The sequence below is a fragment of the Mobula hypostoma genome, chromosome 10 (genome assembly GCF_963921235.1).
Source record: "Mobula hypostoma chromosome 10, sMobHyp1.1, whole genome shotgun sequence".
Taxonomy (NCBI): Eukaryota; Metazoa; Chordata; class Chondrichthyes; order Myliobatiformes; family Myliobatidae; genus Mobula; species Mobula hypostoma.
Genome location: NC_086106.1, coordinates 2,449,406 through 2,521,494, shown reverse-complemented (window position 1 = coordinate 2,521,494; position 72,089 = coordinate 2,449,406). Strand labels below are relative to the sequence as shown.

The 72,089-nt window shown below is 45.9% G+C and overlaps 1 protein-coding gene across 1 annotated transcript; it reads left to right on the top strand.

Moving 5' to 3' along the window:
• The first annotated feature begins 21,615 nt into the window (after window positions 1–21,615).
• Window positions 21,616–55,211, top strand: dlc (deltaC). Its single transcript, XM_063059880.1, has 10 exons — window positions 21,616–21,897; window positions 21,995–22,246; window positions 22,538–22,595; window positions 22,716–22,973; window positions 24,134–24,194; window positions 26,810–27,110; window positions 50,798–51,014; window positions 51,120–51,801; window positions 52,160–52,277; window positions 53,860–55,211. The coding sequence occupies exons 1-10, from the start codon at window positions 21,850–21,852 to the stop codon at window positions 53,863–53,865; spliced, it is 2,001 nt and encodes a 666-aa protein (XP_062915950.1). The 5' UTR covers window positions 21,616–21,849; the 3' UTR covers window positions 53,866–55,211.
• Window positions 55,212–72,089: the final 16,878 nt, after the last annotated feature.

Sequence of the window (72,089 nt, the reverse complement as noted above, 5' to 3'; positions counted from 1 at the left end):
CCCACTACCTACTAAATGCTCCCAGTGGCGTGCCTCTCAAATGGCATCTGACAAACAAGTCCAGCTCCTGGCCTTCACGTGTGGCTGAGCTACTACTCCCAGCGGAACCACTTCCACAGACAGGAGAAGGGGCAAGGCGGGTTACTGGCACCTTAAAACCAGTCGCTTCGGGTCGATGGAGCCCATCTACCCAAGCTGTAGTTGGCAGCTCATCTGGGAGAAGGAAAACTCAGATCTCAAACCTCTGCTGACTTGTGGTTGTACCCACTCATGGGAGTAAACCCCGAGGAAAAGTCTGGAGCTGGTCTCTAAGGTAGTCAATGAGTTCAATGCTGACAGGCAACTCCTGTGAAGCTGCTGATGCTGTCCTTTGGATTCATCATTGGCGTGGAGAAGGGGAGCTTGCTCGCTATTGCAACCTGCCCTGGCGTGTGTATTGGCATGTATAACACAGTGGCGTGATTCCGATCAATGGAGAGCCTCAAGATTTATTATTATTATTTACTTTTTCCCAGCTCAAGCTGGTAAAATCTGAGATACGGGCATAGCCAAACACGCTCATTTGTCAATTGCTAGGAACTTTTGGACAATTCTAGGGGTGTTGAGTGTTGTGGCTTTCTGGAGATTTACATAAATATTGCTGTGTTGGGCTAATTGTTTAATGTTATTGTGTGGTGACTTTGGGATGGTACCAGTTGTAGATATTACATATTGGGACAATGTATACCTTGTTCATGTTCCATAGTCTTTCAATTTCCTCTTTTAATTCAGCATATTTCTGGTGTTTTTTTACTTATTGATTTCTGTACATTATGTGTGTTTGGAATGGCTATATCTATTAAATAAGTTATTCTTGCTTCTTTATCCTGTATTATTAGGTGGCATTGTGGATGATGAGGAAGGTTTTCAAAGCTTGCAGAGAGATTTAGGACAGTTAGAAAAGTGGGTTGAAAGATGGCAGATGGAGTTTAATGCTGATAAGTGTGAGGTGCTACATTTTGGTAGGACTAATCAAAATAGGACATACATGGTAAATGGTAGGGCATTGAAGAATGCTGTAGAACAGAAGGATCTAGGAATAATGGTGCATAGTTCCCTGAAGGTGGAATCTCATGTGGATAGGGTGGTGAAGAAAGCTTTTGGTATGCTGGCCTTCATTAATCAGAGCATTGAGTATAGGAGTTGGGATGTAATGTTGAGATTGTATGGGGCATTGGTGAGGCCAAATTTGGAGTATTGTGTACGGTTCTGGTCACCGAATTATAGGAAAGATGTCAATAAAATTGAGAGAGTACAGAGGAGGTTTACTAAAATATTGCCTGGGTTTCATCTCCTAAGTTACAGAGAAAAGTTGAACAAGTTAGGTCATTATTCTTTGGAGTGTAGAACGTTGAGGTGGGACTTGATAGAGGTGTTTAAAATTATGAGGGGGATTGATAGAGTTGATGTGGATAGGCTTTTTCCATTGAGAGTGGGGAAGATTCAAACAAGAGGACATGAGTTGAGAGTTAAAGGACAAAAGTTTAGGGGTAACATGAGGGGGAACTTCTTTACTCAGAGAGTGGTAGCTGTGTGGAACGAGCTTCCAGCAGAAGTGGTTGAGGAAGGTTCGATGTTGTCATTTAAAGTTAAATTGGATAGATATATGGACAGGAAAGGAATGGAGGATTATGGGCTGAGTGCAGGTCGGTGGGACTAGGTGAGAGTAGTGTTCGGCACGGACTAGAAGGGCCGAGATGGCCTGTTTCCGTGCTGTAATTGTTATATGGTTATATGGTTACATTATTTCCAGACGGTTATTATGGATTTTCCTATCTGTAATAACTGATTAGTCAGAATATAATTTGTGGTACTCTGACTCTAAAACTGGATCAGGATTGTATTTAGAGTAAGGTGTTATTTCATTTATGAGTTTGTCTTTTAAAGCAAGATTTTGATGAATGATGTCTGCCACTTGATTGTGCCTGTGTAAGTAATCAGATTGAGTTAAACTGCTAAAGGATCCGGTAATGTGTTGGATTGTTTCTGGTTTCTCTCGGCATTTTCTACATTTATAGTCTTGTTGGTCTCTTATTATATATTTTCAATAATTTTTGTGTTAACTTCCTGATCCTGTATTGCCAAAAGGAACCCTTCTGTTACTGGGAAGATGTCTCCAACTCTGATCCAGGTAATTGTCACTTCCTTGTTAACATCTAGTCTACTCCAATCGTGGGGATGTCTCCCGTGGAGGGTCATGCTCTTCCATTGGTTAACTTTTTCTTCAATAGTGATAATGTCTTCATTTTTCTGGGTTGTTATTATTATCATTATTAGTTTTATTACTTTTTCCCCTTACTTCTTGTATTTACACAGTCTGTTGCCTTTTGCACATTGGATGTAGTCCTTCATTGATTCTATTGTGTTTCTTGTATTTGCTATGAATGCCTGCAAGAAAATGAATCTCCGGGTTGTATGTGGTGAAATACATGTACTTTGATAATAAATTTACTTTGAACTTTGTAAACTCAGTAAAGCCTGAAACTTAACAGTAGATAATTTCCTCACCTCTCCTTATGCAATCAAACACCAGAGTCAGTCACAGGCGGGAGTTCCCAACCTGGAGTCCATGGTCCCCTTGCTTAATGGTATTGGTCCATTGCATAAAAAGGTTTGGGAACCCCTGGTCACAGGTTTGCAGTGATTGATTGAAGTCAGTGTTGATCTTTCCACCGAGATGCAACACAGAGTGTCATAGAAAGTCATTCCTGCCTGTGGCCATCAAACTTTACAACTCCTCCCTTGGAGGGTCAGACACCCTGAGCCAATAGGCTGGTCCTGGACATTCATAATTTGCTGGCATAATTTACATTTTACTATTTAACTAATTATGGTTCTATTACTATTTATTATTTATGGTGCAACTGTAACGAAAACCGATTTCCCCAGGGATCAATAAATTATGACTATGACTATGATTATGACTATCTTTATAAATAATCCTCAAATTTGTATCTGGATTTTTTTCTGTGTTGTGGGGAGGAGTGTCCATTCAAAGATTCAAGGTACATTTATCATCAAAGAATGTATAAATTATACAACCTGGAGATTTGTCTTCTTATAGGCAGCCACAAAGTATGAAACCTGAAAGAACCCAACTGGCAAAAAAAAATTAAGACCCACTCTAATTATTCCTCTTTTTCCTTGCGTGGATGATAGTGATTTCTCCTGGAACAATGCAGCAACCTTTGACCTTTGGCGAGTGCCTCATTCTGGCCGAAACAAATGTCAAAATCCACGGTATTCCCTCCAATCCTTTTCTGCCCTAGCTTCCTCACCTTCAACGCCTTGTTGACATTTCTGGTTGATGAACTAACCCGAACCATGTGTTTCTTCTCCACAGCTGCTGCCTGGCCTGCTGAGTATTTCTTCATTGTTTCAGTTTTTATTTCAGATTTCTAGCGTCTGCAAAGTTTTCCTTCAGCTGTGTTACACTGACTCAGAGATCAAACCAATGACCTGGTAAGTGTATATTGTAATACTGGATGAATTTGATGAGTCTATTTCATAAGACCACAGGACATAGGTGGGGAGCAGACTGGAGTTGCATCTCTACTGAAGGAGGTGTAAAGTGCTCCTTCCCTCCGCTAGCCTGCTGGTCACCCTCGGGCAAGGCTGGGGTCATCCGTCTTGCAAAGACGCTGCCCAGAAGAAGGCAATGGCAAACCACTTCTTTACACCTGCCAAGAAGAATCGTGAACGTAGAAAGACCATGACAGAGTACATCGTACGACTCAGCACGTAATGAACAAGCGAACAAATACTGGTTAGAAGAACGAAAGCTGATGGACAGCCTCACTGAGAACTTCATGATTTGGAGTGGTTCTGGCAGGGCAGACACAGAGAGAAGGTATCCTTTTGTGGGTGAGGACAATCAAAGACGCTAATCGTCCACGTTATACGCCACAGCACATAGTGATGATGATTATAGGATATCGGAGCAGAATTAGGCCATTCAGCCCATCGTGTCTGCTCCACCATAGCATCACGGCTGATCCATTTCCCTCTCAACACCATTCCCCTGCATTCCCCCCATAACACCCGACGCCCAGATTAATCTATGAACCTCCGCTTTAAATATACCCAGTGACTTGGCCTCCACGGCTGCCCATGGCAGTGAATTCCACAGATTCACAATCCTCTGGTTAAAGAAATTCTGTTCATTTCAGTAGGTGTTGACTCCCTTGTAGGGTTTGCAGATGTGAGTGAGTATATCATCATTTCCTGTCTCCGCTACACTAAACTAAATGTTGCCAGCAGTCAGCAGACAACAGCAGCATCAATAAATACTCTCTGAGTGAATTCATAATTAATTTTAAACAGTCATTTCCATTTAATCTCATAGCTGTTGAGAGGGATACACCAGCTGGTGTGTGGAAACTTTCAATTAAGCTAAGTTGCTTCTCTCCTCTGTAATTCTTATTAAAATATAATACCTCATCTAAAATAGGATCTAACCATTTCCCACATCTCTGTAATGAGACCCGCTTTAGCTCCCAAACTGCCGGCTTGCTTACACCGAGTAATCGTCCTGACCTTTCCGCAGTGCCGTGACTCCGTTACTGAGTGAGACTGCTACAGCTCAGGGCGTCGGAGTTCAGAGTTCAATCCCAACGTCCTCTCTACGTCCCTCCCCATGGGATGCGTGGGTTTCTTCTGGTGCTCCAGTTTCCTCCCACAGTCCAAAGGCATACTGCTCAGTAAGTTAACAGGTCATTGTCAATTCTCCTGTGGTTAGGCTGGGGTTAAACTGAGGTTGTCAGGGGCTGCTCAGTGGCAATCCCATTGGTGTGTAAAGTTTAAAATTCGTGTGTAGTTTCGGTGGGAAGGACATGGTCGCACTGGAGAGAGCGCAGAGGAGATTCACCAGGATGTTGGCTGCATTGGGGAGCTTTCGCTATGGGGCAAGACTGGATAGACTGGGTCTGCTTTTGCTGGAGTGAAGGATACGGAGAGGGTGACCTGTCAGAGCCATACAGAAATATAAGTTGTATCTCCACCATGGGAGGTGTAAGGCGCTCTTTCCCTCCGCTGGCCTGCAGGTCAACCTTGAGCAAGGTGTAGCACCTGATTAGCTCTCCAGCCCCCAATCAGGGTCATGTGAAGCCGTGGGAGCAGCGGGTGAAGTTGCCAAGAGCAATCATGGTCATGGAGACATGATAGCCCATGTCATATGACATGATACATGATGATGTCATAGGACATGGCACATGGTGATGACGACGAAGGGTAAGGTACACGGTCAGAATCCTTTTCCATGGTGGACTATCATGTAGGAGGGGGCATAGGTTTAAGAAGAGAGGAGGGTTGTTTACAAACAATGTGAGGGTACTGTTTTTACACAGAGTGGCTGATAGCTGGAACTCAGTGACAGAGAGGTCGTGGAATCAGATCTGGTCACATTTTACATAAGCAAGGCGTGGAAGGATACGAACCTAGTGAGGGCACGTGGAATTGGTGTTGGTGGACTGAAGGTTAGCATCAACGCAGTAGGCCAAAGGGCCTGTTACTGTGCTCTGGAGATTTACTGTGACTCCCTACCAGGAAGGTTCAGTAAATCACTCAGTCATATCCACTCAGTGGGAGTGGTTCTATGACACTGGTTGTAGGTATTGATGCAGCCCCCTCAAATGTAACAAAGTGTGGACACTAGCTAGTGGCCTTGTTCCACTCTCCCAGATGGCACGCCATGGGCCCCGTGCCTCCCCAGCATCAAGGAGATCTTCAAAAGGCGAAGCCTCAAAAAGACGCAATCCATCATTAAGGACCCCCATCCCCCAGGACATGCCCTCTTCTCATCGCTACCATCCGGGAGGGGCTACAGGAGCCTGAGGCACACACTCAATGTCTTAGAAACAGCTTCTTCTCCTCTGCCATCAGATTTCTGAATGGACATTGAACCCATGAACACTACCTTGCTATTCATACTCTCTTACTGCATTATACACACACACACACACACACACATATATATATATATATATATATATATATATATATATATGCATATTTGCATAGGGTGGCACGGTAGTGCAGTGGTTAGCACAACGCTTTACATTACAGTACCAGCGACACGTGTTCAATTCCCGCCGCTCTCTGTAAGGAGTTTGTACTTTCTCCCCGTGACCGCGTGGGTTTCCTCTGGGTTCTCCAGTTCCTTCCCACAGTCCAAAGAATTACCTGTTGAAAGATTAATTGGTCATTGTAAATTGTCCCGTGATTAGGGTGGGATTAAATCAGAGGATTGTTGGCGTGGCTCAAAGGGCCTATTCTGCACTGTATCTCAATAAATGAATAAAATTGTGAATTATAGTTTTTAATGTATTGTAATTGTACTGTTCCTGCAAAACAACAAATTTCACAATGAACGTTAGTGATGTTAAACCTGATTGTGATTTTAATTCTGTGCTCTAAACTCCAAATGGAACACGTCTCTTGTCTGAGTCAGATGAATTCAAGTTCCACCCTAGGGTGTCAATCCAGGGAACGTACCTCTCCATTACCAATGAGTGACGTCCTGCCTCTTTGTCAGCAGTAATCACCAGAGTTCAAGGAACTGGAGGAACTCAGCAGGTCAGGCAGCATCCGTGGAGGAAGATGGGCGGTCAGTGATATATTTTGTCCAAGACCCTTCATCAGTCTGTGTTTGGGAAAGGTACTACTTCAGGATGGCAACATCTGTCATCAAAGATCTTCACCATCTGGGCCATGCCATTGTCTCGCATCTCCCATCGGGCAGGAGGTACAGAAGCCTGAAGTCCCACAGCACCAGGTTCAAAAACAGATGCTCCTCTTCAGCCATTCGATTCTTGAACCAAATTATTTTTTTATTGATTGATTTATTGAGATATAGTGTGGATTAGGCCCTTCTGTCCCTCTGAGCTGTGCTGCCCAGCAACCCCTGGTTTAATTCCAGCCTAATCACAGGACGATTTGCAATGACCAATTAACCTATCACCCGTACGTCTTTGGACTGTGGGAGGAAACTGGAGCACCCGGAGGAAACCCACACAGTCACAAGGAAAACGTACAAACTCCTTACGGGCAGCGGTGGGAATTGAACCGGGGTTTCTGGTATTGTAAAGCGTTGTGCTCTCCACCACACTACTGTGCCACTGCCCCCAATTGATCTTAATCACTATTTCAGTATAGCAACTTTGCACTACTATGCAATATTTCTTCTAATTGCGTTCTTTTCTTGTATCATTTATACTTACAAGTTTTGTGAATGTTGAGTATCTGACGCCATGTGACAATGAGGCCACTGCAAATAAGTTTTGCATTGCAATTGTGCATACAAATGCATATTACAATAAACTGGACAAAACTCTGTTATCCCATCATGGAGAGAAGCAGGGTATTTCACTCCAACGTACTGCCCATTGTTGGTCCCCAAAGGTAAAGTATTCAACCTGATCGTTCATCACAGTTTGTGGGTTCCTGCTCTGCATAGGTTAATTACTGCCTTTTCTACACGCTCTCTTCTCACTGCTGCCATCGGGAAGGAGCTACGGGAGCCTCAGGACGCACACCAATAGGTTCAAGAACAGTTATTACCCTTGTATTTTGTACTTTGGTCCCAGAGGAACATTGTCTCGTTTAGCTATATACATGTATACAGTTTGAATGAAAATAAACTTCAATATGAATTTGAACTTCACTCACCTCAACTCTGAACTGATCCAGACTCACTTTCAAGGACTTGACAACTCATGTTCTTAGTATTGCTAATTAATTTATTTATTATTGGCAGCACTGCTCTGACAGCGTGCGGTGTAACATGAGTCCAAGGACGGAAGATTGGTTTGTGTGATGTGATGCGCCGTGTTCAGGATCTTCTGCAGCTTCCTCCGGTCTTGGACAGGACAACTTCCATACCAGGTTCCCACCCAGCCAACACACTTTTCGTCCCTCAGGAGCTTGAAGACTCGTACGGCCAGATTTGAGAACAACTTCTTTCCAACTGTGATAAGACTGCTGAACGGATCCTGACCCGGATCTGGGCCATACCCTCCAAATATCCGGACCTGCATCTCGGTTCTTTTGCACTACCTTACTTTCCATTTTTCTATTTTCTATTTATGATTTATAATTTAATTTTTCTTAATATTTACTATCGATTTGTAATCCAAGGAGCAGGAAGCGCAGAATCAAATATCGCTGTGATGATTGTACGTTCTAGTATCAATTGTTTGGCGACAATAAAGTATAAAGTATTACTTTGTTGTATTTGCACATTTTGTCTTACCTTGTACACTGGTTGTTTGTCAATCTTTGCTTTTTTTTGTATTTCATTGTTCCACTGCCAATGCCCGCGAGTAAATGAATCTCAGGTTTGTATGTGGTGACACAATAACGTAGCAGTTAGCACAACGCATCACAGTACGGGCTGCACGGGTTCGATTCCTGCCACTGCCTGCAAGGAGTTTGTACGTTCCCCCTGTGACCGCATGGGTTTCCTCCGGGTGCTCTGGTTTCCTCCCACAGTCCAAAGACGTACTGGTTGGTAGGTTAATTGGTCACTGTTAATCGTTGTGATTAGGCGAGGGTTAAATGGGGATTGCTGGGCTCAAAGGGCCGGAACGGCCTGTTCCACGCTGTATCACAATAAAGAAGTAATAAACACTTTGTTTACTTCGAATTATGGACTCACTTTCAATGACCCTTCATCTTGTGTTCCCAGTAGTTATTGCTTATTTATTTATTATTATTATTTCTTCTTTTCTTCTTTCTTTTTGTATTTGCACAGTTTGTGTCTTTTGCTCACCGGTCTTTTATTGATTCTATTATGGTTATTGGATTTATTGAGTATGCCTGCAAGAGAATTAATCTCAGGGTTGCATAAGGTGACATCTACGTGTTTTGTTAATAAATTTACGTTACAACTGTTGTCTCTTTGGGGGGTTTTGCTCAGAAATGCAAACCAGGCAATAATCGATAACGAAACCAAGGTATCTGCTCATTGAGCATCACCATGGCTGAGGAAAATCTTAAATCCATTCTCCGAAGCACCACGGGAAATTGGAACATCGAGACAGCGGGTGCGGCCATTGGAGGCCTTTGCACTCGAGTAATTGCTCTCTCTCTCGACAGTGAGAGAGAACGTGCTGCTGGTTCTCGAGTCGGGAAACTCGAAATAAAAGCAACGCTGCAGACTGTAACGTCGAGACAGCGAGCTGTTGTTCTCCCCCTCTCACGGTGGCAGGAGTGATACCTTTCTCTCCCTCGTTAGTGAGCCCGCGGGATGTCGAACTGCTGGGTGAACAGCGGTTTTTGATGGATCTGGATCATGGCCTCTTTGGGATTTTGCTACTGCTTCCACGGCGGGTATTGGGGATCTGATGCTTCCTGCTGGAACAAGTGGGAGAGGGAAAAAGGTCCGTGGGGGGGGGTGGGGGGAGGAGGGGCTTTGTGGTTCTAATGTTTTCTGGCATTCATTGGGGTTTTTCTGTTTCGAGGGCATCTGCATTTCAGGCTGTATATTGTATACACTCTCTGATATTAAATGGGGCCATTGAATCTGCAGTTTTGTTTTGCTGGATTCCCATTTCACTCAGAATGTGTGAAGTTGGAAATTGTGTGCAGAACGAGCTGTGTTTTTAAAGAAAGAGCCAAATTCTCCTTGTTCTGAAGATCTAATGAGCCAATGTTCTTCCGAAATCCAATAAGGAAATAACACTTCTTGCTGCAAGGAGAATTCCACCAACCAGACTCGCATTGTTCCATTGTGTGGAAAAAAACATGTGCAATGATTGTTCGCCAGTACTGGTGAAATAGAATGGGCCAACTTTTCCTTGCATACAGACCGTTTCTTTATTATTAATTGAAACAGGAATCTTTCTGGGGGGGGGGGAAGGTTGCAGGCAGTGAGTATCCTGGAATGGGACATGAGATCAGAATGGGAACCGGGCCAACCGGGGAGAGGGGGGCAGGGGGAGACTCTGGATAATGCACGGAATCCGCTACTTTTGATGACTTCACCCATTTACACACAGTGTTGGCCTGCTTAGATTTGTATAAACACCATTATATAACGCCTCCTGTCTTTTCTCCAGAAGCACTTTAGTTGAATCCGATTGAAGTCAACAACCTGCTAGTAATGGATATTTTAAAAAAAAGTATTATATTCGCTTGTCACGGGCACGGATTGCACCCTCTCACTGCCTGAACGTACCACATTGACGGCGGACGGCAGAAAGAGGCCATTCAGCCCTATTCTAGCCCACAATAGTTTTTGCAGCCTCGCCCCACACAGCTCCATTTGCTTCTCATCGAGAGGTCCATCATCCCATCACCCTCTAGCACAGGGTTTCCCACCCTGGGGTCTACAGACCCCTCAGTTAATGGTAGGGGTCCCTGGCATAAAGTAGGTAGGGAACACCCGCTCTAGTGTGAGATTTATCCTGAGTCCTTCATTGGGTATTTAAGTGACTCTTAGAGATACGCGCCAAGTCCTGCCTCCCGTTCTGTATCTCCAATCCCCACTTTTCTATATATTTTCCATTTTATTTCTTATATATGTAATGTATATAATGGAAAGCAACGTGTTCTTGGCAGGCTTCGTGGGCGGAAGTGTTTGCTGCAAAGATTTTGTTTCGCTTTAGAGAGGAGTTGAATTTGCCAGCGGCTCGGTCACGTCCTGTCTGTACCTGCCCGCGAAGAGAAATAAAATCTCCTTCACACAACAAAGATGTTCTTCCAACAACACCAAGGAAGTGTTCTGTTTTTTTATTGAGATAAAGTGCGGAACAGGCCCTTCCAGTCCTTCGAGGGGCACTGTCCAGCAACTCCCGATTTAACCCTAGTCTGATCCCTGGGCAATCTTCAATGACCAATTAATCTACTAACTGGTATGTCTTTGGGCTGTGGGAGGAAACCCACGCGCAGACGGGAAGGAACGTATAAACCTGCTTGCAGAGGGTGCCAGAATTGAACTCTGAACTCAGACACCCTGAGCCCTATTAACGTCGTGCGAACCACTACATTACACAACTAAGGTAACTGGGTGTCATCTTTTAGAAAAAGTAGCCGAAAAAAGCAGCTTGTAGAGTCAAGGATTTGTACAGTACAGTACAGAAGTAGGCCCTTTGGCCCTTTGGATGCATGCAGCCCATTACGCTACTCACTCTGACACCGTTTACCAGCGTTGGGCCTGTAGCCTCCCACGCCGTGGTGATTCAGGTAGATGCAACAGACAAGGTGCTGGAGGACGTCAGCGACTCAGGCAGTATCTATACCCAGGAGGTATGAGGAGCCCTGAGGAAGGGTGTCAACCTGAAATGCCAACTGCCTTTTCCCTTCACGGATGCTGCCTGATCTGCTGAGCTAGTCACAGAGTCGGAGAAAAGTACAGCACAGAAACAGGCCCCCTGGCCCCTCGGACCCATCTGCACCATTTAAGCTGCATACTCCCACCGACCCGCACTCGGACCGTATCCCTCCCATCGGTGTGCCTGTCCAGATCTCTCTTCAAGGGTGAAATCCTGCCTGCGTGCACCCCTTGCACTGGCATTTCCTGTGACTATTCAGGTGTTGCTCCAGGTTTCCAGTATCTGCATTTCCAGATGGTTATTGAATGTTGAGTATCGGTTTAACGTTCCTGCTGAGGTGTTCAGAGGGGATTTGAGGGGGGATGTTTTCACGCTGCAGGTAGTTGGAATCCGCAGGGCGGAGGGGAAGAAGATGTCCCTGATTTGATGAGTGTGTGCCTTCAGGCTCCTAAAACCCCTCCCTGATGGGAGCAATGAGAAGAGGGAACGTCCTGGGTGGTGGGGGTCCTTACTGAAGCATCGTCTTTTGAAGATGTGCCCGATGCTGGGGAGGGCTGTGTCCACACTGGAGCTGACTGAGTTTACAACTTCCTGCAGCTTTTTCCAATCCTGTGCGGTGGCGCCCCCCCCCATACCAGACGGTGATGCAGCCGGTCAGAATGCTCTCCACGGTACATCTGTAGACATTTGCAAGTGTCTTTAGTGACCTAGTCATCCTCCTCATGCTCCTAATGAAATATAACCACTGTTATGCCTTCTTTGTAACTGCATCGATATGTAGGACATATTATTCTGTACTCTTATTGTTAAACTTTGCACAACCTGAATGCAACGTTGATATGAATTAGTCTGTATGGCTGGTATGCAAGATAAGTTTTTCAACGGTATCTAGATATATGTGACAATAATGAACCGATTTATTAATACAAGAGACACAAAATGCTGGTGGAAATCAGCAGGTCAGGCAGCATGTATGGAGATGAATAGATAGCCCACGAGACCCTTCTTCAGGACTCATCAGCGTATTTACTGATATATTGTAAATTGTCCTGTGATTAGGCGAGGGTTAAATTGGGGGATTGCTGGGCGGCGCGGCTCGAAGGGCTGGAGACGTGGTTTCGCGCTGTATCTCAATAAACAAACAAACAAACAAACAAATAAATAGAAAGATAAATAGATAAATGAATGAATCGATAGATATATATAGATAGATAGATAAAAGCTGATAGTTGCACCATTGCTGTTGAGTTATTCATTCCAGCAGCAAAAAAAAGTGCATGTTGCACGTTTTAACCCCGATCACTAAAATCCGTTTTGAGGTGTAAAGGGATGATCCAGCCATTTGTATAAGCAACAAGGAGGTGTAGATGATGTTTGTACCATCGTACACTAAGGACGTTATTTGAAGGGAAGTGATGTTTCTGCGTTGTCTGAGACACAAAGCAACGGCCTCCTTGCGATTGACACGATTCTTCTGACCTACTTGGGATCTTAATTTTCCTTCCCCGTTGCTTGCTGTTCATCGGGTGTGACGTGTGACGCTGTGTTTATTCTGTGCAGATGACAGATCTGTGAATGGAGTGGTGTCGGCTTGACTGACGGGATGTCTTTTCCAATACAGCACTCTCCCGGCTCTCGGACCCGAACGTTGATCTGCTCACAGCAGGACATGACAACCGCCGCTCCAAACACCAAGTCTCATTTCAGGGATAATAAATGTTTTTAGCAGAATTTTAAAAGAAAGCAAGAAGTGGTTAGAAATGCTTAGGACGGGGTTCCCAGAACCACACCATTTTTGCTTTTGCATTAGATGGCAGGGAGAGAGAATAACAGATTATAGTTAAATTATGAAGCTAGAGGTTTGGTAACAATAGCTAACATACTTTATCTTACTGTTATATAGGACAGTGGGTTCCTCAAATTCAAACCTCTTCAGTGCAGCGTTAGCGCAGTTAGTTGGTTAACTAGAACTAATAACTAACTTGGACATGCAACATAAACATGAACTAGTAGATGAGTAATTAGTATTATATATTTTTAAATATTCTATTTCAGGACCTTGGTGTTCCCAGCAAACGTATCTTTTATTTCACAGGCCCATTTGCCCTTCAGAAGGCCAGACCGGAATACGAAGGGGATTAAACACAGGAGATTCTGCAGATGCTGGAAATCCAAAGCAACACACACAAGATACTGGATGTTCTGGGCTGAGATCTCTCATCACTGGGATGACTCTGAGCTCCTCGAGCATTGGCCGCACTTGACCAGGCACAAGGAGATTTTTCCAGAAACGTGTGGCCCGCTGACTCTCTCTCAACTGGCTCACGCAACATTCCCTGCCCGGATCACCTGGATAAACGCAGAATGTTGGATGAAGGGCCTCGACCCGAAACGCCGACTGTTCATTCCTCTCCATAGTTACTGCCTGACCTGCTGAGTACCGTGGCATGTTGTGTGTGTTACAAAGAGGACTGCTTGGTAATTGTTAAGCTAATGTAATCTTGTAATGTGCTTTGAATGTGCCTCGGTCAGCATCTGGATTATGTTTCATGTTAATTATTATTATTTTTGTTTATATAATCAGACAGCACAGAATCACCATGCCAACCATCAAGTACCCATCTCTGCTGGTCCCATTTACCAGCACTTGGTCTGCATCCTTCTGGAACTTGGCGATTCAAGGGCTGCTTCATCACTATTGTGTGGGTACCCTATCGGGCACCTCTGCTCCATCCGCCAGGAGCAGAATTTCCCAGCAACCAACCATTTTAATCCTCGTTCCGATATGTCAGTCCCTGGCCTCCTGTTCTGCCAAGATGAGTCTACCCTCAGGGTGGAGGAGCCACACCTTATATTCCATCGAGATAGCCTCCCACCTGATCCCATCAGCATCGATTTCTCCTTTTGGTAATTTTCTCCCTTCTTCAATTCCCCACTCCAGCCTCTTATCTCTCCTCACCTGCCTATCACCTCCCCCTGGTGCCCCTCTTCCTTCCCTCTCTCCTATGGTCCACTCTCCTCTCCTGTCCGATTCCTTCCTGTCCCACGCGCCTGGCTTCACCTATCACCTTCTGGCTAGCCTCCTTCCCCTCCCCCCACCATTTTTAATCTGGCATCTTCCCCCTTTCTTTCCATAGAAACCATAGAAAAACTACAGCACAGAAACAGGCCTTTTGGCCCTTCTTGGCTGTGCCGAACCATTTTCTGCCTAGTCCCACTGACCTGCACATAGACCATATCCCTCCATACACCTCCCATCCATGTACCTGTCCAATTTATTCTTAAATGTTAAAAAAGAACCTGCATTTATCATCTTGTCTGGCAGCTCATTCCACACTCCCACCGCTCTCTGTGTGAAGAAGCCCTCCCCAATGTTCCTTTTAAACTTTTCCCCCCTCACACTTAACCCATGTCCTCTGGTATCTTTCTCCCCTTGCCTCAGTGGAAAAAGCCTGCTTGCATTCACTCAATCTATACCCATCATAATTTTATATACCTCTATCAAATCTCCCCTCATTCTTCTACGCTCCAGGGAATAAAGTCCTAACCTATTCAACCTTTCTCTGTAACTCAGTTTCTCAAGTCCCAGCAACATCCTTGTAAACCTTCTCTGCACTCTTTCAACCTTATTAATATCCTTCCTGTAATTTGGTGACCAAAACTGAACACAATACTCCAGATTTGGCCTCAATTCCAGTCCTGAAGAAGGGTCTCGGTCCAAAACGTTGACTGTTTATTCATTTCCAAAGATGTTGCCTGACCTGCAGTTTGTGTCTGTTGCTCAGGATTTCCAGCATCTGCAGACTCTCTCGTGTTTATGTCTCCACCACCCACCAACTACAGCAAAAATGGAAGGACTTGCTGGTACTACGGAACGCCGGGCTGGCTTCTCCTGGGCGAGATTTCACCAGGACAAAGAGAAGAAATGCAATTGCTCAAAGCTTGTTCTACAATCAACACTATTAAATCTGATTGTTACGTTAGCAACAGAAAGTCAGGAAAAAAACCAAAGTCAAAGGAAGTTTATCGAAGTATGTATATGTTATCAGGTACCACTTTGAGATTTGTCTCTTTCAGGCACTTACAGGGAAATAAAGAAATACAATAGTATTTATGAAAAACTGTAAATCAAGACTGACAAGCTCATGTGCAAAAGAGGACAAGTTGTCCAAATAAATAATTAAATAAACAAACAGAGGAACAAACAAGCAAACAATAAACAATAGTGGGAACAACGAAACACACACAAAATGCCGGAGGAACTCAGCAGGTCAGGCAGCATTGACGGAAATGAATAGATAGTCCGGGTTTCGGGCTGAGATCCTTCATCAGGACTGAGAGGGAAGGGATGAGGTGCCTGAATTAAATGGTGGGGGGAGACAATATTGAGAACATGAGTTGTCGAGTCTTTGGAATTGAGGCTGTAGGTTGTGGAATCAGCTCAGAGTCTGGGTCTACATCCTCTGAAGCTCAAAAGATAATTGGATTGAAGCTTTAGGGGCTGGGCAGATTTGATACAGAGTTAATGTTTCCCTGGCTGGGGCATTTCGTCCCAAAATAAGAAGTTGGTCTATCAGAGATGTGAAGAGCTTTCATTATCCAGAGGGTTGTAAACTTTTTGAGCCCTTGACCCAACAGAGCTGAGAGACCCAGTCCTAGAGAAGATCAGAGATGGAGAGGGATATTTTAGATATTCGCTCCAAGAGACAGAGAGGGCTTGGGGGGCGGGGGGAGTGGAGGAAGAGAGAGATGGGGGGGGAGATACAGAGAGAGATAGAGAGGAGAGAGAACAAGAGAGGCAGTGAGGGGAAGAGAGAGAGGGGAGAGATGGAGACAGATAGAGAGAAAGAGAAGTAAAACAGAGAGAGAAAGGGTAAGAAAGAAAGAGACGAGAAAGAGCGAAACAGCAAGAGCGAGAGAGAAAATGGGAGAAGTAGAGAGAGAGGGGAGAGAGATAGAGGGAGTAGTGGAAGAGATAGAGATAGAGAGGGAGAGAAAGTGTGTGAGAGAGAGAGAGAGAGACAGAAACGCGGGGCGGGGGGGGGGGGGAGATTTAAAAAATCAAGGGAATTGGAAAAGAAGGACTCAACGCTCCCAAAACGCGTCAGGTCAGGTCAGCCAACATCTACGGAAATGGACAAACAGTCGACGTTTCGGTGCGAGATCCGATGAAGCGGAGCAATGGCTTTATTTAGGAAGACAAGTTAGCCCGCTGTTTCAGTGGAGTGAGTGGGAAGGTGGGGGCTTGCGGAGAGACCCTGGGGGCGCCTGCCGGCCCCGAGCTGGACGGTGCGGCGGCGGCCGAATCAAGAGGCGAAGCCGACGGCCGTGAGGCACCAGATCGTTCACGCCGCACATCAGCGCCAGGAAGATGCAACACGAGCAAGGGACAGCAGCCCCACGGCCTGCCCCTCTGCATCCCCCCGACCGGAGCACGTCGACACTCGGCGGGACAGGGCAATATCACTCCCAATGCCTGCACGCGTCGATTGCCTTCTCTGTCACTGACATGTGTTTATATTTTCATGTCTACATGGTAGCATCCCCAATGAGTTAGTGACTCATCTGCCTTTGTACTCACATGCCCAAGCAACCATTATCTACCACATCTTCACAGATGTGGTATCGCTCCTCGACGAGATCTCTATGAGTGTTGCACGTCGACTCCTGTCTGCGGCTGAAAACCTGTCAGAATGTACCAACCTATCTCTCTCCATATCGATCTCTCTAATTATCTACCTGTCTTTATCTGTCCATCTAAGTATTCTCTTCGCTCTCCTCTTCTTCTGTTCCCCACTCTGGCCTCTTACCTCTTCTCACCTGCCTATCACCTTCCCTTTCTTCTCTGGTTCACTCTCCTCTCCTGTCTGATCCCTTCTTCTCCAGCCCTTTTCCAACCCACCTGGCCTCACCTATCCCCCTCCAGCTAGCCTCCTTCTTATCCCACCCTCCTTTTTATTCCGGTATCCCCCCCCCCTCCCTTTCCAGTCCTGAGGAGGGGTCTCGGCCTGAAACGTCAACTGTTCATTCATTTCCATCGACGCTGCCTGACCTGCCGAGTTCCTCCAGCATTTTGTGTGTGTTGCTCAGGATTTCCAGCATCTACAGACATTCTCGTATCTATCTATCTATCCATCTATTTATCCATCTATCTATCTATCTATCTACCTATCTATATTTCTATCGATTTATATATCTAAACACATATCTATCTATATTTCTATCGATTTATGTATCTAAATACATAGCTATCTACATTTTTATCTATTTATTTATCTATCTAACTATCTATCGAAATACATGTCTATTTATCTATCTCTCCAGCTATCTATCGTCTCTGTCCATCTATCGGTATAGTATCTATCTATCTGCCAGTCTGCTCATCACTGTAGACTAATAGGTGCCTGTGAAATCAGCGGCGCTCGATAACCGAGTGGGAGCAAATGGGTTTGGGCACCTCATTAATTTGCTTCTGTGTGGAGACACATTCCGATCGCCCCTCGCCTGGCTGACACGTGTGTGTCAACCCGTTCCGTTTGTACAGCCCATCAGGGCCCCATTTGCTCCAGGGTGTTACAATACTGGAACTCCTGACATTAAAGAAGTTTCGGCTATATTGTTGGGACACAAATGGTTATTTACAGGGACACGCTGACCATAAATTACCAGCGTTAGCGGGAAAACACAGGGAAACTTTCCCATTGTTAATGTCTCTTCAGTAAATATACAATTTGTAATTGTGAGCAAGGGGTGCGCCGAAAATCTGAAATGTGCTCAGACAGGTTTCAAAAACGGTAAAGTGGTCGAAGTTGTGCGGTGTTTTTCCTCGCCGTTCACGGGGAGTCTTCGGAAAATCTCCAGCCACGGAACAAAGCGACATAGACAGGCATCTGAGCCCCTATAGTGTGTGTGTGTGAGAGAGATAGAGAGAGAGAGCGAGAGATAGATAGAGAGAGAGAGAGAGAGAGAGAGAGAGAGAGATAGAGAGAGAGAGAGAGATAGAGAGAGAGAGAGAGAGAGACAGACAGAGACAGCGAAAAGACCGAGATTGTGTGAATTGTGCGTGGAGAGCATTTGAGTACATGTGTGAATGTGTATGTGTTTGCTTCATCTATCTATGTGCCTGTCTAACTATACACCTGCCTATCTAGCAACACACATCAAAGTTGCTGGTGAACGCAGCAGGCCAGGCAGCATCTCTAGGAAGAGGTACAGTCGACGTTTCGGGCCGAGACCCTTCGTCAGGACCAACTGACTGTACCTCTTCCTAGAGATGCTGCCTGGCCTGCTGCGTTCACCAGCAACTTTGATGTGTGTTGCTTGAATTTCCAGCATCTGCAGAATTCCTCGTGTTCACACCTATCTATCTATCTATCTATCTGTGACTGGCTATCTATCTGTATCTATCTATCTATTTATCTATCTGGCTATCTATCTACCAGTCTCGATGAAGGGCCTCGGCCTGAATTATCAACTGCTTAATCATTTCCATAGACGCTGTCTGACCTACAGGCCTCCCCCAGCACATAGCGCGCGTTGCTCTGGATTTCCAGCCTCTGCAGAACCCCTTGTGTATCTAGTTATTGAGTATATAGCGTGGAATAGGACTCTTCGAGCGGGCCGCCCGGCAATGTCCCGATCTAACCCCAGCCCAATCACCGGACAATTTTCAAAGACCATGTCGTTGGACCGTGGGAGGAACCCGGAGCACCCGGAGGAAACCAGTGATAGTGTGTGTGTGTGAGAAAGAGAGATTGCGTGTGTATGTGTGTGAGTGTGAACTTGTGAGAGGGTACATGTGAGCGACTGTGTAGTGTAACCTTTACAGCCCAGTTCCAGGAAAAGTCCCCCGCAGCCCGACCCACCTCGACACGTTTTGACTAATTACATGCTGTGATTTCCAATCACGCTGATTGAATTCCGTCATTGAACAGTAAACATGTAAAGGCTGGGTCGTGAAATCTTGAAAAGTGGCGTTACGTTTGCGGGCGAGGATCGAGGCGAGAAAGGCGCCCGAAGCTTTGCGCGGGCGGGCCCTGTCCCGTCACCAGGAGGGTCGCTTGTCCCACATCTCACAGCCTGACACGTGGGACCGACTCGTGCGCTGAGATACGAGGGCGAGATAAGATGACAAGCCTGCGTCTTTTTGCCTTTTCTTCCTCCCCCCCCCTCCGCCACCCCTCCCCTTCCTTTTGTCTTGTGGCTGTACCGAAGCGTGGCCGGCTGCTCCGTCTCTGGAAGTGTTCGCTGAACTGCAGCAGATGAGACACGCGTCTATCTCATTACAATGACAAAGCTCGGGGCCGAGGGAGCAACAGTTTGCAAATCTGCCGCCTCGGTGCACGGACCTCTATTCGAAGGAACATGTGGCCAATAAAACACTCCGGCAGAATCAATTAATTAATAACTTTGCGAGATCTCGTGCCTTGTTTAATGCGAGAAGTCCCCCCTTAGACAGAACTTGAGGACATGTTCCCGTATTTATTCGGGGAAACACCCCTTGACACAACGCTTTACCCCGTCTTGCATTTTAATATACATGTGATCAATCAATGAATACGAATCCAAATCCGAACCTGAACCTTATAGATGCGGTTACGTGTTCTGCAAATGCTAATTTTCCGTAAAAATCTGACATTAGGTCAAGGTTTCGCTCGGAATCCCAGATCACCCGACGCAACCAGTTTACCTCCCCAACCTTGCATTGCGGGAATACTTAATACACCCGATGAATTAAGTACTGATGTTGGCGAGAGCGGGCCAGAAAAAATAGGGGCAACATTCCCGTGTGTTCTGACTGATGGGGATGGAAGTTTTGAAAACAGTTAGGGAACTGAGGTGCGAGGGAGGGTAGGGTCTGGCGGGACGGGGTGGTCGCCGGCAGCAGATGGCGGTCCCAATGTCTGAAAGGCTAATAAACCCTGATTCGAATTTCAGGGCAGGTTTGGGACGAGGCGGGGGGCGGAACGACCGGCAGCTTGTCCCTGCACACGGGGAAAAAGGGGAAGGAGACGGTCGGGTTTAGGTGGGGGGAAGCAATCGATTAAGATCGCCCGACTCCCTTTAAAACGAATCAGCTCCTAAAGCGGGAGACAGGTGGGGTCGCCCAACCCAGAAGCAGAGCGACCCGTGTCCAGGGGGGTGGGTGGGTGGGTCTGCGTTGCAATATTCCTTTGAATCGGCGTAGATGCAAGCGTGTCTTGTAAACAGATACTGTGCGTCAAAACACGAGGGGCTGGTGGATAAAGAACTGGTTTCTTCACAGCCGGGCAGGTGTCTGAATATTACCATACAGCTGAATAGAGACACTGGGACAAGAATACAACCCCCCCCCCCAACACACACACACACACACACACACACACACAAACACACACACACACACACACACACACACACACAGACACACACACACCACCTCCCTCTGGAGAGGGAGAAAAATACCCCTAGTGTCTCACAATAATCCCCCTCCCCTCCCCATCCAAGTAAACAGAGCGGAATGGGGCGCACGCGCCAGAACTATTAGGGCTGTGCTCTTAATTCAAAACTCCGGCCCCGGAGCCAAAATTGACATCTCATTAAAAAGTTAAAAAAAAAGTTATTGCATTTAAAAATACGTGTGATTTGTATTTTCGTGGAACCGCGTCCAACTGATTTTTAAAAAAATCCACCCCGTCAAAACCACGATTGAATTATTTCGCCGTTCCCAGTGGAGATTCGCATCCGATTTATTGAATAATTAATTCTATCGTAATGGGAGATGTTTATCTTTATTTAACCCCCCCCAAAAAAATCATTTAACAAAAATGGCCCTCGACTATCTAAAGGATTCGTACCTAAAATTTATTTTTAAAGAGCCGGCTATTTATGATATACTGTCTTTAAAATCAGCGTTACCGCCGATGGAAAGTTGGAAATAATATTACAGATAAATCGTAGAATGCACAGAACTTTTTATAAACTTGTTTGAATGTGAAAGAGAATCCAAAATTAATGGTATGAAATTAATTCATATGGGAGATGGTGAAATGGAGGTATTTACTTGTCAATTGTTTCAAAATAGTTTTTTTTATATAGATGTTGCGTTATATATTTTTTGTTTTTCCCACTCTTTCTACTCTGCCTGCTTCCCCCACCCCCCATCTGAATACATTTGGCAGCACTGGACGTGTTGAGAGCTTTTGTTTTGTATGTGGTCACAGAGGCTTCTGACAGTGTGATTGACGGAATCTCACAACCGACCGAACCATATAAAGGGACCGAGCCGGCTTGTTCTTCATTCAAACACAGCAGACTGAGTGAGAGAGAGAGAGAGAGAGAGAGAGAGCGAGCAAGCGAGAGGATCTCCGGCGGCTCCCGGAGTTTTAAAGGGGAATAAGTCGAGATTGATTTCATTAAACAGAGAGACGACTCTATTCTCTCCTTTTCAGTAGATGCGTGGAGAATTTCTTGAATAAAAAAAAGAACTTTTGCTGTGATATTATCTGGTAACGTCGAGTCCGCTTGGATCTTATCTGTAGACGCCTAACTTGTATTCAGGATGGCTGCAGTTTTCTCTGGGATCGTAGTATTGCTGTCTATTGGCCAGGTAAGATTTTAAACCACAATTCTCTCCCACCCCTCTCGTTTGCTAAGTTCACTCGTTTTAACGACCCTTCCTGCTCTTTTCCCCCTCCGTCCCTTAGACCTTTTCCACCGGGGTCTTCGAGCTGAAAGTGGACTCGTTCACGACCCGGCAGCCGGGCTTGTCTCGCGGTTGTCAGAGGGGACAGCAGTGCGGCCGCTTCTTCCGGGTCTGCCTGAAACATTACCAAGTTAACATCTCCCCGGAGCCGCCGTGCACCTACGGGACAGGGCACACTCCAGTACTGGGGCCAGGAGGCGACATGGTGCGGGACAGCGAACCCATTCGAATTCCCTTCTACTTCACTTGGCCGGCAAGTATTTCCGCGCAAAACGGCGAGCGGCGTTTTTATGCAGAATAGCTTTCTAACGAGGAGGCTTTGCAAAAACAACAAGATTTTACCTTAGCACGTGGAGAGACTTTTGAGATTACTGCTACCTTCAATTTGAGATTTCCATAATTTATGGAAAAGGATTTGGAGATTAAAATGACGCGCGTTGACTTTGACCTGTGGGCAAGAGGGGGTGATTGATGCAGCGGCGAGGGTTGTAACGCACGAGGTTTTTGAGTAAATTAATGTTACAAGTCACCTCTCTTTCTGCAGGGGACTTTCTCCCTGATTATTGAGGCTTGGAACGCGGAATCGGACGAGCCCAACACCGGTAATCAGTTCTGAATCTCTCTGCCAGGGGGCGCCGTGGGGTCGGGTCCGGCCGCGTCTCGTTGCTCCTCGCATTTGCCCTTCACTGAAACAAACCCCCTTTCTCCTCTTCTGCCGACAGATGACCCCCAGAACCTGATCAGCCGCCTAGCCACGGGCCGGCGCCTGGCCATCGGCGAGGACTGGTCCCAGGACGTGCAGACGGTGGGGCAGAGCGAGCTGCGCTACAGTTACCATGTGGTGTGCGACGAGCATTACTACGGAGAGGGCTGCACCACCTACTGCCGCCCCAGGGACGACACGTTCGGTCACTACACCTGCGACGAGGTCGGACAGAGAGTCTGCCTGGCCGGCTGGAAAGGCGATTATTGCTCAGAACGTAAGGATCCCTCCCCTCCTGTCCTCCTCCTCCTCCAACAGACGCCTATTCTGTTCCTGCAAGACAAACTGCTGGTGGAACTTTAGAGGGACCAAAGTTTCAGGTCGAGAACCTCCTGCAGTTTGCGCTTCATTTTGCCCCGATTACAGCATCTGCAATCTCTCCTGTCTCTATTTTGTCTCTAATTCTACAAAGTTTATCCCCCCCAAAAAAAAATTAATATTGGTGCGAATTCAGACAATTCATGAACTTTTACCTCAGTGTTTTCTCTTTTCGCACAACTCATGTATGTATATTTTTCATATTGCAATTTATATATTTTATTTTGTATTGCAATGTACTGCAAGGACACCAAATTTCACGACATATGCCGGTGATATTAAACCTGGCTTTGATTCTAATGACAAACAGAGAGAATCTGCAGATGCTGGAAATCCAAAGCAACACGCACAAAATGCCGGAGGAACTCAGCAGGTCAGGTAGCATCTATGGGGGGGGGGGGACTCATCGGCGGGACTGGTCTGAAGATACCTTCAAAAATAGTTGTTGCCCTTTTCTCCGCGCTTCGGCTCTGGGATTTATAGCGCCGGCTGGAGTTGAGTTTGCTTGGGGGTGGGGGGGGGGCTGGATGGTCTTATTGAAGGGGGAGGAATCTGACCGAATATAAAAGGATATGTTTTGTCTGGTTAACGTATTCAAGTGCGTTAACACAAGCCACCTCCCCTTGGTGGTGATAACAAAGACATCTGACACGCCACAGCTGAGGAATAAGTTTCCACACATTTTCAAAGGGCCACAATGTGTTGGGAAGTTGGGGTGGGGGTGGGGGGGAGACACGCGAATGGCGAGCTAAGTTGGCATGGAAACTTAACTCCTCAATTGCGTTTGTTAACACCCCTTTCAGTCGGCCCAGTTTGCTTTCCTGCGTCTCTTCTAAGGCTTTATATTCCGAGTGTTTCATGGAGCGTTGCTTAATAGGGACACGCGAACTAAAGCCGTTTACCTACGGGGCAGCCAGGCAGGCAATATGCATCTTTGTTCACAGTCCCTGTCTGGGCGGAGCTCGTCTCGCCTCAGAACATCCCGAAATCTGTTTTTTGTTGTGTGTTTCTGTGTGTATTAAAACCATTATCTCGTCTCTCCACATATTTGTTTGACAGCAATTTGCCTGCTGGGTTGCGACGACCAATACGGATACTGCGAAAGACCCGGAGAATGCACGTGAGTTTCGATGAACTTGTCCACCTCTTTATATATGTATATAAAAAAAAGGAATTTGTTTTCGGGATGTGGACGCAAGTTGCCAAACCCCAGCTGCCCGGAGCTGGTCACGGCTGACCGGATTTCTGGGCTGCTTCCGAGCTGATTGGAACCCACCACAATAGTGGCGACATGTCACTGCAATATTCCGATTGTCAAAATTTTAACAGAAGAAATAAAACAATTAGTTCTCGTCCCAGCACCAGATCAATAGTGAGACTTCGCCCATACAATGAACTCAGGAACAGAGGAGTCGGCAAGCCGGCCCTTCAAACGTGCCCCGCCCTCAGTGTGATTTGGTTCCTGTTCATCCTGTTAACATGTGCCCAGTGTTAACAACCAAAACAGCCTCGATATTTATTTATTGATTTATTGAGGTACAGCCCAGAATCGCACCGCTCAGCAATCCATGATTTATTCCTAGTCTAGGAACGGGACAATTTACAATGACAACCCACGCGGTCTTGGGGAGAACGGGCAGGCGGCGGTGGGAACTGAACCTGCGTCCCTGGTACCGTGAGGCGTCGCGCTGACCGCTATGCCACCGTCCTGCCCCGTGGGCTGGGGGGCAGCCTGCAAGCGTCACCACAGAATCCTGGCGCCGACAAAGCTTGGCAGAACCACACACAACACAATAAGCAACAGGACGGGAATAACAACACGCCCCCCCCCACCTTTCCTCAGTCTCACCCTCCCATGGACACGGACTGTCCTTTAATCCCCGAACAGGCCTCTGGGCCTCAGTCTCCAGACTTTGGTCTTAGGCCTTCTACATCTGCTCCCCATCTCCCTCCCTTCCTCCATTTCTCCAACATTTATTTCCACATTCAATCTATGTAAGTCTCTGGGGTGAGAATTCCTGAGGTTCACCAGCCTCTGACGGAGTAAATTTTTACCCACCTCAGTTTTAGCTGACCAGCCTATTTATTCGGGGATCGCAGCGTAGAACAGGCCCTTTCAATCCAAGGAGCTGAGCGACTATCCGAGTTGCAGGACAATTTACAATAACTGATTAAGCTCCTAACCTTTTGGGAGGATGCCGGAGGAAATCCGGGAATAAGAGGGTTAACATATGAGGAACGTTTGTCCGCTCTTGGACTGTATTCCTTGGAGTTTAGAAGAATGAGGGGGGACCTCATAGAAACATTTCGAATGTTGAAAGGCAGTGACAGAGTGGATGTGGCAAAGTTGTTTCCCATGATGGGGGAGTCTAGTACGAGAGGGCATGACTTAAGGATTCAAGGGCGCCCATTCAGAACAGAAATACGAAGAAATTTTTTTAGTCAGAGGGTGGTGAATCTATGGAATTTGTTGCCACAGGCAGCAGTGGAGGCCAAGTCATTGGGTGTATTTAAGGCAGAGATTGATAGGTATCTGAGTAGCCAGGGCATCAAAGGTTATGGTGAAAAGGAGGGGAGTGGGACTAAATGGGAGAATGGATCAGCTCATGATAAAATAGCAGAGCAGACTCAATGGGCCAAATGGCTGACTTCTGCTCCTTTGTCTTATGGTCTTATGGAAATCGCCGCGGTCTTGGCAAGTGTTCGACAAGTTGTGTGTTCTGAGCACCCCTGTAGTGACGTGTGGTTATCTGAGTTCCCGTCAGCTTGAACCAGTCTGGCCGTTCATTTGCCTCTGACCTCTCTCAGTAGCCAGACATTTTCACCCCCAGAACGGCTCCTTGCCGGGTGGGTTTGGTTTTGTTTTTCACACCATTCTCTGTAAACCCTCGAGACTGTGCTTGAAGACCGTGGGCATCACGGCGGTGTAGCAGTTAGGGCGACACTGTTACGGCTCGGAGGGTTGGAGTTCAGAGTTCAATTCCGATGTCACCTGTAAGGAGTCTGTATGTCCTCCCCATGGGTTTTCTCCAGGTGCTCTGGTTTCCTCCCACAGTCTAAAGGGTTAATAGGTTAGTTGGCCATTGTAATCTCTCCCGTGATTAGATTAGAGCTAAATCAGGCATTGCTGGGCGATGTGGCTCAGAGTGCTGCAAAGGTCTGTATCGCTAAGTAAATAAAAAATAAAGTTCCAGGAGAACAGCAGTTTCTGTGATGCTCAAACCACCTCATCTGGCACCAACAAGCATTCCACAGTCAAAGTCACTTAGATCACATTTCTCCCCCATTCCGATATTTCGTCCGAACAATAACTGAACCTCTTGACCGTGTCTGCTTGCTTTGATGCATTGAGTTGCTGCCACCTGATGGGCTGATTAGATACTTGTATTAGCGAGCTGATAGAGTGACCGCTGAGCGTACCTTTTTGCACAGATGCTTCAGGTGGGGGGTAATACGTCCCCTTGTCACGGGCGCCCCGGTACGTGGCGGTTAGCGCGATGCTAATGCAGCTCAGGGTGCTGGGAGCCTGGAGTTCAAATCTGATGTTACCCTGTAAGGAGTTTGTACGTTCTCCCAGTGACTGCGTGCGTTTCCTCCCAGCGTCCGAGGACGTACCGGTCAGTCGGCTGATTGTTTGTTGTATATTGTCCCGCTGTTCAATAGTGGCTCATGGGGTGCGCTGTAGCTGAATAAATAAAAAAATAAAATCTCTAAGCCCACCTCCCTTTCTTGCAGATGTCGTATCGGATGGCAGGGACGGTTCTGTGACCAGTGTATCCGATACCCGGGCTGCCTCCATGGCACGTGCCAGGAGCCTTGGCAGTGCAATTGCCAGGAGGGCTGGGGCGGCCTCTTCTGCAACCAGGACCTGAACTACTGCACCAACCACAGGCCGTGCAAGCATGGTGCCACCTGCACCAACACCGGCCAGGGGAGTTACACCTGCGCCTGCAGACCGGGCTTCCGCGGCACCAGCTGCGAGATCGAGACCAACGAGTGCCAGAGCAACCCTTGCAAAAATGGTGGGAGCTGCAAGGTAGGTGTCGGGCTTGCTCGACCGAGCGCACTGTCACCCACTCCACTGTCAGCTTGGAAAACTGTGGCTTCTCTGCTCATCGCCGTTTCACTATTTAACGGGTGCTTAAATTGACTGCCCTTGTTTGCAGCGATAAGGTGTAAGAATGGGGCTGAGATGGCGTTCAGTGGTCGAACAGACTTGATGGGCCAAATGGTCTGAATCTGTCCCTATTTCTTACGACCTTGTACAGCGTTGTTTTCGGAAGTAATGGAAGTTGCCTGATGTTCTTTGGGACATCCAGCCAATGGGGAGAGGAGCCATTGCAAGACAAGGCTGTCCTCTCTGCTTCGAACTTTGATACAGAGGAGCCAGTGAGGTCACGTGGGATGGCAGGGCGGGCTTGATGGGCCGACTGGTCCCCTTCTCCTGTTTTCTGGTATTCTCGCTTATTGCTCTCCTGTCCCAGGATCTGGACTGCTCCGCATGGAATTGAACTGGATGCAGGCTGGTCCTGGATCTCCTGTCTGCTGAATGCAGTGTCCAGGCTCTCCTGTTGTGTCGGTGGAGTGCCAGCTTTGGCCCTCGATCTGGACTAGCTTGCTGTCTGGCGTGCTCGACTGATGCAGGGCTGGGGAGGGTCACAGACAGGGAGGGGTGCTCCTTGTTGGATCGGGGCAGGGCAGTGAGATGGGACGTGGTGAGAAACTGGACTCAGCGTAAGTTGGGATGCGGGCGGCGGTGGATTGGGAAAGGCGAAGGTGATGTCCGGCCAAGCTTTACCTGAGCCCCCCCACCCCCACCACCGTGCGAGGGTGTGCTGAAAGCTCGGCCAGGGTCCGAACGTGACACCAGCGGAAGTGTAATACTTCCAGAACAGTGTTCTTCACTGTGGGACTGGCTGTGCCAGTGGCGATGAAGCAGATCTTGGGACGGGGGTCGGAGATAGTGATTGTGATCTTCCAATACTTAATGGAGAGAGCTCCTGACAGAGAGTGTGGACCGAAGCGATGTTACTTCACCAAACTAACGGGGCTGGGACAGCTTGGCAGTGTAGTGGTTAACATAATCGTATTACAAAGCAGCGACCTGGGTTCACGTCCTGCCGCTGTCTGTAAAGAGTCTGTACGCTCTCCCCGAGTTTTCCTCTGGGTGCCCTGGTCCCCACCCAGATCTAAAGGCGTACTAAGGGTCAGCAGGTTAGTTGGTCACATGGGTTAGATGAGCAACGGGGGTCGGCCTGTTATCTTGTACCTCGAAATTAGATAATGTGAGCAGAAGGAAGACTTTGGATGTTAGATTGAGAAGCTCCTGCTCCTGTGTCAGCTGCAGAACCTGGCTGGCAGATGCATAAAAGCTGCAATTATCTTATTCATGTTGTTCAGGCCCTTGGGTAAAGTAACAAGTGGCTTAAATGTCTTCTCAAAGCCAGAAGGAAAACTCTTAAGCACAAGCACCAGTGAACTTCAGTACAGATTAGCAGAGCCCCTAGAGGGCAGAAACCAGAGTGAAAGGGTGGGGGCGAGGACATGCTGATGGGCGAGTCAAGGTGTGGGAGAAGGTAGTTAGCTGGAGTAAGGGAAAATGTGTGGCTGATGTGAGAAGCTAGCAGGCGATGGGTGAAAGAGGCAAAAGGCTGAAAAAGACAGAATCTATAGGCTAGAGAGTGGACTACGACATCTGATTATGGAGATAATTCTGAGAAATGTCCATTGGTGAACAGATACACGTGCTTCAGAGGTGGTTCCCGTTGGGGGTTCAATACTCTCCTTTCTCCTGACAGCCTACAAACGGTTGTGTTGGCAGTGATGTCCACCTGCTGTGGAAAAGTAAGACCTTCTTTGGAAGCCTACGCCCCTGACCTCGTAAACACGAGGAATTCTGCAGATGCTGGAAATTCAAGCAACACACATCAAAGTTGCTAGTGAACGCAGCAGGCCAGGCAGCATCTCTAGGAAGAGGTACAGTCGACGTTTTGGGCCAAGACCCTTCGTCAGGACTAACTGACTGCACCTCTTCCTAGCGATGCTGCCTGGCCTGCTGTGTTCACCAGCAACTTTGATGTGTGTTGCCCCTGACCTCGTGTCTTTTTTTGGGATCAGTATCGATCTGTATCCAGTTATTTTCCTGTGTAGCCCTTGTGATATTAACACACAAAATGCTGGAGGAACTCAGCCGGTCAGGCTGTATCTATGGAGAAGAATGAACAGTTGACGTAGTCTTCCCCCATCCTGGGAATGATGCTTGTTTCTGAATGATCGCTAAAATGAGGTGGCCAGAGTTGAACCCAATGACTCCATTTGAGGCTGGGCCAATGTTACATAAAAGTTCACCATGACTTGCCTGATCTTACTCTGTGTGCTTAAAACAAACCTCATAGGGATGTTTGCATTATTAACCAGTTTCTGAACATACCCTGTCACGTTCAGCAACTTCTGTAGTAATAAGAACATAAGGACGAGGAGCGGAGTTAGCCATCAGGCCCAGTCGAGCCTGCTTCACCATTCAATTCATGGCTGATTGGCTGCAAGTCATCTCCACTTAACTGCCTTTTCCCTATACCCCTTTATTCCCCTGCTGTGCAAAAATCTATCTAACTTATCTTAAGGTAGCCTCTATTGCTTCCTTGAGTACAGAACCACTACTCTCTGGGATAAACAGTTTCTAATCACCTCGGTCCTAAATCTATCCCCCATAACCCTATGTCCCTGCACCCTGTTTAGAACAGGATCTATATTGTCCCTTGGCATCATCTCACACCTGCCTACCCTATTGCCTTGGTGTAATTTTCCACCACTCTCTTTGCAGTTCACAATACTGTGAAGTTATTTCATGCTGACTACTCCATTTCCTGTCTGGAATCCACCCATCTCAACCTTGAATGTAGTGGTGAATCCTTCGCAGTTTTCTGGAGAGAGAAATCTGGAGCCTTCCATGTGCGAGGAAACTGATACCTGATTCCTCTCCCGAGGGGCAAGCCTCTAATTCTGCGAATTACATTTCCCTTCCTTTGTAAATCTGCACAAGCAGGAATGCCCTCTGACCCCAGTCTCCTCACCCTTCTTCATGTGAGAGCCCAGATGGTGAATCCTGGCAAGGTGCCCGGCTGTCGGGTAGAGCAGAAAATGCCGAGGACCTGGCCCTTGTCCGTCCTGTGTGCAGCAGAATCAAGAGGCTGATTTTCCCTACTCTGAACCCACCAGTCTGGGAACATTAACAGTAGGCCAGCAACACTGGATCACAGGTTTTACTTCTGACCGAGTGCTCGTGGCAATTAATGTTTATTAATTGAGATTCAAAGTGGAACAGTCTCTTTTGACCCTTTGGACAGTGCCACCCAGCAACACCCGGTTTAAGCCCAGCCTAAGTATGGGACAACTTGCAATGACCAAGTAGCTTACTGACTGGTACGTCTTTGGACTATGGGAGGCGACCAGGACACCTGGAATAAACCCACACATTCCACGAGAAGGACGTCCAGACTTCTTATCGATGATGTTGGTATTGAACTCTGAACTTCACCCTGAGCGTAGTAGCGTCAGGCTAACCTCTACACTACCGTGGCGATTGCGTCAAGAATACTGGTGGAGATCTGGGGGTCGCGTGAAAGGGAATCGGTTGACAACTTCACGGTGAATTGTCCTTAACCAAAGCGAGGCTGGATAACCCAGTGTGGAATCCTTGAATTATGATTTTCTACCTTTATTCCCTAATTGCTCCTCCTCTCCCTACCCTGAGGGGTTAATGTTAACGACCAGAAGTGTACAGCAGATTATCAGAACAATCTCCTGTCGTACATCCAGCCGAGTTGCTTTCCACCGAAGTCAACAGGAAGGAACCTCGATCACTGTTTGTCGTGAGTCTGAGCTGGAGCTGTTTGATTATCCCAACGCCGACGGCTAAAGTCACCCTGTAATTTCCCTCTCCTTGACTTTTCTCAGACTGAAGCGGACGGCTTGCAGAGAGTTACGAGTCGCATGTCTGCAACGGCTCATCGACTTCCACCCATGGCTTTGTGTGGCTCCTCTCCACCACAGCCTCAGATTTTGGACTACCCTCTGCTGCTGCAGTGTGGAACCTGACGCCTGACACTCAGCTAAGCCACAGCTGAGTTTAAAATGTCTCATCTCCACCGTCCCTAGAACCCATTTGGTCACCTGCCTTTGAGGAGCGCTGTCTCGGAAAGGCAGCATCCATGATTCAGGACCCCCATCACCCAGGACATGCCCTCTTCCCATTGCTACCATCAAGGAGGAGGTACAGGAGCCTGAAGATACAAACTCAACATGTTAGGAACAGCTTCTTCCCCTCTGCCATCGGATTTCTGAATGGACATTGAACCCATGAACACGATCTCACTACTTTCTCCTCTCCTTTCACACTACTCATTTCTTTATTTTTATATTTTTATTGTAATCCAAAGTAATTTTTTGTCTTGCACTGTACAGTTGCCGCAAAACAACAAATTTCACCACATATGTCAGCGACATTAATCCCGATTCTGAAAGCTGAGCTGAAAACGGTTTGAATGTGTACCTTAAAGAGCAACAGGGTAGAGGGACTTCACAACCTTGGGTCCTTAGTGTCTGAAGGTGCTGATGCTCAAGGTGGGTGAATTACGATCTGGGATCCACAAATCCTGAATGGGATGAATCACCTCTTGTTTTGCCACAGCAGTACTTTGACCTACTAATAAAAACTATAAATTACAGTAAGAAGTATTTGTGAAAAGAAGAAAAATACAGCAAATATGTAGTGTGAAAAGAGAGGGAATACTAACTCCCTGCCCAACCCTTCTCCTTTCACAGCCGGGCTTGGGACCGTCCATGGCGGAGTTGGAAAGGACGAAGACAGAATGAATTTTGGCTTGGGCTTAATTCCGCTTTGACCTGAGGCTGAATCTTCTGTTCTTCCCATCTCAGTAAAACAGCATGGGATGCTTTTGCCAAAGAAATTGCTGGACCCTTTTACTCTATTTTGAAATTTTTTTCCCGGCTCTGTGAAGTATAAAATAAAGCACACTGTTACACGATATACAGATCATCCCAAAGAGAAGCTCGGATTTGTGAGAACAGGTCTTGGAAGCGTTCCATTCCCCACCTTCTCTGTGTACTGCTCTACGTACCCTCGGTGGCCACTTTATTGTGTGCTCCCGTACCTAATAAAGTGGCTTCTGAGTGTACGTTCGTGGTCTTCTGCTGCTGTAGCCCATCCACGTCAAGGTTCGGCGTGTTGTGCGTTCAGAGATGCTCTTCTGCACACCACTGTTGTAACACGTAGTTATTTGAGTTCCTGTCAGCTTGAACCAGTCTGGCCATTCTTCTCTGTTTTTTTCTTGTTTCTCGCACCATTCTCTGTAAACTCTTAAACTCTGTTCTGCATGAAAATCCTAGATCAATGGTTTCTGAGATACTCGAACCACCCTGTCTGGCACCAACAACCATTCCATGGTTAAGGTCACTTAGATCACATTTCCTCCCCATTCTGATGTTTTGGTCTGAACAACAGCTGATCCTCTTGACCGTGTCCGCGTGCTTTTATGTATTGAGTTGCTGCCATATGATTGGCTGATTAGATACTTAAATTAAAGAGCAGGTGTACAGGTGTACCTAATAAAGTGGCCACTGAGTCTGCACTTGCTGTACAATAATTCCTTCATTTAATCGAACTTTCACCCTAGACTTTAATTAAACTAAAGGGATATTCAGTCATTATTGAATGCCATGTACATTACCATCTTGAAAAAAATCTTTAAAACGTATGGAAGAATTTTTCTAAGGTCATATTTCCAATAGGTCAGTTCACCTGTGACTCGGAGAGCCGGTGTATTAAATGCTGTCTATGGCTTTTCCTGATGTGCCTCAAACTCCAGAAATGTACCCACTCCCACCTCCTACCTCCTGTTTCTCCTCAACCCTTTCAGAAGCTCTTTAAAACCTACAGCCGCCTTCTTCCTTTGACTAGGTTTTCTGCCCCATGCTCTAAGATCTCTTTGTCGGCCCTGTTGAAGCACGTTTAGGGTGTTGGGTTACACTGCTGTGGATGTTACTTGCTGGGAGATCAGGGGTTCTGTGTGTGGATCACGTTTGGAGATGATTTATGAGCGATATGTTCTTATTGAGCTGTCTTAATAGGAGTTGGTGATGACTCAAGTTTTACTTGGTAATATAGCCCTGAACTGTACCTGCGATCTTGTGCCGATAAGCTGATATTGTTTCCGATGGCATGTTCCTCAGTTTGTTTGATCTGGCATGCTCTTGGCTGTCAAGGTGACAACTGGTGTTCCTGGGCAATCAGAATTTTTCTTCCTTTGCCATCCGATGATAGGTCACAATGCTGAACTGGAAAAAATTAGCTGTATTTGTCACATGTACATTGATACAGAGTGAAATGTGTCATGTGTGTCAAATCAAATAATTAGGGATTGTGCTGGGCTTCTAGTCTCAATGTAGCATGCCCACAACTTACTAACTGTACCTCGTATGTCGCTGGACTGTGGGAGGAAACGTGGAAACCGTACAAACTCCTTACAGGGAGTGCTGGGAATCGAACCCCAATCTTAAAGCCAGTGCTGTAAATCGTTGTACTCTCCACTACGCTACTGTGGCGACCTCGCGGGTAAATCATCACGGACGGAGTCTTGGAAAGCTTAACTTTCTTTGGTAAGTACAGATCTAGTTAAGATTCCAGGGAAAGTAGAAGATGAAATAAGGACTGTGTGTCATATACTTGTGCATCTTGGGACAAGGATCACACTTAGGATGCTGTATGCATTAGGGATCTTAAGTAAATAGAGCTTAAGAAAGATCTTGGGTAAAGCATTGTGTGAACTATGTATACTAATACGGCTGCCGGATGCTGACTGGCTGACTTTCTTTTTAAGAAAGATCTCGGGTTGAGACATTTAAGAAAGATCTTTTTTTTTAAGAAGTATCTTGGGTGAGGCATTGTGTGAGCTATATATAGTAATGTGGTTGGCGGATCAGTTAAAAAATATTGGCTAGCTGATGTAGTAATGGGTCCAGTGACAATGAAATAAAAGTCCCGAGTTGGGTGCAGGAATAATTAAAGGTCCCCGCAAGAATTGGAGGATTGTGGTGGGGTCACTCACTCCTCTGGTGCCAACATAACACGGCCGCAACTCACTAATCCTACTCTGAGCTTTGGACTGTGGGAGGAAACCTGGGCGTCTTGGAGGAAACCCACGCGATCATGGGGAGAGCGTACACACTCCTTATAAATAGCGATGGGAATCGTGCCCTGATCAGTGATCGCTGGCCATTATTCTCTGACTCAGACCAGCCCCGCGGGCACCAACAATCATTCCACTCTTGCTTCAGGTGCTGGGTGGCAGCAGGTTCGGACTCTGGGCAGAGAACGAGCCCCGGTACCGAATTCAGGATGGAAAGAGCAAACTATTTCGGGGGTGGGAAGAACTATTGTACACGAAACGGAATGATTTAAGAATCTGAGGATTACTTACAACTCTGCCATGGCCATTGGGAGTATTTCATAGGTAGTGGGAGCTTATCCCCATTACTGTCCCTTCCTATGACAAACTTAAGAACCTCCCCCTGCCCTCCATACATTCATCTTAAAATGATGTCCTCTTGTTTATATATATTTTTATATATTTATTATTATTATTTTTTGCTTTTTGTATTTGCACAGTTTGTGTCTTGAATGCCCAAGTTGGTGTGGTTTTTCTTTGGTTATTATCCTATTATGGATTTAGTAAGTACGTCTGCAAAAAAATTAATATATTACTTTGATAATAAATTTACTTTGAACTTTGATCTGCTCAGGGAAAAAGTCACTCTATCGAAGCCTCATGATTAGATATATGTTTACGTGTTAGCTGTCTCTGAGTTGAGCAGAATGTGTTAAGTAAAGTTCAGAATTATTGAATCACAATAGCTACAGGCCATTCAGTCCATTGTGTACCTCCTGGCTCAATGTAAAAGCTAATTCTGGCCCAGAGTCCTACCATCTTCTTCCTTTTAGATACTTACCCAACTCCCTGTTGAATCTGCCTCCACTACTTTCCCTGCGCTCAGGACACTAAACACCTGCAGTGTAAAATCTTCTTTCCACGTTCACCAACAAGAGCCGTATCTGTTCATCGAACGAACAAGGTGTAAATCAAAAAATGCTCAAAGTTCAAAGTAAATTTATTATCAAAATACACAAATGTCACCACCTACAACCCTGAGATTCACTTTCTTCTGAGCATTCACAGCAGATGCAAGAAAAACTATAGAATCAACGAAAGATCGTACCCATGGTGAGACAAAATGTGCAAAAGACAACAAACTGTGCAAATACAAGAAACAAAAAGCAAAATAATAATAATAAATAAGCAATAAATATCAAGAACATGAGATGAAGAGTCCTTGAAAGTGAGTCCATAGGTTGTGGGAACATTTCAGTGATGGGACGAGTGAAGTTATCCTCTCTGGTTCAAGAGCCTTGTGATTGAGGGGTAATAACTGTTCCTGAACCTGGTGGTTTACAGGAAAGAGGATAAACAGGGCTTCTCCCCTCCGGCTCAAGAACCAGAGTGAGTTAGTGATCGGGGCACTGATACAGGGTCAGTAGATGACCAGGGTTGGTTAATGGGTCTGTGCTTAGTGGGAAGGGGAAAGCTGCAAGGACAGAAGTGCTGGGACAGGGAGAGAGTTAGGTAGGGAGCAGGGAGTGTAGAGGGAATGATCCCTTTGAAATGCTGGGAAGGGGGGGGGTATATGGAATATGTCCGCAGAAACTGGTACAAAGCCAGGAACTGGGTTCAGTTCCTTTGCTCTCTAAGGAGTTGGTGCATTCTTCCGTCACCACAGGGGTTTTGTCTGGGTCTCTGGCTTCCTCTCTTTCTTTTTCACTCTTTCCCTGGCGTTGAATCCTTAAATGTTTCCCTTTCCACAGAGGCCTCCTGACCCTCTAGGTGTTTGCAGCACTTTCCAAGGTCATTTGATGATTAGAGTTCAACGTTCAGGCAGGCGGGACATCGATCTGGGCTGGGCCACAGAGTTACTGGATCCTCCTTCCCCCCCCTCCCACCCTTCCATTCTGACCACTTCCCCTCCCCCCCCACCCTTCCATTCTGACCACTTCCCCTCCCCCCCCCACCCTTCCATTCTGACCACTTTCCCTTTTCTCCCCAGTCCTGAAGAAGGGTCTCGGCCTGAAACGTCGGCTGTTTATTCATTCCACACAGATGTTGCCCGACCCGCTGAGTTCCTGCAGCATTTTGTGTGCTTGTCGCTTTGCATTTCAAGCATCTACAGAATCCCTTGTGTTTATGAAATAAGTCTTTCTGCCGGAGGCAGGAAGCACACGGGAACATTGGTTCCTGTGGGATTCGGCAGAGCTCAGTACTTGTTCCTTTGCTCTTTGTAATCCACTTTAATGCTTTAGACTTAAAAGTCAGGTTCTTGATAAAGAAACGTTCGCCCATGGCCTCCTCTTTTGCCATGGTGAACCCAGTCTCGGGTGGGAATGATTAAGCCTCATATCCCATCTAGGTAGACTCCAAACTGGTGCAATGAGCAAATCTCCAGTATTTTGTGTGTGTTGCTTGGATTTCCAGCATCTGCAGATTCTCTCTTGTTAGTGATGGGCCCGGTGAACTTGAGTGAGGTTACCCCCTCTGCCGGTTGAGGGGCAATAACTGTTCCTGAACCTGGTAGTGAGGGTCCTGAGGCTCCTGTACCTCCTTCCAGATGGCAGCAGTGAGAAGAGAGCGTGACCCTGGGTGATGGGGGTCCTGGATGACGGATGGATGCTATAATAGTAAGTTAGGGATGTGAGGTTACAGCCATGGAATACGGATCAGAGAGTCTTGTTGAATGCTTATAGTTGTGAGTCAGTTCGTTGGCCTCCATAGCCGTGCTGGAGAATGTAATGGAGAAATTCCTCGGCATGGTGACGGGACTTCATGGCCCTGCTAACTGTGCTTTAATCTGCTGGATTTTCCAGAGGTAGATCGGCGAGGGTGGAGTCAGAAATGTGCTCCATCTGGTTGATTCATTCTCTTGGTGATTATGTCCTTCATTGCTCAGCCAGATTGCTCAGTGCGTGGTGCTACCAGGTCACTCCGACTGATGGAAATTGAAGTTGCCTTTCAATACTTCTTCCAAGTGTGGTCCGACCTGGAGGAACATGGTTTCATTGTCTGAGGGACAATGGTAGTGATGTTCAAAGGTTTCCTTGCCTGTCTTCCTAACTTGGACCTGATGGTCTGGGGGTTCATGGAAACAGAAGCCAATGTTGACAACGTCCAGGGTTACTTTCTCCTGTCGATGTACCACTTCCCCACCCCCCACCTCCCCACATCACTCTGTGTGTGTATGTGTGTGTGTGTCCAGCCTGGGAATTGGTTAACAGCTGGTTCATAAGTACAGGGCTAGCACGGTAGTGTAACCCAATTACAGCACCTGTGATCTGGGTTCGTTTCCTGCCACTGTCTGGAAGCAGTTTGTATGTTCTCCCCCAGTGACCCGAGTTTCTTCCTCCACATTCCAAAGGCATGTGGGTTCGTCGGGTAATTGGTCCCGTGGGTGTAACTGGGTGCTGTGAGCTCGTTGAACTGGAAGAGCCTATCACCCTGCTGTAGGTCTAAATCTCTCTCCTGGTTCAGGGCGAATTATTGACCAGAAATCACTATTAGCTGGTGGTCAGGGTAGCGTCAGCAGATCAGCTAAACGTTGGGCTGGGTTACAGGATTAGCCTCGTTTTCTGGAGATATTAATGACGGGATTAGCTACTGGATTAGTTAACAATTGGTGTTGTGGTGTGGAAACATAGAAAACCTACAGCACAATACAGGCCCTTCGGCCCACAAAGTTGTGCTGAACATGTCCCTACCTTAGAAATTACTAGACTTCCCCATAGCCCTCTGTTTTTCTAAGCTCCATGTACCTATGCAAAAGTCTCTTAAAAGACCCTATCGTATCCGCCTCCACCAACGCTGCCGGCAGCCCATTCCACGCACTCACCACTCTCTGAGTGAAACACTTACCCCTGACATCTCCTCTGTACCTATTCCCCAGTACCTTAAACCTGTGCCCTCTTGTGGCAACCATTTCAGCCCTGGGGAAAAGCCTCTGACTATCCACACGATCAATGTCTCTCATCGTCTTATACATCTCTATCAGGTCACCTCTCTTCCTCCGTCGCTCCAAGGAGAAAAGGCCGAGTTCACTCAACCTATTCTCATAAGGCATGCTCCCCAATCCAGGCAACATCCTTGTAAATCTCCTCTGCACCCTTTCTATAGCTTCCGCATCCTTCCTGTAGTGAGGTGACCAGAACTGAGCACAGTACTCCAAGTGGGGTCTGACCAGGGTCCTATATAGCTGCAACATTACCTTTCGGCTCCTAAATTCAATTCCACGATTAATGAAGGCCTATATACCATATGCCTTCTTAACCACAGCGTCAACCTACGCACCTGCTTTGAGTGTCCTATGGATTTGGACCCCAAGATCCCTCTGATCCTCCACACTGCCAAGAGTCTTACCATTAATACTATATTCTGCCATCATATTTGACCTACCAAAATGAACCACCTCACACTTATCTGGGTTGAACTCCATCTGCTACTTCTCAGCCCAGTTTTGCATCCTATCAATGTCCCGCTGTAACCTCTGACAGCCCTCTACACTATCCACAACACCCCCAACCTTTGTGTCATCAGGAAATTTACTACCTCATCCCTCCACTTCCTCATCCAGGTCATTTATAAAAATCACGAAGAGTAAGGGTCCCAGATCAGATCCCTGAGATCCCTGAGGCACACCACTGGTCACTGACCTCCATGCAGAATATGACATGTCTACAACCACTCTTTGCCTTCTGTGGGCAAGCCAGTTCTGAATCCACAAAGCAATGTCCCATTGGATCCCATGCCTCCTTGCTTTCTCAATAAGCCTTGCATGGGGTACCTTATCAAATGCCTTGCTGAAATCCATATACACTACATCCACTGCTCTACCTTCATCAATGCATTTAGTCACATCCTCAAAAAATTCAATCAGGCTTGTAAGGCTCAACCTGCCTTTGACAAAGCCATGCTGACTACTCCTATACCTCTCCAAATGTTCACAAATCCTGCCTCTCAGGATCTTCTCCATCAACTTATCAACCACTGAAGTAAGACTCACTGGTCTATAATTTCTTGGGCTATCTCTTCTCCCTTTCTTGAATAAAGGAACAACATTCGCAACCCTCCAATCCTCCGGAACCTCTCCCGTCCCTACTGATGATGCAAAGATCATCGCCAGAGGCTCAGCAATCTCCTCCCTCGCCTTCCACAGTAGCCTGGGGTACATCTCATCCAGTCCTGGCGAGTTATCCAACTTGATGCTTTCCAAAAGCTCCAGCACATCCTCTTTCTTAATATCTACATGCTCAAGCTTTTCAGTCTGCTGCAAGTCAGCACGACAATCACCAAGGTCCTTTTCCATAGTGAATACTGAAGTAAGGTACTCATTAAGTACCCCTGCTATTTCCTCCGGTTCCATACACACTTTCCCACTGTCACGCTTGATAGGTCCTATTCTTTCACGTCTTATCCTCTTGCTCTTCACATACTTGTAGAATGCCTTGGGGTTTTCCTTAATCCTGCTCACCAAGGCCTTCTCATGGCCCCTTCTGTCTCTCCTAATTTCCTTTTTAAGCTCCTTCCTGTTAGCCTTATAATCTTCTAGATCCCTAACATTACCTAACTCTCTGAACCTTTTGTAAGCTTTTCTTCTCGACTAGATTTATTACAGCCTTTGTACACCACGGTTCCTGTACCCTACCATAGCTTCCCTGTCTCATTGGAACATACCTATGCAGAACTCCACACAAATATCCCCTGAACATTTGTCACATTTCTTCTGTACATCTGTTCCCAATTTAAGCTTCCAATTTCCTGCCTGTTAGCCTCATAATTCCCCTTACTCCAATTAAACACTTTTCTAACTTGTCTGTTGCTATCTCTCTCCATTGCTATTGTAAAGGAGATAGAATTATGATCACTATCTCCAAAATGCTCTCCCACTGTGAGATCTGACACCTGACCAGGTTAATTTCCCAATACCAGATCAAGTACAGCCTCTCCTCTTGTAGGCTTATCTACAATTTGTGTTAAGAAACCTTCCTGAACACGCCTAACAAACTCCACCCCATCTAAACTCCTTGCTCTAGGGAGATGCCAATCAATATTTTGGAAATTAAAATCTCCCATCACAACAACTCTGTTATTATTACACCTTTCCAGGATCTGTTTCCCTATCTGCTCCTCGATATCCCTGTTACTATGGGCGGCCTATAAAAAACACCCAGTAAAGTTATTGACCCCTTCCTGTTCCTAACCTCCACCCACAGAGACTCCGTAGACAATCCCTCCATGACTTCCTCCTTTTCTGCAGCCGTGACACTATCTCTGATCAACAGTGCCACACCCCCACCTCTTTTGCCTCCCTCCCTGCCCTTTCTGAAACATCTAAAACCCAGCACTTGAAGTAACCATCCCTGACCCTGAGCCATCCAAGTCTCTGTAATGGCCACCACATTAGGTCTCCAAGTACTGATCCATGCTCTAAGCTCATCGGCTTTGTTCACAATACTCTTTGCATTAAAATAGACACATCTCAAACCGTCCATCTGAGTGCGTCCCTTCTCTATCACCTGCCTGTCCTCCCTCACACACTGTCTCCAAGCTTTCTCTATTTGTGAGCCAACCGCCTCTTCCTCAGTCTCTTCAGTTCGGTTCCCACCCTCCAACAATTCTAGTTTAAACTCTCACCAGTAGCCTTAGCAAATCTCCCTGCCAGGATATTGGTCCCCCTGGGACTCAAGTGCAAACCATCAAAAGCGGTCCCGATGATCCAGAAATCTGGATCCCTGCCCCCTGCTCCAATCTCTCAGCCACGTATTTATCCTCCACCTCACTCTATTCCGATACTCACTGTCACGTGGCACAGGCAGTAATCCCGAGGTGACAACTTTTGCGGTCCTGCTTCTCAACTTCCTTCCTAACTCCCTGTAGTCTGTTTTCAGGACCTCCTCCCTTTTCCTACCTATGACGTTGGTACCAATATATACCACGACCTCTGGTTGTTCTCCCACCCACTGCAGGATATCTTGGATTCCGGACCCTGGCACCTCGGAGACAAACTGCTATTCGAGTTTCTTTTGTGCGTCCACAGAATCACCTGTCTGACCCCCTAACTATCGAGTCCCCTATCACTGCCGCCTTCCTCTTCCTTCCCCTACCCTTCTGAGCCACAGGGCCAGAATCTGTGCCAGAGGCACGACCACTGTCGCTTCCCCCAGGTAGGCTGTCCGCCCCGCCGACAGTACTCAAACAGCAGTACTTGTTGTCAAGGGGTACAGCCACAATCAGTTGATGATTGATTTAGAAATGGCCATTTAGAAATCAAAGCTTAAATTCTGGATCTGATAATTGGGAGGTGGTAGAGAATTAGTTAATTGTTAAAGTTCTGGCGCAGAATCAGTTAATAATCAGGCACAGATCATAACTGGGATCTGCTAGAAGATTAACTGATGATTGTTATTCTCATAAAGAATTAGTTAATCAGGAATCAGACACATTTAACGGCTAGGATTCTAGTGCAGGTTCAGTTGAGCGTATTGGTACTTGGTGGAGGAATGCGGGCAAGAAGAAAACCAACTGGTGAATAGGTTTGGGAAGTGACACATCAAAGTTGCTGGTGAACGCAGCAGGCCAGGCAGCATCTGTAGGAAGAGGTACAGTCGACGTTTCAGGCCGAGACCCTTCGTCCCCACCCTACGCTGGATCGTAAAATAAATACGGCATGTTTGTGATGGTAAAGTCTGGGCGTCATTAATCTCAGGATACCCAGCTTCGGTTTAGCTGCAGTATTGATGTGATTGGTGCTGGTAAGTTTCTGATCAACGCAGATGCCCAGGCAGTCGATGGTAGAGGACTTGTTTAAAGGCTGGGGAGAAGTCAGGATTTTTGCCACCATCGGCCCAATGCCTGAATGGTACCCATCTTGCTGCAGGCTGGCGGGATGGGGGGGTGGTTAACTTACTGAGAAATGATGACATATACAGTATGTACTTCAACAATAGATTTACTTTGCAAATGGAATTGAACGTTCTGCAGTCACTGATGAACGTTCCCACCTCTGACCTTCCGGAAAGACAGAAGGCCATTGATGCAGCAGCTGAAGATGGCTGGCTGCGGGACGCGGCCCCCAGCTACACCTGCAGTGATGTTTTGGTCAATGGAAAGATTGACCTCCGGTAACCACAGCCACCTTCCTCTGCCTGAGATCTGACCCCGGCAGTGATGCGGTTTCCTCTTGCCACTCTCTGTTCCTGTTACGCTAAGACCCCTTGGCTCTCCATTCTATCAAACCCTCGTCTCTCCTCCTCTGGTCGGTGTGTGGAGGGATCTGGAGCCTCGTGTACCTGAGATAGTGGACCTCAGTGACCAGGTTATAGGATAGCCCTCATCAATTTTCCTGCTGATTGGGACTAGGGTGAAGGGCCAGTCAGTGGCTGTGAACGTTGATAAGGTGGTTTATTATTGCAGTGAGGTACACATCCTGCAAATTGTTCATATGGATCAATTCCTTCCAACAGTGCATCGAAGGGAAACAAGAGAAAGCGATAACAGAGTGCAGAATAGAGTGTTACAGTCTAGTGAAAGTGCAGTGCAGAGAGGAAGGCCATAATGAGGTGGATTGTGAGGTCAAGAGTCCTACCAGAGCAGTGGTTCCCAACCTTTTTTATGCCATGGACTAATACCATTAAGCAAGGTGTCTGTGGACTCCTGGTAGCATACGCCTGCACTAGGGGACCATCCAGTGGTCTTGTAACAATGGAATAGAAGCTGGTGATGACCTTCTGTGCAATGGGATTGGGGAGAAGGGAGGGAGAATGTCTGGAGTGGGTTATGCTGGCTGCTTTACTGAGTCCGCAAGAAGTGTAGACAGAGACTGCGGGGGGACGGGGGTGAGGAGAGGCTGGTTTCCATGGTCTGCTGAGCTGGGTTCACAACTCTCTGCAAGTTTATTGGATTTTTCCAGCTCTGGGTTTTTCCCTCGGGGTTTAATCCCGAAGCTTTCCCCCGTGAGTGGGCGTAGCCACAAGGCAATGGAGGTTGGAGATCAGAGTTTTCCTTCTTCTAGATGAGCTGCCGACCACGGCCGATGACCCCCATCTGCCCAGAGCGATTGGTTCTAAGGCGGCAGTAACCTGACTTTGCCCCTTCTCCTGTCAGTAGAAACAATTCCGCTGGGCTTAGTAGCTAATCCACACATGAAGGCCAGGAGCTGGACTTGGTTTTCAGAGGCTATTTAAGATTCACGTCATAGGGAGCATTTAATTGGTAATGGGAGCTTGTCCCACCTACCACCCCCAGCTTTGAGAACCTTAAGGAACCATAAATGAACATTGCAAGTAAATGTTCATAGCTTAATTAACCTTGTCCAGTAGCCGGAAGTCTAAGTATATGATATTGAATGACAGGAGCATCAATGAGTCCCCTACCATCAACATACCATGGGCATTGGCACTATTGACCAGAGACTCGACTGAATACTCTGGTTATAGAGTATCCTGCAATGAGCAACTCGTTTGCTGGCACCCCAAAGCATTTTCACCATCTACAAAGCAGGCGTTGGCCCTGAGGGGGGTTACTCCCCGTTCAGGATAAACGCAGCTGCAGCAGAAAGAGCAACACCATCCAGGGTTTAATGTAGCATTTTGGAGTTGTACCTCATCAACCATTCACAACATTCATCCCCCCCTTTAGTACCCAACACCGAGTGCAGATGTACGATAAATCCGTTGACTCTATATTACTAATGTTCCGGGGAAGAAGGTCTACCATCCTGACCTGTATGTGACTTGAGGACATAGAGCAGGACATTTGATTGTGCTGACCTTCTAACTAATCCTTTCCTCTCTCATTGTACATTTCTATCATCCACGTGCCTATCTAAGAGCCTGTTAACCGTCCCTAATGTATCCACATTTGCCACCACCCCTAGCAACACCTTCCATGCGCCCAGCTCTCTCTGTGTAACGAAAGAAACAACCTCTGACACTCCCTCCCATACTTTCCTCCAATTATCTGAAAATTATGTCCCCTTGTATTAGGCATTTCCACCCTGGGGAGAAAAGTCTCTGACTGTCCACTCTATCTATGCCTCTTATCATCTTGTACAACTCTTATCAAGTCACCTCTCATCCTCCTTTGCTCCAAAGAGAAATTCCCTAGCTTGCTCAACCTATTTCCATAAGACATGCTCTCTAATCCAGGCAGCATCCTGGCGAATCTTCTCTGCATCTTCATGGGATAATGCAAGGATTATTGATCAAACCCAGCAGCCTGGCTTGTCCTCCAGAACTAGTCAAACCACTGTAGTTCCTTTGCAAGGCCAGCATATACCCGAAAACCTGGAACGTTGCCCAGGTATGTTCTGTCAACTAAACAAATAAAGCAGAGCAAATCCAGTCTGACTTGTCACCGCCCAATCAGTGTGCATGCCAACGATCCGTGAGAAGGTGTTGTCAGCAAGAAGGTGTTTGGCAGCGTCCCGCTTGGGTTCTGTCATAACCACCTGGTTTAAACTTCACCGTAACTGTGGCTCAGTTCCAGCGATGAAGTGTGAGTGAGTGACTGCCTGTGTCTGACCCTGTGGGCACTGTATCTGAATACACAAACAATTACCCATCAGGGTGCGCATGCTATCCTGGTGCGGGAATACGTAGCGACACCTAGGGGCTGTCCGCAGCTCATAGTATCAAAGAACACTGCAATTGGGAAACACGTTCTTCCGCTCACCTCGCCCATGCCAGACTATCGTACTGCCTGGATCCTACCCCTAACCCAAAGTTCTCTTAAGTGTGGTAATGAAACCTGCACCCACCACTTCAGCTGGCAGCTTGTTCTACGCTATCACCACCCTCCGAGTGAACAGGTTCCCTTTAACCTATGGCCTCTAGTTGTAGTTTCACCCGTCTTCAGTGGAAGAAGCCTGCCTGCATTTACCCTATCTACGTCTCCTCTGATTTTGTATGCTTCCACCCAGTGAAAGGGAAATGGGGGCCACCATCACTAAGGAGCACAGCTGAACCCACCCAAATGCCCCAAGAACAGGTCAGAGGCTATACTGAGCAACCCAGCCTCTGATTACCCAGGTCTTTCCAGCATCTACAAGGTATGTGATGCCAAACTCCCAGGATGACCAGAATTCCCAGGTAAAATCACAGTTCATTTCTGGTCTTGAGTCCCAGTCGTTGTCAGCTAAATATAGTAGGTCAATAGCAGATTAAGATCAGGATCCCAGGGTTAGGATTGCAGTGTGCAAAGGGGCAAATGCCCCTGTTAAGTACAGCCCAAAATAATGAATTCCAGTCATTCGAGTGAGGAAGATGGCGCCTGCGAACACACTACCAATGGTGACATCCTCCAGACGGTTCACAAAGCTCATTCCAAGAAGTGGCGTTCTGAGAGAAGGTATTTGGAGCCAACGTTCCCATAAAGAGATTAAAAAAAGGATCAGGATACCAGCCCTTGGATTTCAAGAAACAAGAAGGTAGGAAGGCAAACCTATCTTGGATACAGAGAGGTCATATTTCTGAAGGCCAGAGGCGTGTAGAGAATCGGGGACGTTTAAAGGGAAATTCAGAAGATAGAGATCTTGGAAAAAAGAAAGACCTAAAGTTTTATTTAACATTTACAGATTAGGGAATAACAAAAAAAAATGGAATGTGCAGACATTCTGGGAGTTTAAATGATTTGGCATAGGCTAGATAGACTGAAGGGCCTTTTTCTGTGATGTAGTACTCTATAACTCTTTACAATGACCAGACCAGGATAACTGTACGGCTGTGTATGGAGACAATTACTCTGAATGTCATTCCCCAGTTTGCTCTGGCTACAGGTGTGCTGCATGAAGTTTGGGCGTTGGTGAGTGTGGTATCCGTATTAGAAAATGGAGAAGATAATTGACTGAGTATGTACTGTATGTTGAGTAATGAAATGGCAATATATCACAGGGAGATAATACTAGTGAAGTTCAGGCTGCCCAGATGGGTTTGAGGAAAGGTTATTTCTGACTAATTTGATTGCCTCTCGTGTGATGGGAACCAGGAGAAGAGCATGATTGATGCAGTCAGTGCGGGTTTCAGCAAGGACAGCGTTCCTTGAGGAAGACGGGCTGAAGAAGAAAAAGCCAAAAGGAGAGTAATGATTTGGACCCAAACTTGACTCAACGGCAGGAGACGAGGGTCATAGAGAGTGCAGTGGATTGTGCACCCAGTTAGGGATCTGAGAGGGATTTGGTGACTGAAGTGGCTCCTTAGCATAGTGTCCTGTTCTCGGCCATTTTCAGCTACTTGGCCTGATGGAATGAGGATCTTCATTGATATAAAATGCAGGAGGAACTCAGCAGGTCTGTGGAGGGGAATAAACAGTTTTGGCCTGAGACCCTTCATCAGGACTGAAAGGAAGGGAAAGAAGCTGGAATCAGGGGAAAGGAAAGGGATGCCTTCCCTTCCCCGTCCCGATGAAGGGTCTGGCTCAGAACGTCGACCTGTTATTCCTCTCCATAGATGCTACCTGACCTACTAAATTCCTCCAGCAGCTTGTATGTGTTACTCTGGGTGTCCAGCATTGCAGATTCTCTTGTGTTAATGTGTTAAGTTCCCTCAACCACTCCTGTGCCTCCTTGGAGTAGTCTCGGTAACATTCAAGCTTGAACTGACGAAGGACAAGTACCATTTGCATCACTGAATGGTCACCTACATTAAGGGAAGTCTAACCCATCTCTCAGTTCAATGGTATTATCAATGCAGAACTGATTCGTGGGATAGTAGGTATGTGGCATGGGAAGAGTTAATTGGACTGGGAGTTACAGTCTCTTAGGAGAACAAGGTGATACCATTGAAGCTCACAAAGTTTGCATGAAAGTGATAGATTATCTGCATCTCAGCAGGATTTTCTAAAAACAAGGTCGCAGGATCAACTGCTGGTTATTGAGAACTATGGGGAGGAAAAAAACTTCTTCATCTTTGTGAAGTTTTTGAATTCTCCACCTAAGAGGTTTGTGCTGCCAAGTTTATGAGTATATTCTAGCCAGTGATTGGCAGGTGAAGGGATAAAAGATTTGGGGTGGAGGGCACAGAGTGAGGCGAAGATGGAAGATTAACCGTGACTCCTGTTTCGAACCAGAATCAGGTTTAATATCACTGTCATGTGCCGTGAAATTTGTTGTTTGGCAGCAGCAGTACAGTTTTATGATAATAAAAACAGCAAATTACAATAAGAATACATGAAAAAAAGAAAATTAATGCTGAAAGAGGAGAGAGAAATGTAGTGAGGTCGTGTTCATGGGTTCATTGTCCATTCAGAAATCTGATGGCAGAGGGGAAGAAGCTGTTCCTGAATCATTGAGTGTGTGTCTTCAGGCTCCTGTACCTCCTCCCTGATGGCAACAATGAGAAGAGGGTGATGGGGGTCCTTAATGATAGACGCTGCCTCTTTGAGGCATCTCCTTTTGAAGGCATCCTCGATGCTGGGGAGACTGCAGCCCGTGATGGAGCTGGCTGAGTTTACGGCCCACTGCAGCTTTTACCGATCCTGTGCAGTGGCCCCTTCACACCAGCCGGGGATGTGATGATCTTCCGTCGCTGCTGTGAGGCAGCAAAACGAACACTGTAACTGCGAGGGCGGGTCACGGTCCGCGACCTCGAGGAAGTGATTCATCCCAGGCCACGTATGAACCTTTCCATTGTTTACGAAGCCCAGGCTAGGAGTGTCACGACATACTTTGCACTGGTAAAGATTAAAGATTATCTTTACTTGTCACATGTGCATCGAAACATACCGTGACCAACACAGCTCAAAGATGGCAAGTGTCACCACAGGTGCTAACGTAGCATGCCACCAGCTTACTAACCCTTGCTAAGCCGGTACGTCTTTGGAATGTGGGAGGAAACCAGAGCACCTGGAGGAAACCCACGCGGTCACGGAGAGAACAGGGCAGTGGCGGGAACTGAGCCCCAGTGTTCTGATTGTTGGCGCTGTAGAGCGTTACGCTGACCACTCCGCTACCATGTTGGTCTGCACTGTCGATACTGGAGAAGCTGACTAGCCTGCGACTGGTTCCCCTTTCCACCACCAGTTCTCCACAGCCACGGTTTACCGTCTATAAGTCGCAATGCAAAGATCACCAAGGTTTCTTCAGTGGCGTCGGTGACCTCTTGGCTCTGTAGGGATGAGGAGCTTGTGAACGCTCGTTAAGTTCACCAAGTGGACATCTGATATCTGAATATAATGCTACTCCTTCAACGTTACTGGGTCAGAATCCCACCGGACCCCAGGGTGGACAAAAGTTCAAGGCAGCATCTCACCATCACTGTCTCAAGACCAACCAGAAATGACGCCCACATCCCGTTACTAAATAAACATATCATAACAAGGTCGGGATCCTGGTACAAATCCGGATAAAAATCTTGGGTTGGGTACAGAAGAGTTAAGAGCCCGAAGACAGCTAGTCATGAATTACGGAGCCCTGATTGGCAATGTGATCTTTTCAGGTCTGGAAAGTTAATTACAACTGGATGTAATAATGATCTGAGGTAAATTATGGCATGTTTCTACTGCAGGTTAAATGGGCCTGTAATCTGTACAGTGATTAAGGGAACGATTTGATTTGGAGTGAAGTTCTGGATCTGTTTTCTCTCAGTGTGTATATGATTATATTTCAATCATCTGGGCATTTCTCATCCTCTCTACTCCAGTCTCTCCACCTTGCATTGCTGTCTCTGAGTTGGCAACCTCCCTTCTTTGTTTGTGATTGTTTTTCTCCCTGTAACCTTGCCCTGTGGTAATTTTGCTCTCGTGTCACCTGGTGAGAAGCCGGCTGCCTTGGATTGGTGGTTCTACTTGGGGGGAGGAGTGGTGAGAGATTCTGCACCTCCCCACACAGTTCCCGTGTCAAAACAGCATCTGTGTGGGTCAGCCTCCTTCCAGCTCTGGGCAGCATTGTCCTGAGCACTTTAGCTTCATGATGTGCCATCACAGTCATCTCTACTCCATGTTTTTTAGCACTGGAATTTAGCCAGCTCCATCATGGGCACTAGCCTTCATAGTATCCAGGACATCTTCAAGGAGCAAAGCCTCAAAAAAGTGGTTCCATCATTAAGGACCCCTCATCACCCAGAACATCTCTCTTCTCATTGCTACCATCAGGGAGGAGGTACAGATGCTTGAAGACACACACTCAATGATTCAGGAACAGCTTCTTCCCCTCCACCATCTGATTTCTGAATGGACATTGAACCCATGAACACTACCTCACTACTTTTTTTCATTCCTGTTTTTGCGCTACTTTAACTATTTAATATACATATATAGATATTTACTGTATTTCATTTTTTTTCTACATTTATCATGTATTCCATTGTCCCGCTGCCGCAAGGTGAACAAATTTCACAACGTGCCAGTGATTTTAAAGTTGATTCTGAATGAATTTCTTTGCCTTCACAACCACTGAACCCCCAGTTGCATTTGGAAATGAATAGTTCAAGTATTACTCATAAAGAGCACAAAGCATAAAATATGTACGAGTATAAAGAACATTTTATTACCCTAAAAACAGCAGGCTCCTGAACCAGTATGGATAACTTCACTCACCCCAACTCTGAACTGATTCAACACATCAGACTCCTGAACCAGTGTGGATAACTTCACTCACCCCAACTCTGAACTGATTCAACACATCAGACTCCTGAACCAGTGTGGATAACTTCACTCACCCCAACTCTGAACTGATTCCACACATCAGACTCCTGAACCAGTGTGGATAACTTCACTCACCCCAACTCTGAACTGATTCCACAACCTACAGACTCACTTTCAGACTCTACAACTCATGTTCTCAGTATGATTTATTTATTTATTATTCACACATTTTGTCCTCTTTTGCAAATTGGATGTTTTTCAGATTTGATTTTTATGAATTCTATTGCACCGTGGCACAACGCTTTACAGTACCAGTGACCAGGGTGCAATTCCGGCCGTTGCTATCTGTAAGGAGTTTGTACATTCTCCCCATGACTGCGTGGGTTTCCTCCAGGTGCTCTGGTTTCCTCCCACAGTCCAAAGACAGTTAGGTGAATTGGTCACTGTAAATTGTCCCGTGATTAAGTTAGGGTTAAATTGGGTGGCGTGGCTCGGATTCTATGCTGTATCTCAATAAATAAATAAATTTCCTGTAAATGCCTTTAAGGAAATAAATCTCAGGGTAGTATATGGTGACATACACTGTACGTACTTTGATAATGTGTGGGCATGTGGCCAAGTGCTTAAGGCATTGGACTAGCGACCTGAAGGTCGTGAGTTCGAGCCCCAGCCGAGGCAGCGTGTTGTGTCCTTGAGCAAGGCACTTAACCATACATTGCTCTGCGACGACACCGGTGCCAAGCTGTATGGGTCCTAATGCCCTTCGCTTGGACAACATTGGTGTCGTGGAGAGCGGAGACTTGTAGCATGGGCAACTGCTGGTCTTCCATACAACCTTGCCCAGGCCTGCACCCTGGAGAGTGAGGACTTGGTCTTGCAAGGCTAACGGATGCCTTTAACTTAATTTTACTTTGATAATAAACTTATTTTGAACTTTGAAGTAATTCTCTTTTGTTTCTTGGTAATCTTACAGGATTTGGAGGACAATTATACATGCACGTGCCCCCAAGGGTTCTACGGCAAGAACTGTGAGATCAGTGCTATGACCTGCGCCGACGCACCCTGCTTTAATGGGGGCTCCTGCACTGAGGAACGACACAGGGGTTATACCTGCCAATGCCTTGCCGGGTTCACTGGCTCCAACTGCGAGAAGAAGATTGGCCGCTGCACCGACAACCCCTGCATGAACGGTAAGCCCTGGCGTACGTCCGCTGACCCCGCCCCCAAAGTCTTCCCGTTCCCGACCCCACCCGATGGTGCGCGTGTTTGCGCTAACCTTTCCTTTCTTTCCGAAGGAGTCTGCCACGTTCGCGGTCAGAGCTACATCTGCCATTGCCGGGCCGGATTCATCGGCGCCAACTGCGAGATCAACGAGGACGACTGCGCCAAGAATCCGTGCGCGAATGGCGGCACTTGCATCGATGGGATCAACTCCTACAGGTGCAGCTGCACCCTGGGCTACACTGGGGCAGACTGCAGCATCCCCAAGGACCCCTGCATCAGCAACCCCTGCAGGAACAACGGTATCTGCTACACCCACTACACCGGCCACGTCTGCAAATGCCCGGTCGGATTTATGGGGCCCAACTGCGAGTTCCACGTGACGCCCACCACCCCCACTGGCACGGGCAACCCCTTCCCCGTTGCCCTCGTCACCTCCTTTGCCTTGGGCTTTGTGACCCTGACCTTGGCGGTGTTTGCCGCCGTGGTGATTCTGAAGCACTGGCGGAGACACCAGGGTGACCGGAGTGCAGTGCGGAATGACCTGGAGACTATTAACAACCTGTCCGATTATCAGAAGGAGAAGGAAGCCTTCATAATCTCCACGGGACAGTTCAAAGTTTCCAACAAGGATGCTGCGCTGAGCACGGATTGTCTGACTGATAAATTTAACTGTAAACAGAAACTTCACGCACTGGATTATAATCTATCTGGGGACCTGAAGGAGGACCAGCCTTTGAAAAAGAATATTGAGAAGTGAGTACTGAACTTAACTGCCTGCCTTGGTAGTGTAGTGGTTTGCAAGATGCCATTATGACTTGGGGCGTCGGAGTTTGGAGTCTTCCCATAAATACGTGAGTTTCCTCCAGGTAGTCTGGTTTCCTCCCAAATTCCAAAGATGTACCAGTTAGCAGGTTAATTGTAAATGACAATAGCTCAGTGTAAATTGTCCTGTGATTGGGCCAGTGGGTTGCTGGGCTCGAAGGGCCAGAAGGGCCTATTATCTCTAAATAAATAAATAGATAAATAGATTTTGCTTGTAGGATGTTGCGAAGTTTTCTGCCACAGTACTTACTTGAAGTCTAACGTCGTTCTATCCCATCTTGCCTTGCAGTATGAAATCTGAATGTCTGTCAATTTCCAAGCCCCCGAGCTTGTTTCAGAAGGAGGGATTGTACCATGCAAAGTACATCATTCCGGACAGGGTCGAGCCGTGCATATTTGCGACCGAGGTGAGTCTTGGCTTCTGGGGCTGGAGCAGGCCGCGCAAAATGCTGGCGCAACTCAGCCGATCATGTGGCAGAAGAGCCATTCAAAGTTCTGGGTTGAGACCATCAGGAGTGGAAAGGAAGGGGCAGAATGCCAGAATAGAAAGGTGGGGGGAGGCAGGCAGGTGGCAGGGTAGGTGGGTGTGTTCCTTCTTCTTCTGCCCTTTACCTCCCAGCTTCTTGCATCGTTCCCCTTCCACACCCCCCTCGCCCGCCAACCTTTCCTCTCACCTGGTGCCCCTCCTCCGTTCCTTTCGTCCAAGGTCCACCATTCTCTCCTATTGGATTCCTTCTTCTTTAACCCTTTACCTCCAACCTATCCCTTCCCAGAGTCACCCCTCCTCCTCCAGCCACACACCTTTCCCATCACGTGCTACCTTGTACCGATGCCCTCCCATCCACCTTTTTATTCTGGCTTCTGCCCTCTTCCTTTCCAGCCCAGATGAACATAGTCATAGTCATTGTCATACTTTATTGATCCCGAGGAAAATTGGTTTTCGTTACAGTTGCACCATAAATAGTTAAATAGTAATATGTAAATTATGCCAGGAAATTATGAAATAAGTCCAGGACCAGCCTATTGGCTCAGGGTGTCTGACCCTCCAAGGGAGGAGTTGTAAAGTTTGATGGCCACAGGCAGGAATGACTTCTTATGACGCTCTGTGTTGCATCTCGGTGGAATGAGTCTCTGGCTGAATGTACTCCTGTGTCCACCCAGTACATTATGTAGTGGATGGGAGACATTGTCCAAGATGGCATGCAACTTAGACAGCATCCTCTTTTCAGACACCACTGGTCAGAAACGTTGACTGGCCATTTCCCTTCAAAACGCTGCCTGACTGGCTGAGCCCCTCCAGCATTTTATGTGTGGTATTGGAAACAGTTCAAAAGGACAATCTAAGCCTTTGCTTGGAAAAGGCAGAGATCGAGCAGAGCCAGTCACATGGATTTGTTAAAGAAAGTTTGTGTCAGATTAACTTGACTGAATTATACAGAGGAGTCTGCAAGCTTAAATGAGCTTGACGTATCCCTGTGAGGTTCTTTGCATGTGTTTTGACAACTTGCACATGGTAGCCCAGCCAAAAGTGTAAGCTGACCGTGCAGAATCTCTTGTGTGTCAGGGGATGGAGCTTCAGCTGAGTGTAGAGGGAGTTCGACCCAAATGCAGAGCAGTGGAGCTGATTTAGCGGTAAATGGTATTTTACTAATAAGCTGCAAAAATAACAAGCCATGAACGGCCACAAAACAAGAGAGAATGGGATACTTAACACAAGGCAACAAGGTAACTGAGGGCTAGGAGCGACCGGTTGAGGTTGGCTGGTGTGACGGGTTGTGGATGAGAGCTGGGTTTAAAGAGGCTGCAGGTCATGACTTGGGAACGAGTGGCAGGTGACTCCTGTTAGCTGGGTGGAGACTGGGAGGAGCATGCCTGTGTAGGGTTGACATAGGGCCATCTAAATGAAAGCATTAAAGTTCCATCTCCGCTCAAAACCAGGGCAGATCACTATCATCACATCTAAACCTGCTTTCTCTTCTATTTTTGCAGGTATGAATCTGGCCTCCCCAAATTTTAATGCTCAAACTACTCCAGTGTCTGAATGTTTACAGATTTATCGGACTCGATGGGGGTTTTGTATTCCTGTATTTAATATTTATTCCTGCTGCTTGTGTTTGGAATGGAGACCCTCTTTATAGTTTAAGATCATTTTGGAATCTGGCTTATGGATAATGAAGATTGCCTGCTGACACCTCTTTTGGAAACTGAGAAACATTTGCACTATTTTCGAGGGCAAAGTCACGCCTAACAAAAAAACCCTGCATCCCAAGGACTGAGAAAAGGGAGGAAAAAGGAGCAAAATCAAAGGCAGGACCTTTTGTACTGATTGTGGCCATGCATTCTCAACTTGATCTGTCCGTGTTTTCGACTTCCTCACGCAGGAAGCTGCTCTTTCATATGGCACCCACAATCTCGAGGGGCTGTTGCTTTACAGAATCATATGGCGGGCAATATCAGAGGATCGCAAGAACCCATTCTACACATCAGGACGAGGAACACCTACGAGTCTGCGTTGCAGACGATAAAAGTTCAGTGAGTTGAGTTCAGGGCAAGTATCCATTCAGAGTGCAGCAAAGACCATTCGTGAATTCAGAATTTTTTATCACTGGCAAACGTTGTGAAATTTGTTTTGCGGCAGTAGTACATTGCAATACATAATAATAAAAACTATAAATTACAATAAGTATACATAAAAAGCTAAATTAAATTAAATGAGAGGGAAACTCTTTCCATTGCTGATCCCTTGATGGGGACTGCTGTGTGTTCCCTCCACTTCCCCTTCCTGAAGTCTTCAGTCAATTCCTTGGTCTTTCTGATTTTGAGGGCAAGGTTGTGGCTGCAACACCACTCAACCAGCTGATTTGTCTCGCTCCTGTACGCCTCCTCGTCATCCATGATTTAAGACACCTGTCCATCAACCTGCTGCCTCCTGGTGAATTCCCTTATTCTATATATAGTCAAATATGGAAATATGCTGTGTATATGTCTTTATCATGAAGGACCCTTTTTTAACGACAGAACATAGAAAATTATTGCATTTCTGTTTCAAAGTCAAGCCAATGTTATTTTAATATTTTATAATTTAAGAATTTTTGATATGCATACAAAATGAAATATACTTTTTCTAATTTTATTTTGTATATACTGTATATTTATAAGAGAATGTACATATGTTTATCTATTATGTTTTATATATGTCTTTCTGTTGAAGAGAAGTTCAAATTTATTTTTGTCCAAAATAAATGAAAATAATTCCAAGATGGTTTTTGCCTTTTTTTGGGGGAGAATGTAAGAGTTGTAGTCATAGAGTCATAGCAAAGTATAGCACAGAAACAGACCCTTCGGCCCATCTAGTCTGTGCCAAAGCCATTTAAACTGCCTAATCCCATCGATTTGCACTGGGACCATAGCCCTCCGTACCCTTACCATCCACGTATCTATCCAAACCTCTCTAAACTTGGAAATCGAGCTCATTCATTCCACATGCTCATTGATCCTCTGAGTGAAGAAGTTTCCCCTTTATGTTCCCCTGGAACTTTTCACCTTTCGTCCTTAACCTATGACCTCTGGTTGTAGTCCCAACCAACCTCAGTGGAAAAAGCCTGCTTGCATTTCCCCTGTCTATACCCCTCATAATTTTGTATACTCTATCAAATCACCCCTCAATCTTCAATGTTTCAAGGAATAAAGTCCAAACCTATTCAATCCTTCCCAGTAACATCCTTGTAAATTTTCTCTGTTCTCTTTCAACCTTGTTCACATCTTTCCTGTAGGCAAGTGACCAAAACTGCACACAATATTCCAAATTAGGCCTCACCAGTGTCTGAACAATTTCAACTTAACATCCCATCTCCTGGGCCAATGTGCCAAAAGCTTTCTTTACAACCCTAACTACCTATGACGCCACCTTCAATGCATTACAGACAGTGGGTCTGCGGGAGGAAAACATGGAAAACTCTGCTTCTCTTTCCTTTCTTGACAGGACTGACCAATCTGTGGGAGGGCTCCATGGATATGATAGTTTCCGGTGCCCAGTGTTAACATCCTTTAGGCTTATTCAGTCTGCATAGACCGTTTACCCAAACACATTGACATTGTTGTGACTGTGAACACAAGCACCAGAGAGACCTTGAAGTTGGTGGATATAGATGTCCTTATTCAGCAAAACAAGCAGCACGCATCGTACTCGAGAGACACTCTAGGAAGAGGCCTGCCTGCCTGACCCAATATTACGTGACATTTTTGTATGGCAGAGATCAAAGGTAACAGCAGGACAATTCTATAGTTACAAAGTGTCTGCATTGCTTCCTTTGAATTGCGTATAATTTTCAAAACACCTCCAACACTCCGAACACCCAAAATGAACGTTAATCCCCCATTGTCTCTCTAGCTGCATTCATGCATATGCAGACATCTCAGGTGATCAATCCCAGTCTGCAGCTCCAGGAAGACCATTGTTCGGAGCTGCATTTTAAATTCAAAATGCATTCCATACTCCGGTTTGAAGACTGGTTGCTGCTGAAATTAATATTTGCCACATACCCTAACAGACACCAGTCCTACACTAATCCCATTTTGGTGGTAGTTGTCCGTTGTGTTCAACACTGACAGAAAACCTGTGCGGAAGAGTTTTTAAAGTGGAAGTCCATTGCACTGAGGCAGTTCCACCCTCTCAGAGGTCCGGGTCTTGTGGTACGAAGAAGCATCAAAACTGGGGTCATCCTTGGCTGCAGTAGATGACCATGACATGTTTTGTGTCTTGTCATGCCCTTCGCTCTTCATGGAGCGTTGCAGAACTGCCTTTCTAGCCGTTAGCTCTCACCATGGATCTCAACGGTTCAGTCCGCCAGAACTGACAGGCATGTCCCTATCTCACTGGGGTGTGAGGCTGCCAGATGTTATTATAAAAGTAGTCTTCCAGCAGTAGCACAGTAGCATAGTGGTTAGAGTTACATTATCACAGCGCCAATGCCCTGGGTTCAATTCCCGCTGCTCTCTGCAAGGAGTTTGTACGTTCTCCCCGTGACCACATGGGTTTCCTTCAGATGCTCTGGTTTCCTCCCACGGTCGAAAGACGTACAGATTAGTAGACCAACTTGTTCACATGGGTGTAATTGGGTGGCGTGGGCCTGTGCCAAACGGGCCTGTTAGCAAGATGTAACTCTAAAGAAAAAAATTAAAATAAATGTCTTACTATTGTAAAGACAAAGAAAACGATTGTCAGATTTAGCAGTCATTAGTCAGCTCATTGTGGGAATGTAAAACTTGGTTGGTTTCCATAATGAGGAACATGATCTGATCTGAAGAAGAGAAAGGACAGTAACTCGGATACCATGGTTACCTTCACAGATACTGGCTGACTCACTGAGTTTCTCCAGCACCTGGTATCTTCATCCAGGTTCCAGCACTTGCAGCATCCTGGGTCCACCGTGGGTCTTTGGTTAATGTTGCTCAGATGGACATAGGGCACGTTTATTCAGCATTTTCCTGCATTTCCAACCATCGTGGAATGAACAATTTGCTATTGTCATCCCTCCGAAACTTTGACGAAACAAGTCCTGCAGCGTTCAAAGTAAATTTATTATCAAACTCTGAGATTCATTTTCTTGTGGGAATTCACGGTAAATCCAAAAAATATAGTACAATCAATGAAACCAACACACACAAAATGCTGGAGGAACTCAGCAGGCCAGGCAGCATATATGGAAAAAAGTAGTTGACGAATTGGGCTGAGATCCTTTGGCAGGACTGGTCTTGGCCCAAAACATCTACTGTAATTTTTTCCATAGATGCTGCCTGGTCTGCTGAGTTCCTCCAGCATTTTGTGTGTGTGTGTTGCTCAGATTTCCGGCATCTACAGATTTTCTCTTGCTTAGAATCAACGAAAGCCCACACCCAGCAGGACAAACGTACAGCCAGTGTACAAAAGACAGCAAACTGTGTAAATACAACAATAAAAAAAAATAATAAATAAGAAATAAATTTTGAGAATATGAGATGAAGAGTCCTTGAAAGTGAGTCCATAGGTTGTGGGAGTCTTTGCATATTAAGGTGAACTATTTCTTTTTCATACTGAAACTTAAAAGAAAATTTAAATCCTGCAACTTGTTTCCAGCTCCTGTGTATGTCCATCTTTGAACTCATAAATCCCATTTATTTTTACTTCTTCCTCATGGACCGTTGCCTTGTCGTGGTGAAGGAGCTCGTGTACCTCAGTGATGCTATGAACTGTACCACGTGAAGCTACTCAAGATGGACATGTCATGGCAGGGAAGTCAGGCTAAATATGGTCCACTGGAGAAGGAAATGGCAACCTACTCCAGTAATCTGCCAAGAAAACCTTAAGGATAAAAGAACCTGAGAAACCTGAGAAAGGCACTGGAGGATGAGCCCCCAAGGTCTGAAGCTGCGCAATGTGCTAATGCAGAAGAATGGAGGACAAGTATAAGTAGTACCAGAGCTAATGACCTGGTTGGATTAAAGCCGAAAGGCCGTCCAACTGCTGATGTGCCTGGAAATGGAAAGGTGGTCCTATGTTGTAAAGATCGATACACCATTGGAACCTGGATTATAAAACTGGAATATAACCTGGTAAGCTAGATGTGGTCAAAAATGAGATGGCAAGACTAAACATTGACATATTGGGGATTAACGAACTAAAGTGGACTGAAATGGACCATTTTACATCAGACAATGACCAGATCTTCTACTGTGGGCAGGAAACCTGCAGAAAGAATGGAGTGGCTTTAATTGTCCAAAAAAAAAGTATCAAAATCAGTGATTGGATACAACCCCAAAAATTACAGAATGATCGCAATACAACTTCAGGGCAAGCCTTTCAACATCACAGTGATCCAAGTTTATGCTCCAACCACCAGATGCCAAAGAGGATAAAATTATCCAGTTTTATGAAAAGCTGCAGCACCTCCTGGATATGATACCAAAAAAGGATATTACATTTATCACTGAGGACTGGAATGTCAAAGCTGAAAATCACAGAACACCTGGAGTAACAGGCAACTTTGGCCTTGGAGTATGGGATGAAGCAGGGCATTGACTGGTAGAATTTTGCCAAATTAACTCTCTGGTTGTAGCAAACGCCCTCTTCCAACAGCCTAAGGGGCAGCTCTATACATGGACATCACCAGACAGTCAACACCAAAACTAGATTGAGTATATCCTTTGCAATCAGAGATGGAAGAGCTCTATACAGTCAGCTAAAACAAGACCAGGAGCAGATTGTGGGTCAGACCATGAGCTGCTTGTTGCAATATTCAGAATCAAACTGAAGAGCATCAGGAAAACCAAAGTACCAGCAAAGTTTGATGTTGATAGCCTCCCCCAACAATATGCTGTGGAGGTGAAGAACAGATTCAATGGATCAAACCTGGTAGAGAGAATGCCAGAAGAACTATGGATAGAAGTGAGGAGCATTATACAAGAGGTGGCAACAAAAAACATTGCAAACAAAAAGAAGACCAGGAGAACAAAATGGCTTTCTGCAGAGGCTGTACAACTGGCTGAACAGTGAAGAGAAGTGGGTGTTGGAACAAATATGTCCAAATGAATGCAACGTTCAAGAAGGTAGCAAGGAAAGATAAGGAATCTTATTTAAAGGAGCGATGCAAGGAAGCTGAAGAACCAAACAGAATTGGAAAAACAAGAGATCTATTCAAGAAGATTAGAGAAATCAAAGGAACATTTCATGCAAAAATGAGAATTTGTAGGCATCCGTTAGTCTCATGAGACCATAGATTTGTGCCTTGGAAGGTTTCTAGGGCGCAGGCCTGGGCAAGGTTGCATGGAAGACCAACAGTTACCCATGCTGCAAGTCTCCCCTCTCTTCAAGGGAAGGGCATTAGGACCCATACAGCTTGGCACCAGTGTTGTCGTAGAGCAATGTGTGGTTAAGTGCCTTGCTCAAGGACACACACGCTGGCTCGGCCAAGGTTCGAACTAGCAACCTTCAGATCGCTAGACGAACGCCTTCACCAGTTGGCCACGCGCTACCACTAAAAATGAGAATGGTAAAAGACAAAGAAGGGAAGGACCTTAAAGAAGTAAAAGCCGTCAAAAAGAAATGACAGAAATGCAGAGAAGAATTGTACAGGAGGAAGATCCCAACAGCAAAGACACCCGCAATGACTTCCTCATCGATCTAGAGCCAGACATTTTAGAAGGTGAAGCCAAATGGGCGATTGAAAACATTGCCTATAACGAGGCTGCAGGATGTGACAGAATACCAGTTGAATTGTTCAAAAGTTTAAAAGGTGATGCTGTAAAAGTGTTGCATGCAATTTGCCAGCAGATCTGGAAAACCCATCAATGGCCTTTAAACTGGAAAAGATCAGTTTATATCCCAATTCCCAAAAAGGGAAATGTAAAGGAATGTTCAAATTACCGAACAATCTCACTAATTTCACATGCTAGCAAGGTAATGCTCAGGATCATGCAAGCAAGACTCCAGCAATATATGGAACGAGAACTGCCAGATGTACACGCTGGTTTTAGAAGAGGCGGGGGCACCAGAGACCAAATTGCTGACCTACGCTGGATAATGGAGAAATCCGGGGAATTCCAGAAAAGTATTTATCTATGTTTTATTGACTACTCTGAAGCCTTCAACAGTGTGGACCATAACAGATTATGTCAAATCCTTAAAGAAATGGGGATACCCGGACACCTGATCTGCCTTATGAGAAACTTGTATGAAGATCCAGAAACAACAGTTCGAGCTGAACATGGACCAACAAACTGGTTCGAGATTGGGAAAGGAGTAGGACAAGGAGGCACACTGTCACCCTACTTATTTAATCTACTGTATGTACTGAACACATCATGGGGAATGCTGGTCTAGAGCACTCAAATGCTGGAATCAAAATTACTGTATGAAAGATTCCTCAGATATGCAGACGATACTACTCTAATGGCTGAAAGTGAGGAGGATCTGAGGAAGCTTCTAATCAAAGAGAAAGAAGGAAGTGCAAAAGCTGGCTCGTTGCTCAATACTAGGAAAACCAAGATTATGTCGACCAGTCTTATTTACTCTGTGGTAATAAATGAAAAGGAAGTGGAAGCAGTGATGGATTTCGTCTTCTTCAGTTCAAAGATAGTAACTGCAGCCATGAAATTAAATGACGCTTACTTCTGGGGAGGCAGCAATAGCAAATTTAGATAAAATACTGAAGAGCAGAGACATAACGTTGTCTACAAAGGACCGTAGAGTCAAGTCTATGGTGTTTCCAGTTGTGATGTGTGGCTGTGAGAGCTGGACTGTTAGTGAGGCTGAATACAAAAGAATCGACACATTTGATCTTGGATGCTGGAGGAAAGTGTTAAGAGTTCATTGGACAGCAAGAAGATCCAACAAGTCAATACTTGAAGACATACAGCCAGACTGCTCAGTAGGAGGCTTGATTATGAGACAAAAGCTCAAATATTTTGGCCACGTCATGAGAAGACAGGATTCCTTGGAGAGGACTCTAATGTTGGGTAAAACAGAAGGTAAAAGAAGGAGAGGACGACAGAGGCTACAATGGACAGATAACATTACTCAGACAATGTGTGTGACCTTGGGGGATCTTAGAGAGACAGTTTCGAACAAGAAGGCCTGGTGTGCAGGAGTCCATGAGGCCATGAAGAGTCGGACTCGACTTAATGACTGAATAACAAATTTTTTACTTTGGGATATAGCACGGTAACAGGTCTGCACTGCCCAATTACACTCATGTGATTAATTAAACTGCTAACCTGGTACGTCTTTGGACCGTGGGAGGAAACCGGAGAACCTGGGGGAAATCCACACAGTCACAGGGAGAAGGTACAAACTCCCTACAGGCAGCAGTGGGGATTGAACTTGAGTTGTGAATGCTGTAATAACGTTACGTTAATCACTGCGTTATTGTGCTGCCCCAATGTTGCACTATTGCCAGTTAAAGAGAACTTTAAATCATGGAGTTGCTCCTTAAACCTCTCCACTACGTTACTCCTCTTTACATTTCATCTATCATTATGAATACGCTTATGACTATCCACCTTAATATATGGCTCAACTTTGAGTTAAAGATTCAAGATTGTTTAATGTAATATTTAAAAAACACAATAAAAATAAATACGTAAGATAGTTTCTATACATATTTGATTGTATGTCCATAGAGAGACACCAGGCTATACAAAAGGTGACTGACAGGAAATAATAAAGTAGTGATGTAGTTAGCAGGTGGGGATGTTGATCAGCCTTTCTGCTTGGGGAAAGTGACTGTTGGACCTGGTGTGGACACTACATAGCTCCTTCCAACCAATTTACTAATTTACGAGAGGCAACGTAGCTGTGGATACTTCTTTCTGGTTGGCTGCCGGTGTCTAGTGGTGTTCCACAGGGGTCTGTGCTGGGAACGATTCTTGTCACGTTATGTGTAAATTATTTGGATGATGGAATTGATGGTTTTGTTGCAAAATTTGCAGATGATATGAAGGTAGGTGGAGTGGCAGGTAGTTTTGAGGAAGTAGAGAGGATACAGAAGGACTTTGACAGATTGGGAGAATGGACAAAGAAGCGGCAGATGGAATTCAGTGTCGGGAAGTGTATTGTGATGCACTTTGGTAAAAGAAATGAAAGAGTTGACTATTTTCTAAATGGAGCGAAAACACACAAAAAAACTGAGGTGCAAAGGGACTTGGGAGTCCTTGTGCAGGATTCCCAAAAGGTTAATTTGCAGGTTGAGGAAGGCAAATGTGATGTTAGTATTCATTTCAAAAGGACTAGAATATAAAAGCAAAGATGTAATGTTGAGTCTTTATAAAGCACTGGTGAGGCCTCACTTGTACTGTGAACAGTTTTGGTCCCCTTATCTTAGAAAGAATGCTCTGAAACTGGCAACATCTGGTAAATTGGTAAACTAGTTTATTATTGTCACATGTGCATTGAAAAAATCTTTGTTTTTGCATGTCACCCACACAGGCTACTTCAGTACATCTGTGCTTTGAGGTATCACAAGGGAAAGCAATCACAGAATGCAGAATAAAGTGTTACACTTACAGAGAAAGTGCAGTGTAGGTAAATAATAAAGTGCAAAGGCCATGACAGAGATATATTGAGAGGTCATGAGGTCTCATTGTACAGGAGGTCTGGTTAAGGATCTTATAACCATAATAGCATAAAACCTTAAGATATAGGAGCAGAATCAGGCTATTCAGCCCATCGAGTCTGTTCTGCCTTTTTGTCATGGCTGATATATTATCCTTCTCAACCATTCTCCTGTCCTCTCCCCATAAACTTTGGTGCCCTGACTAATCAAGAACCTATCAACCTCCTCTTTAAATATACCCAATGACTTGGCCTCCAGAGCTGCCTGTGGTGATGAATTCCACAGGTTTGCCACCCTCTTACTAAAGAAATTCCTCCTCAACTCCATTTCAAAGAGAATTCCTTCTATTCTGAGGTGTGCCTTCTGGTCCTACACTCACCCACTGTAGGAAACATCCTCACCAAGTCCACCCCAGGCCCTCTAATATTTGATAGGTTTCGATGAGACTGTGTCCTTGCACCTGGTGGCCTGTGTTTTCAGGCTTATGTGCTTCTCCCTATAGTTGATGGGAGAAGAACAAATATGTGGTGTGGGCGGTGTCTCATTATGTTGGCTGCTTTATAGATGCAAAGAAATGTGACAGAGCCCATGGAAGGCAGACTGATGTGCCGAGCTGGGTCTATAACTAATATTCCCGTGAAACAGCTTGATATACCTTACTCAGCTATGGATTTTATGTTCATTGTTATCTGAATCAGAATCAGGTTGAATATCACTGACATATGTCGTGGTATTTGGTGCTGTGTAGCAGCAGTACAGAGCAAATAATACAGGAGAGTACCCCTTATCTGAAATTCCAAACTCTGAAATCCGAAATTTATTTGGGCGCCGACATGATGTCATAAATGGATAATTCCACAAGGTGCTGGAAGGTTCCCAGGCGATGCGCAGGTCGCTGTGCAACATTCTAATAAGTGACCTCACCTATGTAATGAACAGAAGTTAATGAAAAATAAAACACATGAAAAATGAAGATCTGGATTGCGTATGGAAAGAGTGGATTTGTCAGTGTCGGAGTGAACGTATGCCGCTTAGCGGGAGGCTGATCATGGAACAACAAAGGTCAGCCCGACAAACTGAAAATTGAAAGTAGTTGTGAATAGTTGGCAGGCTAGTTGCAGAAATTTAAAAAAAGGTACAGCATTAAAATTTTGTGGTGATAAAGTGCCTGCTGATCATGAAGTGGCAGAGAATTTTATTGCTGAGTTTGCCAAGAACGTTGCTGATGAAAACCTAACATGCTGGATGGCCGCATCAGTATGATGAACAAGCATAAGGCATAGATTGCTTATCGATACCACATAAATTCCCAGGCAGAAATGATGGCGATCCCAAGCTACCTCATCATGTATTTCAAAGTCTGAAATCTGAAACACTTCCAGCCCCAAGCATTTTGGATAAGGGGTATTCAACCTGTATAGTAAATTACAATAAGAATATATATAAAATAATTAAATAAGTAGTGCAAAATTAGAGAAATATTGGTGAGTAACGTACACAAAATGCTGGAGGAACTCAGCAGGCCAGCCAGTATCTATGGAAAACAATTGGTATTTCAGGCCAAAATGTCGACTGTTTCCTCTCCTCCATAGCTGCTGCCTGACCTGCCGAGTTCCACCAGCGTTTTGTGTGTATTACTTTGATTACCAGCACCTGCAGATTTTCTCTTGTTTGTGAAAAAATACTGAAGTAGTGTTCATGGGTTCGTTGTCCGTTTAGATATCTGATGGCAGAGGGGAAGAATCTGTTCTTAAAACATTGCCCATGGGTCTTCAGGCTTCTGTACCTCCCTTCTGATGGTAGTAATGAGAAGAGGGCGTGTACTGGGCAGTCGGGGTCCTTAATAATAGATGCCACCTTCTTGAGGCATCACCTTTCGAAGATGTCCTGGATGTTGGGGGTGATGGTGTCCATGAAGGAGCTCACTGAATTTACAATTTTCTGCAGCCTTTTTCCCGATCCTGTGTAGTGGCCCCTCCATTCCAGACGGTGATGCAACCAGTTACAATGCTCTCCACGGTAGGCCTGTAGAAATTTGCTAGAGTCTCTGGTGACATAGCAAATCTTCTCAATCTCCTAATGAATTATGGTGAAATACAGGTGAGCCTTCTTCATAACTGCATCAATATCTTGGGTCCTAGATAGACCTGTAGAAATGCTGACAGTCAGAAACTTGAAACTGCTCACCCTTTCCACTGCTGATCCCTTGATGGTGACTGCCGTGTGCTCCCTCAGCTTCCCCTTCCTGAAGTCTTTGCAACGTTCAAGCTCCATTTTACTCATTGAAGCTGCCACAATATAATTAATGAAAGCAACATCCACACCAGATGTCCCTGTATACAGACACGACTTCCTTCTGCAAGACCTTGTTCTTGCTTTCCAATGCCTTCACTCACTTCCTGTTGACAGTGCCTCCTGCAGAACATTGCAAGTTCAAAGTCCCTCTAAATCAGAGATTACCAACCTGGAGTCCACGGACCCCTCGGTTAACGGTAGGGGTTTATGGCTTAAAAAAAAGTTGCGAACCCTGTCTTGAGGTTTACCCTGATACCCTCTCTACAGCTGATGTATCCACCCTGTGGCATCCAATGGAAGGTTAGGAAGTAACCCACTGCGTGCAGCCTGATATTTATTCATCAAACAGATTATCCAATTATCAGATCTTCATTTTAAAACTGGCAATGCTTTCTATAGAGGTTACACTTCAAGAATGCTTTATTGGTTACATTGTATTTTGGGACAGCCTGAAAGGCAGCTATATAAATGCGACCACGAGGAAATCTGCAGATGCTGGAATTTCAAGCAACACACATAAAAGTTGCTGGTGAACGCAGCAGGCCAGGCAACATCTCTAGCAAGAGGTACAGTCGATGTTTCGGGCTGAGACGTCGACTGTACCTCTTCCTAGAGATGCTGCCTGTCCTGCTGCGTTCCCCAGCAATTTTTATGTGTGTTGCTTATATAAATGCAACTCTTCTTTTATTTCCTATCATTGTGTTGCGTGGCGATACGTCGCTACCAAAGGAGGTGTAAGGTGCTCTTTCCCTCCACTAGCCTGCAGGTCACCCTTGGGGAAGCTACAGCACCTGCTAAGCCCCCCTTCCCCAAATTGGGTCACTTGAAGTCACGGGAGCAGGTGGTGGATGGTCGTACAAGCAGCTGGTGCACATCTCAAGTCCTGGTTATGTGACCACTGACGCCAGGCAGACAATCTCTGAAGGGTATTGATAATGGCTGGGGTCACCCGTCTTGTAAAGACACTGCCCAGAAGAAGGCAATGGCAAACCACTTCTGTAGAGAAATCTGCCAAGGACAATCATGGTGATGGAAAGACTGTGATCGCCCACGTCATACGACACGGCACATAATGAACGGACAAATTCAATGCTCTGTGTAATGATTTGATCTGTAAAAACAATGTGCAAGTCAAGCTCTGAACTGTACCTTGGTACATAGAATCATAGAACACAAGAGTTTGTGACTCTACATATAACTCTACTATGGACTTTTGAACCTTTGAAAAATAATAAGCCAATCCACAAAAACTGTTGGCTGGGGTTAATCTCTGAGCATTATCACTTGTGTTAAAATAACTCTTTTCAAGAAAGGTGGATTCGGCGGTGCCCGAGCTCAGGAGGAAGGGATCGGGTTTTGGACGCAGGGTAACAGTCCTGTCAGCAGCGGCTGTGCCAGTGTTGTTTGCTAACCCTGCGTGAAGCTCGGCCAGCTGCAATAACAGCGAGCTGTTTCCTTCCTCGCTGCGTCACACTGCAAAGGCTGCGAGCCAAGTGTCCCAGATTCAGAGGAAATAGAGGGGAAAATTAATTTCAAACAAAGAGACATTTGGCCTGTGAATATCAACCAAAAATCTGCAGGCGCTGGTGATCTGAAATAAGCAGAGACATTGCTGGAAACTCTCAGCAGGTCAGGCGGCCCCTATGGAGAGAGAAGCAGGTAATCCTTCAGGTCTGATGCCCTCATTCAGAACTGCTTACCTGTGCATTTGGAGTGTTCATTCCCCTCGCTCCTGCCTTCTGATTCTCTCTGACTATGGGTCGTTGGATTGGGGCGTAGAACTGTTATTTTCCTTGTAGTTTGATGTTCCTGTGCTCACCTGCTTTTTATATAATCAGCTACACTTGTCTCTAGGGTGGCAGGGTGGAGATACGTCTCTACCAAAGGAGCTGTAAAGGACTCCTTCCCTCCGCTAGCCCGCAAGTCACCACTGGGGAAGATCCAGCACCTGCTTACCCCCTCCTCCCCAAATGGGGTCACCTGAAGTCATGGGAGCAGGTGGTGGATGGTCGTACGAGCAGCCGGTGCACATCACAAGTCCTGGCTATGTGACCACTGACACCTGCCAGACAACCTCTGAAGAGTATTGATAATGGCTGGGGTCACCCGTCTTGTAAAGACACTGCCCAGAAGAAGGCAATGGCAAACCACTTCTGTAGAGAAATCTGCCAAGGACAATCATGGTTGTGGAAAGACCACGAGCACTCATGTCATATAAACAGTATCTCTTATGGTATTTCTTAGGCTCAAGGCAGAGGTTCACCAAGAGGAGCAGACCTCTGAAGCAGTGCCCTCCCCTCCCAAGGAATCCAGTTATTTTGTTCCTCGAGGAGTCTCCTGCTCCCTCGATGAGCTCGAGGTGGAAACTTGGGACCCACGGACTCTGCTGTGAGATAGCAGCATGGTGGTGCAGTTAGCACAACTACCACTGTCTCACAGCGCCAGAAACCAGGGTTTGATCCTGACCCCCAGCACTGCTTGTGTGGAGTTTTCATTGTGACTGAAGGTTGCTGTAAAATGCCCCCACTGTCTTCTGTCAACTCTGGAGGGTGTTGATGGGAATGTGGGGAAATTAAAATATGGAATTTAGAAAGAATTAACGTAAAATGCGGTTTCAAAGTAAACTTATTATCAAAGTAGATATATTCATTATCTTGTGGGCACACTCAATAAATCTATAGAATAATAACCGTAACAGAATCAATAAAAGACTGCTTCAACTTGGGCATTCAACTAGAGTGCAGGACAACAAACTGTGCCAAAAAAGGAAATAAATAATAACAAATAAATGAACAATAAACATTGATAACATGAGATTGAAAGTAAGTCCACAGGTTATGGGAACAGTTGAGAGATAGGGCAAGTGAAGCTTAAATTAATTGTCCCTAATGTGTATGTGATCTAGGCAATTCCATGTCAGGTGGCTGTCAACATCTCTGAGCACTTATCCTGGACCAGACCTATCGATGCAGCAACAGAGAAGGCCCAACGGCGGCTATATTTCATTAGAAGTTTGAGGAGGTTTGATCTGTCATCAAAAACCCTCGCAGATTTCTACACATATACCAGGGAGAGCATTCTAACTGGCTGCATCACCCTCTGGTTTGAAGGGGAGGTGGGGGGCTGTGCAGGATTGAAATAAGCTGCAGAAAGTTGTAAGCATAATCAGCTCCGTCATGGGTACTAGCCTCAGTACTATCCTGGACATCTTCAAGGAGCGAGACCTCAGAAAGGCAGTGTCTATCACTAAGGACCCACATCATCCAGGTCATGCCTTGTTTTCAATGCTTCTGTCAGGAAGGAGAGACAGGAGCTTGAAGGCACACACTCAATGATTCAGGGATGGCTTCCTCCCTTCTGCCATCTGATTTCTGAATCCATGGACACTGGCTCGCTATGAACGTCGACTGCACCTCCTCCTAGAGATGCTGCCTGGCCTGCTGCGTTTACCAGCAATTTTGATGAGTGTCGTTGTTCTTTTATTTCTGTTTTTGCACTACTTATTTAATTTAGCTCTCTAATATACAGTGCCTATAAAAATTTATTCACCCTCCTCCCGTCCCCCCCCCGGAAGTTTTCCTGTTTATTGTTTTACAGCATTGAATCACAGTGGATTTAATTTGGCTTTTTTGACACTCATCAACAGAAAAGACTTTCATGCCAAAATGAAAACAAATTTCTGCAAATTGGTTTAAAGTTTTGACAATTATTAAATAATAAATAGTTGATTGCATAAGTATTCACCCCCCTTCAAGTCAGTATTTAGTAGATGCACCTTTGGCAGCAATTACAGCCTCGAGTCTGTGTGGATAGGTCTCTATCAGCTTTGCACATCTGGACACCACAATTTTTCCCCATTCTTCTTTACAAAACTGCTCAAGCTCTGTCAGATTGCATGGGGATCATGAGTGAACAGCCCTTTTCAAGTCCAGCCACAAATTCTCAATTGAATGGAAGTCTGGACTCTGGCTTGGCCACTCCAGGACACTAACTTTGTTGTTTTTAAGCCATTCCTGCGTAGCTTTGGCTTTATGCTTGGGTTCATTTTCTTGCTGGAAAACAAATCTTCTCCCAAGCTGCAGACTGTATCAGATTTTCCTCCAGGATTTCCTTGTATTTTGTTGCATTCAATTGACCCTCTACCTTCACACACCTTCCAGGGCCTGCTGCAGTGAAGCATCCCCACAGCATGATGCAGCCACCACCATGCTCCATGAAAGGGATGGTGTGTTTTTGATGATGTGTGGTGTTTGGTTTACACCAAACATAACGTTTAGTCTGATGGCCAAAAAGCTCAATTTTGTTTTCATCAGACCATAGAACCTTCTTCCAGCTGACTTTAGAGTCTCTCACATGCCTTCTGGCAAACTCTAGCTGAGATTTCAGGTGAGTTTTCTCCAAAAGTGGCTTTCTCTTTGCCACTCTCCCATGAAGCTGTGACTGGTGAAGCACCCGGGTAACAGTTGTTGTATGTGCAGTCTCTCCCATCTCAGCCACTGAAGCTTGTAACTCCTCCAGAGTTGTCATAGATCTCTTGGTGGCCTCCCTCACTTGTTCTCTTCTTGCACGGTCACTCAGTTTTTGAGGATGGCCTGCACTAGGTAGATTTACAGCTGTGCCATATTCTTTCCATTTCTTGATGATTGACTTAACTGTACTCCAAAGGATATTCAGTGAAATTTTCTTGTATCCATCTCCTGACTTAAGCTTTTCAATAACCTTTTTGTGGAGTTGCTTGGAGAGTTCTTTTGTCTTCACGGTGTAGTTTTTGCCAGGATACTGACTCACCAGCAGCTGGACCTTCATGATACAGCTGTACTTTTACTACAATCAATTGAAACACCTTGACTGCACATGGTGATCTCCATTTAACTAATTATGTGACTTCTAAAACCAAATGGCTGCACCAGTGATGATTTGGTGTGTCATATTAAAGGGGGTGAATACTTATACAATCAGTTATTTTGTGTTTTATGTTTGTAATTAATTTAGATCACTTTGTAGAAATCTGTTTTAACTTTGACACAAAAGATCCTTTTCTTGTTGATCAGTGTCAAATAAGCCAGATTAAATCCACTGTGATTCAATGCTGTAAAATGATAAAACATGAAAACTTCTGGTGGTGGTGGCAAATACTTTTACAGGCACTGTATAGTCTTGTCATCTTCAGAAGTTTTCTGATGACTCTGCCATAGTTGGATGCATCAGCAAAGGAGATGAGGCTGAGTACAGGGCTACGGTAGGAAACTTTGTAACATGGTGTGAGCAGAATTATTTGCAGCTTAATGTGAAAAAGACTAAGGAGCTGGTGGTAGACCTAAGGCACTGGTGACCCCTGTTTCCATCCAGGGGGTCAGTGTGGACATGGTGGAGGATTACAAATACCTGGGGATACGAATTGACAATAAACTGGACTGGTCAAAGAACACTGAGGCTGTCTACAAGAAGGGTCAGAGTCGTCTCTATTTCCTGAGGAGACTGAGGTCTTTTAACATCTGCCGGACAATGCTGAGGATGTTCTACGAGTCTGTGGTGGCCAGTGCGATCATGTTTGCCGTTGTGTGTTGGGGCAGCAGGCTGAGGGGAGCAGACACCAACAGAACCAACAAACTCATTCGTAAGGCCAGTGATGTTGTGGGGATAGAACTGGACTCTCTGACGGTGGTGTCTGAAAAGAGGATGCTGTCCAAGTTGCATGCCATCTTGGTCAATGTCTCCCATCCACTACATAATGTACTGAGTGGGCACAGGAGTACATTCAGCCAGAGACTCATTCCACCGAGATGCAACACTGAGCGTCATAGGAAGTCATTCCTGCCTGTGGCCATCAAACTTTACAACTCCTCCCTTGGAGGGTCAGACACCCTGAGCCAATAGGCTGGTCCTGGACTTATTTCCTGGCATAATTTACATATTGATATTTAATTATTTATGGTTTTATTGCTATTTATTATTTATGGTGCAACTGTAACGAAAACCAATTTCCCCCGGGATCAATGAAGTATGACTATGAATATTTTGAAATTATTATGTATTGCAATGTACTGCTGCCGTAAACTCAACAAATTTCACGATATATACCGGTGATATTAAACCTGGTTCTGACTTTGAGCTTGTTTCTGGAAGCTAAAAAGAAAACCGACAGGTGACAGTGTTCCAGTGCGGGTCCTGCTCTTGGCCTTCATGGGCAGAGATTGTTGGGTTAGGAAGGTGGCATCAGAGAAACCGCAACGCATTTCGTAGCTGTTGCATGTATTAGCCACGAAGAAACGATGCCATTCGAGTGAGTTTCTTCAACGGGCTCATCCAGGCAGCGGTACACACTACAGAGGGGGAAAGGGCTTTGGGGAATCAGAAATGAGGAATATTTCATTAACAGGGATGTGTGTACGTGGTGGAGGTGGTGTGGGGTGGTGTCTCCATCAACAATGAGACTGCTTGTCCGTCCCTGGCTGGATCTGGTCATTGGTATGAAGAGATAACTAAGAATTAGAAGATTTGGGGTCACCTAAATAACATCAGACTAGCTGAAGCCTGGGGGGGCGGTGTGGAAGTGGGAGAGAGAGGGAGAGGAAGAGAGAGGGAAAGAGAGGAAGGGTGGGAGAGAGGGAAGAAGAGATAGAGAAAGAGAGAGAGACAGATAGAGAAAGAGAGAGAGGAGTGGGAGAGTGAGGGGAGAAAGGGATAGAAAGAGAGGGGGAGAGAGAATGTTGAGAGAGACAGACAGAAAGAGAGAAAGAAAGAGAGACAGAGAGAGAGAAAGAGAAGAGACTGAGAGAGAGAGTGAGAAAGAAAGAAAGAGATAGAGTGAAACAGGGAGTGAGAGAAAAAGAGAGA

What these genes read in the sequence shown, in the direction of transcription:
- dlc (XM_063059880.1), top strand. Translation starts at nt 21,850, where the DNA reads ATGGCTGCAGTTTTCTCTGGGATCGTAGTATTGCTGTCTATTGGCCAG. An exon ending in TATTGCTGTCTATTGGCCAG is followed by an intron (nt 21,898 to 21,994) that starts GTAAGATTTTAA and finishes TCCGTCCCTTAG; the next exon opens with ACCTTTTCCACCGGGGTCTT. An exon ending in AAAATGGTGGGAGCTGCAAG is followed by an intron (nt 27,111 to 50,797) that starts GTAGGTGTCGGG and finishes GTAATCTTACAG; the next exon opens with GATTTGGAGGACAATTATAC.